The following is a 72,089-nucleotide window of genomic DNA, read 5'->3' as shown; positions in this document are numbered from 1 at the left end:
ATCTGATCTGTGCGACTGCGCGGTGCCTGAGGGGGATATGGATTCCACAACAAAGGGGTATTTTCTAAGGGATGGCTTACTGATGCGAAAGTGGTCTCCCTTGGATATATCTGGGCATGATGATTGGAGCGTGGTTGATCAGATTGTGATGCCTCGTCGGTATAGGGACGAGATACTCTGTTTGGCTCATGATGGTCCTCTGGGTGGGCATTTGGGGGTCAATAAGACGTATGACCGCATCTTACGGAATTTTTTTTGGCCAGGGTTGAAAAAGGACGTGAAACAGCACTGCAGGTGTTGTCACATTTGCCAGGTGGCAGGAAAGCCGAACCAATCGATTGTTCCTGCGCCTTTATATCCAATCCCTGTGGTCGGTGAGCCGTTTGAGCGGATTCTAGTTGATTGTGTGGGCCCTCTACCTCGGACAAGGGTGGGCAACAAGTTTTTATTAACAATTATGTGTGCGAGTGCATAATTGGAAATGGAGTGACAATGCAATGAGTTCTTTGGCCTGTCCTTGAAATGGATTGACTTGAAATGGATTGACCTGACTTGGCTTGAAGTGGATTGACTTGGCTTGAAGTGGATTGATTTGACTTGACTTGAAGTGGATTGACTTTACTTGGCTTGAAGTGGATTGACTTTACTTGAAGTGGATTGACTTGACTTGACTTGAAGTGGATTGACTTGGCTTGAAGTGGATTGATTTGACTTGACTTGAAATGGATTGAAATGGATTGTTTGCCCTGCACTCACTGTGCTTGACTTGACTTGACCCACAACACCCATACCAGCACTACAGAAAGCTCGCCCCCCCCCCCAAATGGCCACCAATATTGGAATTGGTGGAGAAGTGGAATATTGCGTTGGGGGACCAGCCCCCCCATGTGAATCTGGGACCCAACGGGTCCCACTTAGTCTAGTGAAAGCTATAGTTACAACTGCCAAATACATTCTAACTGTACGAACAAAGAGAAAATAGCACATGTTCAACAGTGGAAAACAAGTAACAAGCATTGTAAAATATCCAAGGCTTGACAGGGGAGAAGGGAATCCACAAAAGCGATGAGAAAATGAGAGAAGAGGAATTGGAAGCACCAGAGGTGATAAAAGTCTTGTAGCCATCATATCAGGAAAGAAATAACAGTAAAATGCAAGCTGTTAATCAACCACAATCAACATACAAAAGCAAAAGAGATATTATCAGGAATAAAGGTGACTGGCAGTGGACCGATAAAGAATTATGTTGAATCTCTTGCTTTTTCCTTTAATTGCCCTCCTAAAAGTGCTCTCAAGCTCAGATAATATTGGTATGCAACAGGAACTTTGCAAGAGGGTGTTTTTATTAACTCTTCCTTTGCTCTGAAAGCACGGTCATTAAACCATTGTAATCTCTTACAGTCATCTCAACTCTGAACACGCTTTTATGCACAGCTGTGCATTTAGCTTTGAGGAATCAAATTATTCTGCAGTGGCAGTCAATTGTGAGTTAGTGAGGTTGATTCTGATGTGGATATAGTTGACACCACCATCAGCGGACAGGAGATGTCACCCTGATGGCTAGCCAGTGGAAATGACTTCAGGCTTAAAACATTTTCTGAAGCCATTATTATGTTATATTTTTCTTTCATTATATTTTCTTGCTCATCATCATCATGGCATTAACTTTTCTTTCATTTCTTTTTGCTGGATTGCTACCTGAGCCAGGTGAAAATTGGTATATGGTTGAGAAGATAGAACCATAGAAACATAGAAAAAAGGTGCAGGAGTAGGCCATTCGGCCCTTCGAGCCAGCATCACCATTGAACATGATCATGGCTGATCATCTAAAATCAGTACCCTGTTCCTGCTTTATCCCCATATCCCTTGATTCCCTTAGCCCTAGGAACTATATCTAACTCTCTCTTATATACATCAAGATTAAAGAGTTGGACATGTGGCTCAAAGATTGGTGTGGAAGAAGTGGATTTGAATTCATTGGACATTGGCACCAGTATTGGGGAGGGAGGGAGCTGTTCTGACAAGTCGGACACTTGAACCCGGCTATTACCAAGGTCTTGACAAACTACATAACCAGGGCCGTAGATAGGGCTTTAAACTTAGTAGTGGGGGTCAACAAATTAGAAATGAATGGATGATATTAAAGGGAAGGAGAGTGCAGGAGAGGTTACTATCGGTAGAAGTATTAGGACAGAAAGTTTAAGAAGGGATAAGAGAGTAATGCAGGTATGCTGTCAATCGGTATTATTGTGAGAAGAGGGGTAGTAGATACCGAACTGAAGGTGTTATATTTGAATGCATGTAGTATACAGAACAAAGTGGATCAGCTTGTAGCGCCATTAGAAATTGGTAGGTACGACGTTGTGGGCATTACAGAGACGTGGCTGAGAGAGGATCGCAGCTGGGAGCTGAATATCCAAGTTACACGTCATTTCAAAATGACAGACAGGTGGGCAGAGAGGGTGGGGTAGCTCTGCTGGTGGTAAGGAATGAAATTCAGTCCTTAGCAAGGGGCGACATAGGATCCGAAGATGTAGAATCCTTGTGGATAGAGCTAAGAAACTGCAAGGGTAAAACAAACCTGATGGGAGTTATTTACAGGACCCCGAACAGTGGCCAGGATACAGGATACAAATTATCCAGGAGATACAATCGGCATGTAAGAAAGGCAATGTTGCAGTGGTCATGGGGGATTTCAATATGCAGGTGAACTAGGAAAATCAGATTGGTACTGGACTCCAAGAGAGGAAATTTGTAGAGTGCTTATGAGATGGTTTCTTAGAGCAATTTGTAGCTGAGTCAACCAGGAAAAAGGCAATTTTAATTTGGTATTGTGTAATTAACCAAATTTGAATAGGGAGCTTAAAGTAAAGGAACCAGAAGGAGGTAGTGACCATAATATGATAAAGTTCAACCCGCAATTTGAGAAGGAGAAGATGAAATCTGATATGTCTGTATTTCTTTGAGCAAAGGTGAATACAGAGGCATGAGGGAGAATCTGGCTAAATTTCACTAGAGAGGGACCCTAGCAGGAATGGCAGTGGAAGGGCACTGGCAGAAATTTCCGGGAACAATTCAGAAGATGCAGGGTGTTTTCATTCCAAAGAGGATGAAAGATTCTAATGGGAGAATGAGGCAAACGTGGCTGATAAGGGAAGTCAAATACAGCATAAAACTAAAAGCTAAGGAATTTAACATTACAAAGATTAGTGGGAAGCTGAAGAATTGGGAAGCTTTAAAAAAAACACTAGAAGGTAACTAAAAAGGAATATGGGGAGAAAAGATTAAATATAAAAGCTAGCAAATAATATAAAAGAGGATTACAAAAGTTTCTTCAGGTAAATAAAGAGTAAGAAAGAGGCAAGTGTGGACATTGGGCCACTGGAAAATGATGCTGGTGAAGTGATAATGGGGAAAATAGAAATGTCAGAGGAATTAAATAGATTTTTTGTATCAGTCTTCACAGTGGAAGACACTAGCAACGTGCGGGATATTCAAGAGAGTCAGTCAGGATGTTGAGTAAATCAATAGAAAATGTAATATATTGAGTGCTGACCTGCAGCAATATGGACAGCCCCTGCAATTTATAGAAATGAATGGAGACTCCAGGGCCCATAAGAGTCTCATGTGCGAAACATCTGTGATGGATTTAGTTCATGCTATCATGCATTCACAGTAAAGGGCTTGTCCCACGGGCGTCATTTGTGCATCACGCAGGTGGCGTGCAAAGAATGTGGGAATCCCAAAATTCTGGGGCATCGCGCACGACCGCACGTCACTGCCTACGCCACCATGCCTCACCACACATGCGCGTATCACGGGCGCGTCACGGCGCACGCATCGTGCGTCATGACGCCTAAATTATGTTGCGTAAATGACGCGCAAATGACTCCCAAATGACGCCCAAGTGGGACAGGCCCTTAACTTTGCAACATTCAGTACACGTCCTTGATGAGGCTGACAGCAATTCCAATTTTTGCAACAGCAATGGCAGATAGGTACATGTTGTCCCATCATTTGCAGTGGTCATGGGGGATTTCAATACGCAGGTAGACTGGGAAAATCAGATTAGAACTGGACTCCAAGAGAGGGAATTTGTCCCATCAATGCATGTATCCACCTCTTACTTTTCTCCTGAAATTGCTGAAACATTCACTAATAAATAATGCTGAGGATCATTGCCGTCATCCTTTAGCAGCCAAATGTGGACTGGTGGTTAAATGGTTCAATGTTTGGATCAGGGACACCAAGCTGTATTGGGCTGAAGAGTTCCAAGTGGTCGCCTCGCCACCACCTTCCCAAGGCCAACTAGAGATGAGTAATCAATGCAGGCCTTGCCAACAACACCTAGATGGTGAAAAATAAATCAATAATGAAGAAACCTACAGCAACGTCCCGTCTTCTCCAGCACAAGGTCATTGGAAGTATTTAAAATGGAGTTAGACATTTTTTTTAAATAAAGAGCAATTGGGGGCTATTAGGAACTGGCGCAGAAGAGGAGCTAAGCCAAGCAGGATTAAGTAATGATTACATTGAATGGAGGGCCTGGCTTCATGGGTCTGATGCCACTGTTCCTATTTTCTTGCATTCTTGAATTTTCTTGTGTCTTGCAGAAATGTAAGAAGAATGGATCTTCCTCCTGCAAAGGGCCGTATGTTTCTGCTTTCTAATAACACTCCATTTGGAATTTCTTTCCTCTTATCAAAGAAAAAAAGAGAATTAAAAATCATGGGGGGAGTGAGGAAAAAGTGCTTTCCCACTTTTATTTTTAAGCAACGGGTTGTGGGGCGGATGGGTGAATCTGCATGAAATTCGTTGATGATTGAAGTCAAACAGAATCCAGCTGACCACTGTGAACCACTATGATGTGGTGCTACAATTCCTACCTGATTTACAGATTTTCTTGCTTTTATCTCAGTTTACTGCACGACTGAATTGAAAAAACACAGCTCAGTGTTTAATAGTAAGATTATACGAGAACTTACCAGTTTGAAGTTTGATCTGTATTTTATGAGGAGTTACGATGAGGGATTACGTGAAGAACCCGTCCAGCACGCATGTGCGGCATACTTCAAAGCAGCGGTGTGGAATCACAGAAGACACAATAATTGAAATAAACATAGTAAAGAAAAGGAGAACTTAAATACCAGTTGATCTCTATAATTGAGGGTGGGAGCGGAGGGCACGTAATCCCTCACTGTAACTCCTCATAAAATACAGATCAAACTTCAATTTGGTAAGTTCTCGTTTAATCTTACTATTTTACTTCGGAGTCACGCGAGTGACTACGTGAAGATTTTAAAGCTCTGTGATTTCAAACCGTGTAACAGTTCATACTTCACTCGCTGCCGAAGTCATTCGAGGGAGGAAGTATGTTATCGTAATCAACCATGAATCTGTTTGTAAAACAATAATGGTGTTATTAACAATAACAAGACCAAAATGCTCCCCCGGGCTTAAATTATATATTTGCAGATTCTAATACTTTTTCTGCAAACAATACAGGTTCTGCCAGCGGCTTGTTATAAAAGTTTGGAACGTATACTCCCTAGACCACCCCGCTTTAGCCAAGATGTGGTCCATAGGCACGTCCATCCTCTTAGTCACCGATGTGGATGCTGCCCTGGTGGAGTAAGATTTATACATGTTAGTATTTACTCCAGCAACTCCCAGTACCTGCTTGGGCCACTTGAGATAGTTTGGCTCGTCATCCGACCATGAGGTTTCTTGTGGCTGACCCATAAGGCTTTTTCTCTCCCTCGGGGATTTCTTATTGTGTCGATGTAGTTCAATAAGTGGGTCATGACACATAACCGTGGTTAATAATAATAATAATGGATGGGATTTATATAGCGCCTTTCTAATACTCAAGGCGCTTTACATCGCATTATTCATTCACTCCTCAGTCACACTCGGTGGTGGTAAGCTACTTCTGTAGCCACAGCTGCCCTGGGGCAGACTGACGGAAGCGTGGCTGCCAATCTGCGCCTACGGCCCCTCCGACCACCACCAATCACTCACACACATTCACACACAGGCAAAGGTGGGTGAAGTGTCTTGCCCAAGGACACAACGACAGTATGCACTCCAAGCGGATGGTTATATACTGTGGTTCAGGTGGGTATGCCTGGAATTCCATGACTGGACCTGATAGAAACATAGAAACATAGAAAATAGGTGCAGGAGTAGGCCATTCGGCCCTTCGAGCCTGCACCGCCATTCAATATGATCATGGCTGATCATACAACTCAGTATCCTGTACCTGCCTTCTCTCCATATCCCCTGATCCCTTTAGCCACAAGGGCCACATCTAACTCCCTCTTAAATATAGCCAATGAACTGGCCTCATCTACCTTCTGCGGGAGAGAATTCCACAGATTCACCACTCTCTGTGTGAAAAAAGTTTTCCTCATCTCGGTCCTAAAAGATTTCCCCTTTATCCTTAAACTGTGACCCCTTGTTCTGGACTTCCCCAACATCGGGAACAATCTTCCTGCATCTAGCCTGTCCAACCCCTTAAGAATTTTGTACGTTTCTATAAGATCCCCCCTCAATCTTCTAAATTCTAGCGAGTACAAACCGAGTCTATCCAGTCTTCTTCATATGAAAGTCCTGACATCCCAGGAAGTCCCAACATCCCAGGATGTTCCTGGTCTGCTCTGTTTGCCCAGCCCCTGAATGGTAAATGTGACACGGTCTGGTGTTATAACCATATTGTCCAATCGTAGTAGATGGAGGAACTGGACTCTTTGTGCTGAGACAAGGCCATCAGCATGACCGTCTTCAGGGTAGGCTGTTCCAGGGTGAGGGACCTGGCTGGTGACCATCCCCTGAGGTACGTCAAGACCGCACTGACATCCCAGATTTGGGTGTACCTAGGTCTGGGGGATTAGAGTTGAATATGCCTCTCCTGAATTTGATCACCAGTGGGTGGTACCCTATGGCCTGTTGTCCTGGTGCCTGAGTAGGCTGACAGAGCACTTCTGGCTGTATTGGTGGCGCAGTAGCTGAGTCCTTCATTGTGGTGAAGACCTGCCAGGAACTCCAGTACAGGTTTTGTTGTAGTTGAATATGTAGTTCCTGTATTTGAACAGTATCTTCCGACTTCTTGATGTTTGCCAAGTATGTTCCCTTGTGGATATGCGATGGGATGCTGTCATCGTGTCGATAGTGCTGTCTGACAATCCAGGCCCAGCAGTGGTCTTCCCAATTCTGCAACCCAGGCCCAGCAGTGGTCTTTTCAAATCTGCAACCCAGTAGTTTAATTTATCGTGGCATGGGTGGCTTATGCCTGAAACTGGGTGAGTTGATAAGTCTGGGCTACTGGGAAAATCATTAGGGTTTTAATGACCATGTCGAGGACCACTGGGAACCATGACTGTGGGTTTAGTCGGGTACTATCAAAATACCTGAAGCAGAGTCCATCTGTATTTTGCGTAGTACCCGACTGATACAATACAATACAATACAATTCAATTTAATGTCATTTGGACCCCTTGAGGTCCAAACGAAATGCCGTTTCTGCAGCCATACATTACAAACAAATAGACCCAAGACACAACATAATTTACATAAACATCCATCACATTGCTGTGATGGAAGGCCAAAAAAACTTATCTCTCCACTGCACTCTCCCCCCGATGTCAAAGTCAAAGCCCCCGGCGGGCGATGGCGATTGTCCCGTGGCCATTAAGCCACGCCGGGTAATGCAAGGTCGTGCACCGGGTCTTGGTGTTAGAGCCCCCGGCGTGCGCTCGCAGAGACCCGCAGCCATTCCAAGCCGCGCGGGGCGGTGCTGTAAGGCCCCGCTCCAGGTGCTCTTCAACCCCGCAACTCGGGCGGGAGAAGTCGCCGCTGCGGAAGCCCCGAAAAGCGGTCTCCCTCCAGGGACCCGCGGGCTCCCGGTGTTACCGTCCGCCAAACCCGCAGTTGCAGCCACCGAATCTCCGGGGGTCGGGCCGCAGCAGCATCCACCACAGCTCCACCCGCTCTGGACTCGGCCAGCCCCGCAACGGTGAGGTGAGTAGTCGGCACCAGAGCCCCCGGTCTTCCTGTTGGAGGCCGCTCCTCGTTGCAGCCCCAACGACAACGGAGACCCGACAAAGAAAAGGTCGGGTCTCCCGTGCAGGGAGAGATTTAAAAGTTACCCCCAACCCCCCCACACCACCCCCACCCCCCCCCCCCACACACATACCCCAACAAAAAATAACAAAAACTACATAAAAACATAGACATAAAATAATAAAAACGCAGACGGACTGCAGAGGCCGCTGCTGACGAGAGCCGCGCCGCCTACCGATGAGGTCGTAGTACCTGACTGATGAGGTAGAAAAAGGGGAGAACATAGAGATTAGATTCCCCCCCCCCCCCCAGTTAAGCAGGAATGTATCCATTGCCGTTGCCTCAAAGTTTGGTTTCATGCGACATACATCGGTACGTGGTGATTCAATTGGAATACAAGGAAATCGATATCTGGTGTTCCATATTGCTTTGTAATTTCAGCAAATACTTTGGTTTAATATGTCTGTTTACAGTATTTAGCTCACCTAGTAGGTGATGGTCAAATATGTTTGACGACATACGGTTACCAATTGTTAAATAAATTGTCACATGATATCGATTTTATTCCGCCCAAGTGGTTTGGTATATGCCACCACTGTGATGTTGTTAATTTATAAACGAACATGCAAAATGGTGCACTACTGAACAATATGCTTTTACCAATAGAACGTACTCAATATTTCCAACTAGGTTTTATGCCCAGTGTCTATAGTGATGACGACTCCAGATTAGTCCATTTACCACCATGTTCTGGGTATGGGTTATTTTGTTTAAACACTAGCACCTTAGCTCTAATGGAAAGGTTCAAGTTAAGTAGCTGGTAATGCTGCTACTAATTCCCAATTACTCTTGCCACTTTGTTGAATGGTTGGTTGATTGTTACCATTAATTGTTACAGGTTGTGCCATACGCTGACTCTCCTTATGGCAATGTTATAGATGAGTGGATAGAGTTAATTGAATACCAGATAGTCAATAGTTGTGGATGGTGTCAACGTAGATTTATCTGGATTGTATGACAGAGCCCAGGCTAAATAAGTTTTGCTGATTTAGCTATTTCCATGGATTTGTCTGTCGTTATTATATCATAGAGACATGCCATGACGATATGTTCCTTAATAGTGTCAGGGCTGGTTTGAATATCTGGAAACAGTTTTGGCTCATATTAGCCATTGTCAATAATTTATAGTGCCAAGTGGTTAAGTTAATGATGGTGCGACATTCACCATCTTTGGGTTTTTTGGTACCAAAGGTTCATATTAGACTTCTTTATGACCCCTTTGTATATCTTCTCCAGTTAGCTAGTCCCTCATGTTCTTTTTTAGTGGGAGGGTACACCCCTTTGGGGTGCATGCTGAACTGGTGGCAAGTTTCTTCATTCAATTTTTATCCTTGAATACCTTTGGTATATAACTACCAAGTGTGATATTTCTTCATGCTTCCAACCCAGGTGTGATTCCCCTCCCCCCTGTTAGTACAAACCCTTCACCTTTTATGTGATGGTAGGAACCATACTTATCTGTCTTCACTGTTGTTTAGTGGTGTGTTCATTTCTTCGGTTTCTGGTTCCTTGTCTGTAGGGATGGTGTTGTTGGGGGGTGGTGCATTTTCCATGGGGCCCGCTCTGGACCCTGGCCTGAAAAGGCTTACGGGGGCTGGCATGCGGGCCCCGAGCTTTCACCAGTACCATTAAGTAGACGCCTACTGGTGGACGCGTGGAGGTACTGCAGTCTGGTTTTGTGTGGTGCTCATTCCAGGCCCTGCCCTGTTGATGCCGAATATCTTGGACACTTTGTCCAGTTTTTTAGGCTTGGTTTGGTAACTTTGCCAGATAGCAGGATCTGTGGTTGTGAGGTCGGCGTTCTCACAGTCCTGTGAATTTTTTAGGTTGAGGGCAGGTTTTATGACTTCCTTCGAGAAGTTGCCGAGCATACTGTGAACAGTAGGGTCAGGTGTTTTGCCATACTACCCTGCCCCTCTGGAATGAGCATGCGAAAATGATAGCCGACGTCAGGGGTATCAAATGCAATTTAAGATATTTGGGTTTTTAAATACCCTGCTCAATGTACCCCCCAATAATGGTGGGCACTTTGAATAAATGCAATTTTGGGGAGGCATGTTGTTGTTCAGCCAGTGACCCCTCTTCTTGACCAGCCCAGCCCTGGTCGCCATCGATCCCTCGATAAGAGAGATGGCCAGTGCTGTTAGTGCACTGGAGCGGGAGTGTTATGCTCCCTTGGTGAGCTTGCCCCAGCTCCCGAGGCAAGTCTCGCTGGAGTTTTTTACTCCATGATCTTACTCTAGGCTTGGAGAACAGACACTTACTTGCTCTCGGGCGGTAGTTTGAAGTGCCGGTTCCATCTTCCGTGTCTGTGTCCAGCCCGAGGTTTGGTTGCTGACTTTGCTGATAATACAGAGATCACTACTATTGAGGTCCTGTTGTTGACACCTACATTCACTCTATCGGGTCTCATTCCTTTTTCTAACAATATCATTTATACAAATCTGGCTGCTCACCCTTTCTCTTGAGAAAGTACTGGAACTGCTCAGAGAGATCCCTGACCCTGGCATCCAGGAACAAAAACACCATCCTAGTAATATTGAGAACAAAGAACATGTGTCTTGTTTGTGGTCACAGATTCTTTTGTCTGTCCATCTAACTATTAGGTGTCCTATCATTATTACTCTGTTTGTCTCCACCCTTCCCAGCTGAACATTCCTAGTCTATGTTGGGAAAGTTAAAATTCCTTCTTACTATGGCACCCTTATTAGTCTTGCAGCTCCCTGCAATCTCCTGGCCTATTTGTTTCTCTCATCCCCGTCATCCAGTTGGCGACCCAGAGTACATTTCCAAGAAGGAGATTGTCCCCTTGTTACTTCTCAGCAACACCCATATGGTTTCACTGAGTGAACCATCAGTAATGCCACCACAGACTACTACCGTGACATTCACCTCAATCAATAAAGCAGTATTAAAGGATATTGGTTCCCCTCCAATTCAAGTGTAACCCATCCCTTATGTACAGGTAAGCTCTGTGACAGAAGATATCCCATGCCTTTCTTCAGCCATGCCTTCAATGATCATCCAATCATTCTATACCTCTACAGGGTCTTGGTGAGACCACACCTGGAGTATTGCGTACAGTTTTGATCTCCTTATCTGAGGAAAGACATTCTTGCCATAGAGGGAGTACAGGGAAGGTTCACCAGACTGATTCCTGGGATGGCAGGACTTTCATATGAAGAAAGACTGGATAGACTCGGCTTGTACTTGAAGATATGAGGTTGAAGATATGAGGTTGCTTTGGCAAGTAAGGTGAAAGTAAATCCAAAGGGTTTCTACAGCTATATTAATAGCAAAAGGATAACGAGGGATAACATTGGTCCATTAGAGAGTCAAAGTGGACAGCTATCTGCAGAGCCAAACGAGATGGGGGAGATATTGAACAATTTATTTTCTTCGGTATTCACCAAGGAGAAGGATATTGAATTATGTGAGGTAAGGGAAACAAATAGAGTAGCTATGGAAACTACGAGATTCAAAGAAGAGGAAGTACTGACACTTTTGAGAAATATAAAAGTGGATAAGTCTCCAGGTCCGGACAGGATATTCCCTAGGACATTGAGGGAAGTTAGTGTAGAAATAGCAGGGGCTATGACAGAAATATTTCAAATGTCATTAGAAACGGGAATAGTACCGGAGGATTGGCGTACTGCGCATGTTGTTCCATTGTTTATAAAGGGGTCTAAGAGTAAACCTAGCAATTATAGACCTGTTAGTTTGACGTCAGTGGTGGGCAAATTAATGGAAAGGATACTTAGAGATAATATATATAAACATCTGGATAAACAGGGTCTGATTAGGAACAGTCAACATGGATTTGTGCCTGGAAGGTCAAGTTTGACTAATCTTCTTGAATTTTTTGAAGAGGTTACTCGGGAAATTAATGAGGGTAAAGCAGTGGATGTTGTATATATGGACTTTAGTAAGGCCTTTGACAAGGTTCCTCATGGAAGGTTGGTTAAGAAGGTTCAATGGTTGGGTATTAATGGTGGAGTAGCAAGATGGATTCAACAGTGGCTGAATGGGAGATGCCAGAGAGTAATGGTGGATGGTTGTTTGTCAGGTTGGACGCCAGTGACTAGTGGGGTGCCACAGGGATCTGTGTTGGGTCCACTGTTGTTTGTCATGTATATCAATGATCTGGATGATGATGTGGTAAATTGGATTAGTAAGTATGCAGATGATACTAAGATAGGTGGGGTTGTGGATAATGAGGTAGATTTTCAAAGTCTACAGAGAGATTTATGCCAGTTGGAAGAGTGGACTGAAAGATGGCAGATGGAGTTTAATGCTGATAAGTGTGAGGTGCTACATCTTGGCAGGACAAATCAAAATAGGACGTACATGGTAAATGGTAGGGAATTGAAGAATGCAGGTGAACAGAGGGATCTGGGAATAACTGTGCACAGTTCCTTGAAAGTGGAATCTCATGTAGATAGGGTGTAAAGAAAGCTTTTGGTGTGCTGGCCTTTATAAATCAAAGCATTGAGTATAGAAGTTGGGATGTAATGTTAAAATTGTACAAGGCATTGGTGAGGCCAATTCTGAAGTATGGGGTACAATTTTGGTCGCCTAATTATAGGAAGGATGTCAACAAAATAGAGAGAGTACAGAGGAGATTTACTAGAATGTTGCCTGGGTTTCAGCAACTAAGTTACAGAGAAAGGTTGAACAAGTTAGGGCTTTATTCTTTGGAGCGCAGAAGGTTAAGGGGGGACTTGATAGAGGTTTTTAAAATGATGAGAGGGATAGACAGAGTTGACGTGGATAAGCTTTTCCCACTGAGAGTAGGGAAGATTCAAACAAGGGGACATGACTTGAGAATTAAGGGACAGCAGTTTAGGGGTAACATGAGGGGGAACTTCTTTACTCAGAGAGTGGTGGCTGTGTGGAATGAGCTTCCAGTGAAGGTGGTGGAGGCAGGTTCGTTTTTATCATTTAAAAAAAAATTGGATAGTTATATGGATGGGAAAGGAATGGAGGGTTATGGTCTGAGCGCAGGTATATGGGACTAGGGGAGAATACGTGTTCGGCATGGACTAGAAGGGTCGAGATGGCCTGTTTCCGTGCTGTAATTGTTATATGGTTATATGGTTATATGGTACTCGCTAGAATTTAGAAGATTGAGGGGGGATCTTAGAGAAACGTACAAAATTCTTAAGAGGTTGGACAGGCTAGATGCAGGAAGATTATTCCCGGTGTTGGGGAAGTCCAGAACAAGGGGGTCACAGTTTGAGGATAAGGGGGAAGTCTTTTAGAACCGAGATGAGAATTTTGTTTTCACACAGACAGTGGTAAATCTGTGGAATTCTCTGCCACAGAGGGTGGTTGAGGCCAGTTCATTGGCTATATTTAAGAGGGAGTTAGATGTGGCCCTTGTAGCTAAAGGGATCAAGGGGTATAAAGAGAAGGCAGGTACAAGATACTGAGTTGGATGATCAGCCATGATCATATTGAATGGCGGTGCAGGCTCAAAGGGCGGAATGGCCTACTCCTGCACCTATTTTCCTGAACATGCATAGACTCAGCGGCCATTTTGCTGAACACTTGCGTTCTGTCTGCCAAAGTCTACTGGATCTTTTGATTGCTAACCATTTCTTCAGATTTTGGAGAAACAGCACGGAAACAGGCCCTTCGACCCACCGAGTCCATGCCGACAAGTGATCACCCGAACACAAGCACTATTCTACACACGAGGGACAATTTTCAATTACACCAAAGGCTATTAACCTGCAAACATCTACGTCTTTAGTGTGTGAGAGGAAACCGGAGCACCCAAAGAAAACCCACATGGTCCCACGTAAAACATACAAACTCTGCACAGACAGCACCGAGTTCAGGATCGATCCCATGTCTCTGCCGCCGTAAGGATGCAACTCTACCGCTGCACCAGTGTGCTGCCCAATTCTACACTCCTTTTACACTGACGTTTCAGTACTGGGCCTCCTCCATTGTCAGGTGAGGCCACATGCAAACTGGAGGCACATCACTTCATATTCCATTTGGGTAGCTTACAGCCCAAAGGTATGAACATTGAATTCTCCACTTTTAGGTAACCTCTAACTCCCAAACCCCTCTTCCATTCTCCTCCATCCCCTCCCTCTCTTTCACCTCGCCTCCCCTTCACTCCGCTGTACCTCACCTGAACCATTTCTCCATTCCCCCTCCCCACCCCCAAGCATACTTTCCTCGCCCTGGCTTCACAGTCTGCAACTCTTCAAATCCTACTGTTCTTACCTCTGCCCTTTGTCCCAACCACCCACCTGTTAATGCCTGTGTTGACCTATTACCTGCCACGCTTTGACTTTCCTCTCCCATTCTCCAGCTTTCTCCGCCACCACCTCCCCCCCCCCCCCCCCCCCCTCCACCTCGCTACAATCACACTGAAGAAGGATCTCAACCTGAATTGTAACCTACTCATGTTCTCCAGAGATGCTGCCCGAACTGCTGAGTTACTCCAGCACTTTGTGTGCTTCTGTGTATCAACCAACATTCTTTGTTTCTACTGGGTCTGATATACACCTGTCTCGCTGTTGGATTGATATTGCATCCCTTGTGTCAGAACTATTATGGTCCCTTCCTTCAACTGTTTCTCCAATACACTGATGTCTGAGTTGGTGTTGTTTCCTTCATTCACACAGATCTTTAAAAAAAATAATGAGCTTTGTTTTTAATTTCTCTTCTACTTTCACATCCACATGATCCATTGCTCATTCTTCCCTTTCTTGACATCTCCTTCTCCAACTGTGACTCGCCCAGTCCAATATGCACATGGCTCTCACGTGCGTCTCCTTTATTTCCTGTCCCAGCCAGGACAAGGATAGTGGTCATCTTCTCCTCACCTCCCGCTCCACCAGCCTCCACATCTCATGGATCACCCTCATAATTCCTGCCAGCTACAAAAAGATTCCAAACTCCACCACCCCGTAATTTTCAATATTCCAGTTTTCTCCATAGCTCCAGGTTCACCTCGACCAACCATTCTGCTCATTACAGAAGATGTACTGCATCTTCTGCCCTTTTATCTCTTCCCACCATTCATGGAAGCAACATCCTGGGTAAAGAGTTCGAACATTGATATATATATTCGAACACTATATATATTTTCATATCAGTGTGAAAATATGAAGAGTGACACTAATTGACTTTATAATGGATTACACCCCGGAATCAAAATAATCTCACTGATTCAGCAATCTCATGCCTATTCCTGCAAGCCACATTTAATTTATACATTCATGTATTGAATTATAGTGGTTGTGCCTCTGATTTTTCAGTTGTGCGAACATAAAACCTTGTCAGAATGTCCAAAAGCATTTGGGGCTAGTAATTATATTGACTCAAATCCCCAAAGCAAATTAAAAATGAAAACAGTTTACTTACCATTTTAATTGTAGCTTCCTGTCATTACAGATGAGTGGGACTTTGACTGTCTCTGTGTTGCCATGACAACCAGGCCAGGGATAAAAATGAGGATGTTTGGTTTACTCTAACAATGTAAAACCCTCAATTGGTCAGGATTAATGTTGTAAAATGATTTGAGTCTATTAATTAACCTGACATAGTAGAGGTAGTTTTCCAGTAAAAGCAACTGGACTTTGTAAAACTATACTCAAGCACCAACTGTTACATTTGTCTTTTGTAATTAAAATTAAATAAAATGTATAAACTTTTTATAACTTTTGTGGAAAGATGTTGTTGTTGAATAGTGGGTGCAAAATAAATACTGCTTCAATTGCCCAGGTGCAGGCTTTGAAAAATGACTTTTTAATGATTTGGATGATGTGAAGAATGACATTTATTACCCAGCCTAAGAAGAAAGTGACGGGCCTCCTTGTGGGACTAATGTAGTCCTTGCAATAATGGTGATTCACCTAGCATTGTAGGGCTCCATGTAAACATCTTCCCTGCCTTCTTCATCCATCCCCAACTGTGTCTTTTTTGTTTCACATGCTTGTTTGTTTTGGTCTTAAATGCTTTTATTAAATTTGCCTCAACTCTGCCATGCGGTAGTTCATTTCCTATTTTACCATTCACTGAGAAAGTCTCGTGAATCATTTTGCTTTTGTGACACAGTAAAATCTGACATTGGGAAATCAGCTGCAGTCTATGACTCCAAAGGCTAATTCAGAGTGAATGCATTCGCGCTGTGAATGGCTTCATCACAAAGACTGAGAACAACAAACATCAGTCCTCTGGTAATGGGGCTTAGTTTATTGATGTGCAGCAAGCTTCCTGTAGGACTACTTAAATCCTCATGAGTCATTCTTCCCTTTGCAGCTGCAGCACAAAGGAGGCCTATTCTGGATTTAGTGGGGTCTATCTTACATTCATGATCTCTTGTTTTGTATGTCTCCCTAATGAATGTTTGCCTATTTTGAAGTAACTTTATCAGTTCATCACATTGCCTTTTCTTTCCTTGAGCAAAGTTTCCCAGGCAGTTCATCATTTAAGAGCTATTAATTTCCTTCTGTTATTGTCCGTGTGAGTTTTCTAAATCTTCTCACATATTTTAAACTGCTATAAAGCAGGATTGCCAACATTGTCTAAGAAGTTGCAAGGATTTATGAATAATTTATAGCCAGTAAACCCTTGTTTTAATGAACCTCTTTATAACGGATCTGGGTTATAGTGGACGGACCGACTGATGTCAGCCAATGTCACCTCTGGCTCCCACTGCCATCCTGGCCACTTACAGCCCCAGCCGCTCGTGCCGCCTCCACGCCAACTTACAAACCATTGTCTTGTACAACTGTAACATCTCAACCTCGCTACTCAGTGGCCACAAGCATCCGCATAATGCTGGTTTACAACAAACGCACAAAGTCTCTGCTACGTGACACACTGAATGACTCCAGCACTTGGTGCCTTTTTTTCCCCCATGCCATGCCATTCGCAGCCCGCAACGCCACCCCAGCTGTTTATACCCCCGGACAGGGCCCTTGAGAGAAATTTTATCTTTGGGTACAAAGTTTCTTTCAGGCCCCCTTCCCTTCTCCATTAGTCATCCTTTTTTTTTATCCACCACGGTTTTATGCTATGAGCTGCAGCCAGGAAGGCCAAAAAGGGTATGGAAGATGAGAGAGGGGTGTAATGGAGCGCTCTGTTGATTTTCTGCATTTGTGGCTTTATGCTCCTGTACTCCCTCCATGATAAATACAAATAAATACAAAATAAAATAAAAGGATCGGAGAGAAGAAAGCACAATTGTTTTAAACATCTTTGTTTATGCCACAATACAGATAAGGAGAAAGAATTCACATTGAAACATCCTTTTATATTTCAATGCAGATCTGATCATCAGAAGACATCATTATTAGCAAAAATTTTAAAAGGTAGATAGGCTTCGTATTGACTTTGAATAAAGAGCTTTCTTGGCCTTTTTTGTGAAACATTTTGAATCACAGCATGAACATTTATTGTTCTGGCAATGTTTGATTCAATACTTAGCCTGGCCAAATCCACAAGATGTTCCTGATACATTGTAGACCTTACATCATTCTTAATCAGCTTGAGTTTGCTAAATGACCTCTCTGCAGAAGCTACTGTTGCTGGAATTGTTAATAGTATTCTTAAGCTAACACAAACATTTGGAAACAGGTCACCACGTCTGTACTTTGTTAACGTTCAACAGATCTAATGGCTTTAACTGTACATTTACAAAATTCAACCTCCCACTAATGCACGCACACACACACGCACACGCACATGCACACGCACACGCACACGCACACACACACTCATCAGTAGTGATGGGTCTTCCCCTTCCCCTTCCCCTTCATTTAATTAGTTACCCCGACCACACACCCGCTAGTTAAACATAGCAACATAGAAAATAGGTGCAGGTGGAGGCCATTCAGCCCATCGAGCCAGCACCGCCATTCATTGTGATCATGGCTGATCGTCCCCTATCAATATCCCATGCCTGCCTTCTCCCCATATCCCTTGACTCCACTAGCCCCTAAAATTCCCCACTTTATTACGGATTATTTCAACGAATTACGATATATAAAACTATGTAGGCTCACACAAAATGTGAATGCTAGTCTTCACAAAATATATGCAAACATTTTCTGAGATTTCAGGAAATTCCCGGCCCTCCTCCTTTGGCTCCCGGGCCCCCTTTTGGACCCCGGGACAGGGTACGATGTACTCCCTGCACCCACCTCTCATAGGCCTTGCCCCCGGCTCGCACTCGCCTCCCCGGCCACTTACAGCCCCAGCTGTTCGCGCCACTTACCCGGCCAAGTACAAACCCAGCCGTCGGATAGATCGGGTGGTCAATAAGGCTTTCGGTACATTGGTCTTCAGCAGTCAAGGTACTATGTATAGAAAAAAATGACACTATGTGCTGGAGTAATTCAGTGGGGCACAGAGCACAGAAGCTGCCTGACCTGCTGTGTTACTCCAGTACTTTGTGCGTTTTTTGTAAACCAGCCTTATGCGGCTGCTTGTGTCTGGTGAGTAGAGAGGTTGAGATGTTATGTTACAGTTGTACAAGACAATGGTGAGGCTGCAGCTGTAGTACTGGGTCCAATTTTGGTCACCAACAATAGGAAGAATCTCATTAAGATGGAAATTATCCAGAGATTTTACAATTATCCAGAGATTATCCAGAGATGATACAACATGGATGTTGGCAGAATTCAGGGGCCGGAGCTATAGGGAGCAAATGGGCAAGCTAGGACTTTATTCCTTGGAGCGCAGGATGCGGAATTGTAATCTTATAGTGGTGTGTAAAATCATGAGTGAAATTGATGGGATGATCCTCAAAGTCACAAAGTCATTTGGCGAGGATAGGGGAATCAAGATACAATACAATACAATACAATACGGTTTTATTCGTCTCATTGCACATAAAGTGCAAGTGAAATGAATTTACCAGCAGCGGTACAATGATAAAGAACACACAATACACAATAAAAATTTAACACAAACATCCACCACAGCATTCATCACTGTGGTGGAAGACACAAAAATTGGCCAGTCCTCCTCCATTTTCCCCCGTGGTCGGGACCTCAACCCTCCGCAGGCGTCGCTGCGGGCGTCCAGATATGCAGACAAGGTAAGTCCAGGTAAGTCCTGAATCGGTGCCTCCCCACCGGAGACCGCGGCTTCAAGATGGTGTAGGCCGCAGGCCGGTGGTCGAAGATTTAAAGTCCCTGCCGCGCCGCAGCCAGAAGCACCGCAGACCACAGGGCCGTGGACAATGCAGTGGACATTGGCTGAAGGTGAAGGGAAAGATTTAATAGGAACCTGAGGGACAACCTTTTCACTCAGAGGGTGGTGAATGAGCTGGAATTAGGTAGTTGAGGCAGGTACAATACAACATTTAAAAGATACTTGGACAGGTACATGGATAGGAACATTTAAGAGGGTGTAGCAGCACCTAGTGGTGGCCTGAGTAATGACAAACCCTCGCTGTTGGATGGCGCGGTCACGTGAGTGGGTAGCGTTTTTTCGTGGGTTTTGGCGAACCATTCATTCGAGTTCCACGCGGTTCGAGTGAGCTTCGTTAATTTTGGCTGTGTTATATCGACATGGGTAATCGCTTTATTTTCGTTTAAGAATAAAGAACTTTGTTATATCCGACTGTCTCGACTCGCCAAATTGGTGACCCCAACGTGATAGTTCGGCGAGTCGAGACAGTCGGGTATAACAAAGTTCTTTATTCTTAGACGAAAATAAAGCGATTACCCAAATCGATATAACACAGCCAAAATTAACGAAGCTCACTCGACCCAGCGGGGGTGGCGTGAGCACAGCGGGGGTGGCGTGAGCCCAGCGGGGGTGGCGTGAGCCCAGCGGGGGTGGCGTGGGCCCAGCAGGGGTGGCGTGGGCCCAGCGGGTGTCAGCGGGGGTGGCGTGGGCCCCGCGGGGGGTGGCGTGGGCCCAGCAGGGGTGGCGTGGTCCCAGCGGGGTGGCGTGAGCCCAGCGGGGGTGGCGTGGGTCAATGCCACCCCTGCTGACCCCCACTGGGCCCACGCCACCCCCGCTGGGCTCATGCCATCCCTGCTGGGCTCACGCCACCCCTGCTGGGCCCACGCCACCCCCACTGGGCCCACGCCACCCCGCTGGGACCACGCCACCCCTGCTGGGCCCACGCCACCCCGCTGGGACCACGCCACCCCTGCTGGGCCCACGCTACCCCCCCGCTGGGCCCACGCCACCCCCGCTGACACCCGCTGGGCCCACGCCACCCCTGCTGGGCCCACGCCACCTCCGCTGGGCTCACGCCACCCCCGCTGGGCTCACGCCACCCCCACTGGGCTCACGCCATCCCCGCTGGGCCCACGCCACCTCCGCTGGGCCCACGCCACCCCCGCTGGGCCCACGCCACCCCGGCTGGGCCCACGTCGCCCCCGCTGCCCCTTGCTGGGCCCCCTCCTTCCCTGCTGGGCCCACGCCACCCCTGCTGGGCCCCCGCCACCCCTGCTGGGCCCACGCCACCCCTGCTGGGCCCACGCCACCCCCTACTCACCCCCGCTGGGCCCACGCCTCCCCCACTGACACCCGCTGGGCCTCCGCCACCCCCACTGGGCCCACGCCACCTTCATCCCTCCCGCCCGCTGAGCCCCCGCTGGGCCCGCGCCACCTTCATCTTCGCCCCCCCTGCAAGAAAGAGGGGGGGATATGAGAGGGGGAGGGGGAAAGAGAGAGAGGGGAAGGGAGAGGAGAGAGAGAGGGGGGAGGGGAGAGGGAAAGGGGGATTATCTTGAGTGAGATTGCAAAATTAAGGTAGGTTTTAGAGCTATTATATTTTTTCCTCCATATGAATAATATTAAACAATATCAAATAATATCAAACAATTGGTACTGCTTACTTTTCCTTGATAACAATACTGAAAAATATGAATTCCATAGTTTGTGACATAAATACACATTTTAATGGGATCATTATATACAGATGTAACATTTCCATTTTGACATCGGGGGAGGGGGAGGTGGGGGGCTGCGGGCAAATATGCGACAAGCCGATAGCCTAATCGTTAAAGAGTTAAAAGATAGCCTAATCGATAAAGAGCTGAGAAGAGGAATCAGAGCTGCCAAAGAAAGGTACTCTGAGAAGTTGTGGAGCATGTTCTCAGCTAATGACTCTTCTTCAGTTTGGAAGGGCATGCAAGAAATCACCAGCTATAAGAGGAAAGCACCCCGCTCTTTGGACAATCGTCAGCTGATGAACGACCTGAATTAGTTTTACTGCAGGCTTGAAAATCAGAAACATAACCCTGGTACCCCTTCCCCAACAAACACAGCCAGACCACAGTCTGCAAAGAATGGACCCTGCACTCTCTCCTTCCCATTCACCACTTCACACCTACTTAAGGCAAGACTCCAGTTTGAAAAGAGTGGACCCTTTCCCACCCCAACCAACACTTCACACCTACTCACAGCCTGACCTCAGTCTGCAAAGACTGGGCCCTTCTACACCCACCCCACTCCAATCACCACTTCACACCCAATGACTGCACCTCCACAGACACCTCTGTCAAGCTTCTCAAGTTTGCGGATGACACAACCCTGATTGGACTGATCCAGGATGGGGATCTCTGTACTCTTTTCAGTTTGACATCTTTCCTATAACATGGTGCCCAGAACTGAACACAATATTCTAAATGCGGTCTCACCAACGTCTTATACAACTGCAACATGACCTCCCAACTTCTATACTCAATACTCTGACTGATGAGGGCCAAAGTGCCAAAATACTTTTTGACCACCTGATATACCTGCGACACGACCTTCACGGAACCATGCAACCATCAACCATTCCTCTGCCCACCTGGCTAATTGATCCAGATCCTGCTGCAATCTTTCACAACCATCTTCACTATCTGCAAAACCACTCACTTCTGTATCATCAGCAAACTTGCTAATCTTGCCCTGTTCTGTGACATTTCACAGAGTGCTGGAGTAACTCAGCGGGTCAGGCTGAGCATGGGAGGTGGTGAGGCCGCATTCAGAGTATTGAGTTCAGTTCCGGGCACCATGTTATAGGAAAGATGTCATCAAACTGGAAAGGGTACAGTGAAGATTTATGAGGATGTTGCCAGGACTGGAGGGCCAGAGCTATAGGGAGAGGTTGAGTAGGCTGGGACTCTATTTCATGGAGCACAGGAGGATGAGGGATGATCTAATAGAGGTGTATAAAATCATGATTTGATTAAATATGGTTGAGTCTTTTGCTCAGAGTAAGTGAATCGAGGAGCAGAGGACATAAGTTTAAGGTGAGGGGCAAAAGATTTAATAGGAATCTGTGGGGTATGTTTTTCACACAAAGGGTGGTAAGTGTATGGAACAAGCTGCCAGAGGAGGTAGTTGAGGCGGGGACTATCGCAACATTTAAGAAACAGTTAGACAGGTACATGGATAGGACAGGTTCGGAGGGATATGGATCAAAAGTGGGCAGGTGGGACTAGTGCAGATGGGACATGCTGGGCAGAAGGGCCTGTTTCCACACTGTATCACTCTATGACTCTATCTTTCCCTATCAAACCCATTCTCCTGCCTTCTCCCCATTACCTCTGACACCCGTATCAATCAAGAATCTATCAATCTCCTCCTGAAAAATGCCCATTGACTTGACCTCCACAGCTGTCTGTGGCAATGAATTCCACAGTTCACCACCCTCTGACTTAAGAAATTCCAGCTCATCTCCTTCCTAAAGGAATGTCTGAGGCTGTGGCCACTGGTCCTAGACTCCATCCAGGTTTTTACCAGGCTGGGACAGACGGCAACAGCTTCACACCGTGTCCCAAAGCTTGTGTCCTGTCCTGCATCACCCAAGGCAGCAGAGACGTTATAGGAGATGGCAAGCACCGTAACAAAGTAGCTCACGATGGTTTGGGTAACATTCAGGAATGTCTATGCATGGAACATCATGAATATTACTGAAGAGCGGTCTTGACCCGAACTATAATCTATACCTTTTCTCCAGAGATGCTGCCTGACCCACTGAGTTACTCCAGCACTCTGTGATATGTCACCTATCCATGTTCTCCTCAGTTGCTGCCTGACTCGCTGAGTTACTCCAGCACTCTGTGAAACGTTGCCTATTCATATTCTCCGCAGATGCTGCCTGACCCACTGAGTTACTCCAGCACTTTGTGACTATTTTCCCTTCACCCATCTGCCCAAGCCCACTCTCTCCCCTCCTTTCCTATGTTCCTTACACCCATAAACCTCTCTCTGCCTTTACATTTCACTCCTCTTTCAAATCTGCTCTACTTAACTACATGCATTTTTCTTCTTCACTTTTTAGTCATAGAGTGATGCAGTGTGGAAACAGGCCCTTCAGCCCAACTTGCCCACACCGACCAACATGTCCCATCTAAACTAGTCCCACTCACATGCGTTTGGCCCATATCCATCTAAATCTGTCCTATCCATGTACGTGCCAAAATGTCTCTTAAACATTAGGATAGTCCCAGTCTTAACTACCTCCTCTGGCAGCTCGTTCCATACACCCAGCACAAGGGGTGTGAAAAAGCTACCTCAGATTCCTGTTAATTTCTGAAATATTGGTCATAAATTTGGTGCAAAAATGCTCCAAAACAAGGCTCAGAATGGAACAGAGAGCATCTAAAACCCCTGAGCTTCCAGGGCCCTTAAGCGGGCTCTGGACCCTGGCATCGAGGGACCTCACGCTTCGCGCTGGTGATGTGCGCTACGCGCACATTATTTCACATTAAGTTTTTTGTAATCCTGTCATGCCATCCCCCTTTTTGAAAAGCTTCGTACGGGCCTGACATATTGTCTATTGTCTATTGTTCCCCTCCAAACTTCATTCTCCTGTCTTCTCCCTTTAACCCCTGACACCCGTACTAATCAAGGATCTATCTATCTCTCCATTAAAAATATCTATTGGCCATGACTTTGTTTTGGTTGCATTGCATACTTTGTTTGCACTATTATTGTCCGGTTCCTTAGTATTACTGACTATTAATTTATTGTATTATTTAGAGCTGGAAAGAATGCAGAGAAAAAATATTGTATTATTATGCCTAGGTGAAGTCTGCTGTATGATTTTACCGGATTATATGCAGAAACAAAGAATTTCACAGGTACCATATGACAATAAAGACTCCCAAAATGTTAATTTGCGGGTTGAGTCATTAGTAAAGAAGGCAAATGCAATGTTACCATTCATTTTGAGAGGATGGAAGCAAGGATGTAATACTGAGGCTTTATAAGGTGCTGGTCAGACCACATTTGGAATACTGTGAGCAATTTTGGGCCCCATATCTGAGGAAGAATGTGCTGGCTTTGGAGAGGGTCTAATGAAGGTTTACGAGAATGATTCCGGGTTGCTTGTGTTGACATATGAGGGACATATAATGGCTCTGGGCCTGTACTCACTGGAGTTTATAAGAATGAGGGGGGAATCTCATTAAAACCTACCGAATAATGAAAGGCTTAGTGTGGATGTGGAGAGGATATTTAGGGTCATGGGAGAGTCTAGGACCAGAGGGCACAGCGTAAGAATAAAAGGACATACCTTTAGAATGGAGATGAGGAGGTATTTTATTAGCCAGAGGGTGGTGAATCTGTGGAATTCATAGCCTCAAATGGCGGTGGAGGCCATCAGTGGGTATTTTTAAAACAGAGATTGATGGGTTCTTTGATTAATAAGGGTGCAAAGGTTAAGGGGAAAATGCAGGAGAATGAAGTTGAGGAAAAAAAATGGATCATCTATGATCAAATGGCGAGCAGACTCGATGGTCCTGCTCCTCTGCTCCTCTGACGTACGAACTTCACGCTTCTCCAGGGTGTAATGAAATTTCATCTTTATATAAAGTTCATAAAATATGCAGCACATATAATAATGATGAATACAAAATATATGCTAAAAAATGCAATACAGCAGAATGGTGCAAAGGTTGTAGTGTAATCTGAAGCAGTGGAAAAAAATATCAAAGTGCAGTAACAGAATAATCAAATGAAGTAGCGTTAAGATGCTGCTTGAGTCTGAGTTCGTCCAATATTTCCATTTTTGTTTCAGGTTCCAGTATATGCAATTTTAATTGTTTAGCTTAGTTTAATTTATTATTGTCATCGTGTACCGAGATACAGTGAAAAGCTTTTGTTTGAGCGCTGTCCAGTCAAAGTTACTATCAAGCCATCCACAGTGCACAAATAAAGGATAAAGGGTGCGGCATTGTGTGCAATAACATATCTTTATATAATATCTGATTAAATCTGATTAAAGATAGTTCAAACATCAATGAGGTAGATGGGAGGTCAGGACTGCACTGTACTGTAGCTGGTGAGAGGCCGGTTGAGTTGCTTGATAACAACTGTGAAGAAACTGTTCCTGAATCTGGAGGTATGCTTTTTCAAACTTCTGTACCACCTGCCTGATGGGAGATGTGAGAAGAAGCAGTGACATAGGTGGGACTGGTCTTTGATTATGCAGGTGGCCTTGCCAAGTAGATGTAGTCAATGGAAGTGAGGTTGCTTTGCGTGATGATCTGGGCTACGTCCACAACTGTCTGCAATTTCTTACGGTCTTGGATGGACCGGTTCCCAAACCAGGCTGTGATGCATCCTGATTTGATGCTTTCTATGGTGCATCTGTAGAAGTTGGTGAGGGTTGTTGGGGACATGCTGAACTTCCTAAGCCTTCTACGGAAGTAGAGTCATTAGAATGGTTTCTTAGGTGTGTGTACTACTTTGCTTTCTGAAATCAATCACAATCTCCTTGGTCTTGTTGCATTGAGGGAGAGGTAGTTGTCTTGGCAGCAAGTTACAAGGTTCTCAATCTCCTTTATGTTCTCTGTCTTGTCTTATTCAATTTCTGGCCCATTACTGTGGTGTCATCTGCAAACTTGTAGATTGCGTTGGATTGGCATTTGCCTGTACAGTCATGAGTGCAGAAGGAGTATAGTAGAGGGCTAAGAACGCATCCTTGTGGGGCACCAGGGCCGAGGATGATTTGTTACCTACCCTCACCGATTGTGATTTGTAGGTCAGGAAGTCGAGGATCCAGTTGCAGAGGGGATTGCTGACTCCAAGTTCAACGAGTTTGGAAATGAGCTTGGTTGGGATAATGGTGTTAAAATAAGAGCTATAGTCTCTGAATACTAGTCCGACATTCGTGTCCTACTTTTCCAGGTGTTCCAAGGGTGGGAATAGCACCAAGGAGATGGCATCAGATTCAGATTCAGATTCAATCTTTATTGTCATTGTGCAAAGTACAGTACAGAGACAACGAAATGCAGTTAGCATCTCACCCATAAGAGCGAACATAGAATAATGAACAGTAAAATATATATATGTACAAACAGTAGCAGTAGTGCAATTCTTCTGGGGGGAGGATTGTCCGGGGGGGGGGGGTGACTGGCAATCACTAAGGTGCAGAGTTAAGTAGTGTAACAGGCGCAGGGAAGAAGCTGTTCCTGAACCTGCTGGTCCGGCAACGGAGAGACCTGTAGCGCCTCCCTGATGGGAGGAGGGTAAACAGTCTGTGGCTGGGGTGAGAGCAGTCCTTGACGATGCTGCGCGCCCTTCGCAGACATCGTTTGCTTTGGACAGACTCAATGGAGGGGAGTGAGGAACCGGTGATGCGTTGGGCAATTTTCACCACCCTCTGCAGTGCATTCCGGTCGGAGACAGAGCAGTTACCATACCATACTGTGATACAGTTGGTAAGGATGCTCTCGATGGTGCAGCGGTAGAAGTTCACCAGAATCTGAGGAGACAGATGGACCTCACGTTTGACTCCTCCCATTTCCTCCAAACACAAGGCGTAGCTATGGGCGCACACATGGGCCCCAGCTACGCCTGCCTCTTTGTCGGGTAGGTCGAACAATCCTTGTTCAATACGTACCAGGGCCCCATCCCCGACCTCTACCTCCGTTACATCGACGACTGCTTTGGGGCCACCTCCTGCACCCACACACAACTGACTGACTTCATCCACTTCACCACCAACTTCCATCCGGCACTGAAATACACCTGGACTATTTCCGACACTTCCCTACCATTCCTTGACCTCACTATCTCCATCGCAGGTGATAGACTCCTGACCGACATCCACTACAAACCCACTGACTCCCATGGCTATCTGGACTACACTTCTTCCCACTCTGCCTCCTGTAAGGACTCCATCCCTTACTCCCAATTCCTCCGCATACGCCGCATCTGCTCCCAGGATGAGGCGTTCCACACCAGGACATCTGAAATGTCCTCATTCTTCAGGGAACGGGGATTCCCCTCCTCCACCATAGATGAGGCTCGCACCAGGGTCTCTTCCATACCCCGCAACACTGCTCTCTCTCCCCATCCCTGCACTCGCAACAAGGGCAGAGTCCCCCTAGTCCTCACCTTTCACCCCACCAGCCGACACATACAACAAATAATCCTCCGTCAGTTTCGCCACCTCCAACGTGACCCCACCACTCGCCACATCTTCCCATCTTCCCCCATGTCTGCCTTCCGCAAAGACCGCTCTCTCCGCAACTCCCTTGTCAATTCTTCCCTTCCCACCCCCCCCAGTCCCTCCCCGGGCACTTTCCGTTGCAACCACAAGAAATGCAACACCTGTCCCTTTACCTCCCCCCTCGACTCCATTCAAGGACCCAAGCAGTCGTTCCAGGTGCGACAGAGGTTCACCTGTATCTCCTCCAACCTCATCTACTGCATCCGCTGCTCTAGATGTCAGCTGATCTACATCGGTGAGACTAGCGGAGGTTGGGCGATCGTTTCGCCGAACACCTCCGCTCGGTCCGCTAGAACCTACCTGACCTCCCGGTGGCTCAGCACTTCAACTCCCCCTCCCATTCCCAATCCGACCTCTCTGTCCTGGGTCTCCTCCATTGCCAGAGTGAGCAACACCGGAAATTGGAGGAACAGCACTTCATATTCCGCCTGGGGAGCCTGCATCCGGCGGGCATGAACATTGAATTCTCCCAATTTTGTTAGCCCTTGATGTCTCCTCCCCTTCCTTAGCCCTCGAGCTGTCTCCTCCCATCCCCCAGCCCTCGGGCTCCTCCTCCTCCCTTTTTCCTTCCTACTCCCCGCAACCCCCTATCAGTCTGAAGAAGGGTTTCGGCCCAAAACGTTACCTATCTCCTTCGCTCCATAGATGCTGCTGCACCCGCTGAGTTTCTCCAGCATTTTAATGTACCTTGGACCTTCTTTAGTCTCCTCAGGAAGAAGAGACGCTGGTGAGCCTTCTTGACCAGTGTTGAGGTATTGTGGGTACAAGAGAGGTCATCAGAGATGTTGACCCCCAGAAACCTGAAGCTGGAAACACGTTCCACCTCCGTCCCGTTAATATGGATGGGGGTGTGCGTGCCGCTCTTAGACCTTCTGTAGTCCACAATGAGCTCCTTGGTCTTCTTGGAGTTAAGGGACAGGTTGTTGTCAGCGCACCATGCTGCTAGGAGCTGGACCTCCTCCCTATAGGCCGACTCATCGTTGTTGCTGATGAGGCCAATCACTGAGGACCCGTTGTGGCAGTAGGTGAGCTGCAGAGGATCAAAGATAGACACAAAAAGCCAGAGTAACACAGCGGGTCAGACAGCATCACTGGAGAAAAAGAATGGGTGATGTTTCAGATCAAGACCCTTCTTCAGACTGAGAGTCAGGAGAAAGGGAAATGAGAGATATAGACAGTGATATAGAGAGATATATGACAAATGAACAAAAGATATGCAAAAAAAGTAACAATGATAAAGGAAACAGTCCATTGTTAGATGTGGACTTGGTGAAAACAAGAGGATCTTGGTAGGTTGTATGCAATAACCATCCTCTGGAATATTTGCTAATGAAAGGTTCTGAGTACGTTGTGGGTCTCCTGCGTAGGTGAGGCCTGGATAGAGTGGATGTGGAGAGGATGTTTCCACTATGGGAGAGTCCAGGACCCGAGGCCGTGGCCTCAGAATAAAAGGACATTCCTTTAGGAAGGAGATGAGGTGGAATTTCTTTAGTCAGATGGCGGTGAATCTGTGGAATTCAATGCCACAGGAGGCTGTGGAGGTCATGTCAATGAATATTTTTAAGGAGGAGATTGATGGATTCTTGATCTGTACGGGCGTCAGGGGTTACGGGGAGAAGGCAGGAGAATGGGGTTGAGATAAATAATTGGTGGTGTCGTGAGGGGCAAGGTTCCCTAGCTGGGTAGTGCCATGAGGGGCAAGATTGGGTTATGGGTTGGCCCTAGTTGGGTGGTGTCGTGAGGGGCAGGGTTACCCTAGCTGAGTAGTGTCGTGAGGGGCAAGATTGGGTTATGGGTTGGCCCTAGTTGGGTGGTGTCGTGAGGGGCAGGGTTGGGTATGGGTGGCCCTAGTTGGGTGGTGTCGTGAGGGGCAGGGTTGGGTATGGGTGGCCCTAGTTGGGTAGTGTCGTGAGGGGCAGGGTTGGGTATGGGTGGCCCTAGTTGGGTGGTGTCGTGAGGGGCAGGGTTGGGTATGGGTGGCCCTAGTTGAGTGGTGTCGTGAGGGGCAAGGTTGGGTATGGGTGGCCCTAGTTGGGTGGTGTCGTGAGGGGCAGGGTTGGGTATGGGTGGCCCTAGTTGGGTAGTGTCGTGAGGGGCAAGATTGGGTTATGGGTTGGCCCTAGTTGAGTGGTGTCGTGAGGGGCAGGGTTACCCTAGTTGGGTGGTGTCGTGAGGGGCAAGGTTGGGTATGGGTGGCCCTAGTTGGGTGGTGTCGTGAGGGGCAGGGTTGGGTATGGGTGGCCCTAGTTGGGTGGTGTCGTGAGGGGCAGGGTTGGGTATGGTTGGCCCTAGCTGGGTAGTGTCGTGAGGGGCAGGGTTGGGTATGGTTGGCCCTAGTTGGGTAGTGTCGTGAGGGGCAGGGTTGGGTATGGGTGGCCCTATTTGGGTGGTGTCGTGAGGGGCAGGGTTGGGTATGGGTGGCCCTATTTGGGTGGTGTCGTGAGGGGCAGGGTTGGGTATGGGTGGCCCTAGTTGGGTGGTGTCGTGAGGGGCAGGGTTGGGTATGGGTGGCCCTAGTTGGGTAGTGTCGTGAGGGGCAGGGTTGGGTATGGGTGGCCCTAGTTGGGTGGTGTGGTGAGGGGCAGGGTTGGGTATGGGTGGCCCTAGTTGGGTAGTGTCGTGAGGGGCAAGATTGGGTTATGGGTTGGCCCTAGTTGAGTGGTGTCGTGAGGGGCAGGGTTGGGTATGGGTGGCCCTAGTTGGGTGGTGTGGTGAGGGGCAGGGTTGGGTATGGGTGGCCCTAGTTGGGTAGTGTCGTGAGGGGCAAGATTGGGTTATGGGTTGGCCCTAGTTGGGTGGTGTCGTGAGGGGCAGGGTGGCCCTAGTTGGGTGGTGTCGTGAGGGGCAGGGTTGGGTATGGGTGGCCCTAGTTGGGTGGTGTCGTGAGGGGCAAGGTTGGGTATGGGTGGCCCTAGTTGGGTGGTGTCGTGAGGGGCAAGATTGGGTTATGGGTTGGCCCTAGTTGGGTGGTGTGGTGAGGGGCAGGGTTGGGTATGGGTGGCCCTAGTTGGGTAGTGTCGTGAGGGGCAAGATTGGGTTATGGGTTGGCCCTAGTTGGGTGGTGTCGTGAGGGGCAGGGTTGGGTATGGGTGGCCCTAGTTGGGTGGTGTCGTGAGGGGCAGGGTTGGGTATGGGTGGCCCTAGTTGGGTGGTGTCGTGAGGGGCAAGGTTGGGTATGGGTGGCCCTAGTTGGGTGGTGTCGTGAGGGGCAGGGTTGGGTATGGGTGGCCCTAGTTGGGTGGTGTCGTGAGGGGCAAGGTTGGGTATGGGTGGCCCTAGTTGGGTGGTGTCGTGAGGGGCAGGGTTGGGTATGGGTGGCCCTAGTTGGGTGGTGTCGTGAGGGGCAAGGTTGGGTATGGGAGGCTCTAGTTGGGTGGTGTCGTGAGGGGCAGGGTTACCCTAGTTTGGTGGTGTCTTGGTCAAACATGGGCAGTTGATGGAGAAGGGGGGGGCGGAGTTCTGTTGTGACGTCGGTGACGTAGAGGGTCGGTGACGTTATGGGCCGATGACGTAGTTACGTCGGTGACGTAGCGGGTCGATGGCTTAGCGACGTCGGCGACGTAGTGGGTCGATGACCTAGTGGGCCGATGATGTAGTGACGTCGGCGACGCGACGCCGCGCGTGACCGGAAGCGGAAGCAGAAGCGGAAGTGGCGGCGGTGGGCTGTTGTCACGGGGACCGGGAGGATGTCGAGCAGCCTGGAGAGTATCCTTTGTCCGGGCGGAGACCCTGTCATTCTCCACTCCACACGGTGCCCGCTGTAGCCGGGGCTCGCACAGGGTTGTCGGGCTCCGGACTCACTGGCCCCGGGTTCATGCCGGCCCGGCCCATCCCATCCGGGCCCGGACCCGGGCAGCCAGAGGCCCCGCTGTCGCTGCAGGAAGTACAGAGTGGTTTAATCACCCGTCCCCGCGGCCAAGGTGTTCAACCCTGTCCCGACTGTCCCGGGCCGGAGCCAAGTCGCCACCAGTTCCAGTCTCCAGTTTCACTCCAAGTGTTTCTCCTGGAAAGTTAAAACGTAGAGGGACGTTCACACCTTTGTGTCTCCAACTGGGGCTCGAGGGATAATTGCTTCCAACCATTTCCCTGGGTTGTGTAGGAAGGAAGTGCAGAAGCTGGTTTACACCAACGATAGACACAACATTCTGGAGTAACTCAGCGGGGACAGGCAGCTTCCCTGGAGAGAAGGAATGGGTGACAGACGAAGCCAATGCAGGAGCCACTTGTCTTGCACAGGGTGGGCACTTTACCATGTCATGCTTCTTCCGCTGTTTACACTACTTTCCCGATAGTTGGACTCCTGATTCCCCGCATGTCAAATGCGCCGACTGCGCGAGATAACCACTGATATTTGCGCAGCAATCAACCAGAACCAGACTCCACTTCGAGTTGATGCAGATGTTAATGTTTTTCAAAGGGAGTTTGAGAACAATTTGGAATCTGTCCATCTCTGTACCCTGGGATCTTGCAATCCTGCTGTCAGGCATGCGAAAGCTGTGGTCTTCTCGATGAAAGGATGCAGAGTCTCACTACTGGATTTGGGGGATTTTGTAGATACAGAATTTGTGACATCCGTCAAGATGGTGAGGCTGCACTTGGAGTGTTGCATTCAGTTTTGGTCATTACAAGAGGAAGGATAGTGTTCAGCTAGAAAGAGTGCAGATAAGATTTTCTAAGGATGTTGCCAGGACTTAAGTGCCTGAACTATATGGAGAGGCTGGGCAGGCTGAGACTGTATCCCTTAGAGTGTCGGAAGATGAGAAGTGATCTTGAAGTGGTGCATAAGATCATGAGGGGAATAGATATGGCAGAGGCACAGAGTCTTTTACCCAGAGTAGGGGAATCAAGAACCAGGTGACATAGGTTTAAGATAAGAGGGGAAAGATTTAATAGGAATTTGAGGGACAACTTTTTGACAGGTGCTGGGTATATGGAACATACCCAGAGGAGATAGTTGAGGCAAGTACTGTAACATCTTTAAAAGACATTTGGACAAGTACATGGATAGGAAAGGTGTATAGAGATAAGGGCCAAACGAGGGCATTTGGGACTGGCGTGGATCAGGCATCTTGCTCGGAATGGCCAGTTGGGCCGAAGGGCTTGTTTACGTGTTGTATGACTCTTCTTCAACATAATTTCACCATGGTGCCTGTTGTATGCAGTCTAAATCACAGAAGTATGAAGCAAACCGAGAATCGCTGTTGCTTGGTAGACCAATTGTCAACAGTGTGAATGGTGCTTTTGTTTTGCCAGCTTTAGGGTGGCACAACGGTAGAATTGCTGTCTTACAGTGCCAGAGACCCGGGTTCGATCCTAGCTGCGTGTGCTTGTCTTTCTGGAGTTTATATGTTGTCCCCGTGACCAGCGCGAGTTTTCTCCAAGATCTTTGGTTTCGTCCTACACTCCAAAGATGTACAAGTTTGTAGGTTAATTGGCTTCGGTGACACTGTAAATTGTCCCTAGTGTGTGCGTGGGACAGTGTTAATATGCGAGGATTGCTGCTCGGTTCAGACTCGATGGGCTGAAGGGCCTCTCTAAACTAAACTAAAGTTTTTGCTTTTGAACTTTAAGCATTCTGTTCCTTGGGTGGTCGATAACTATACTGGTACACGAACGCTAAATGGAGAGTTTCAACATCAACATCTTTTGATAAAAGGCAGCTCCCATGATCTGGAGAGTGGTCCATGCTTTCCAGGGTATTTTTGTATACCCTATTGCCAGAAGATGATGATTTATGGCAGAGGCTGGTTGGCAGGTTGTGGGTGCTAAATGCAATTCCCTTACTCATGCATGCTTCAGTGAATGAGTTTTCAAGGGCTAAAACTGGGTTTTTGAATGCATGTACGTATGTCAGGGATTTTAAGAAGTAGTAATATGCAGCAAGGAAACAGCCCCTTGGCCCAGCTTGTTCATGCTGACCAATGTGCCAAACAGCCATTCCCAGTCATAAGAAAAGTGTAGTTTAGTGATACAGCACGGAAACAGGCCCTTCGGCCAACTGAGTCCTCACAGACCATCGATCCCTGCACATTAACACAAGGGACAATTTACACTTGTACCAAGTATGCAAACCCAAGCCGATTAACCTATAAACCTGTATGAAGGAACTGCAGATGCTGGTTTAAACTGAAGATTAGAAGGGTCTTGATCCGAAATGTCACCCATTCCTTCTCTCCAGAGATGCTGCCTGTGCCGCTGAGTTACTCCAGCATTTTGTGTCAGCCTGCAAAGGTAGTTGGGATTGAACCCGAGTTGCTAGCGCTGTAAAGCAGTGCCGCCCCATGTGCTGGCATTGTCTTCCCTTTTCCCTCCACAGCTACTGCCTGACCGTTTGAGTTCTTCCAGCAGTACATTTATTTTGCTGAAAATTCCAGCGCCTACTGTCTCGTCTCCATTGAAACCAATATCACTTCCTCTGGAATCTGCCGACAGAGGAAGTGATTGAAGTAGATACAATCACTATGTTCAAGGCATTTAGATACTTACATAGGCAAGGCATAGCAGGATTCCAACCTAATGGGCATGGTGTAGATGGGCATAAACATGGTGGATCGAAGGCCACGTTTCTGTGCCATACGACGCTGACTCTGAAATAATGCAGGGATACAGTACATCGGTTGTCTCCTCCAGTCATAATCACTAACGGTTATGAAAAGCTCTATGTTTAAAACTTTTTTGTATTAAAAAAAAAAAAGTTCTATACAGTATTTTAATGTTGCAAGACCTTCAGATATTCCCTTATTTTCTATTGATCCTGCTAATGTTTGGTTCAATGGTAATAAACTGAATAGTCAGCATTATTGATATTTATTCATACTGTATCTGTTGTGATCTGGAATATGTCAATATGCTTAGATCATTATCGTCAATATAGATGTGTTACTATTATTGTTTTTAAACTGCTGATTCTTACACAACTTTGCATAGACATGACCCTTGTGTAACCGCTTGCAGCCATATAACTAATTTTTACTGATAACGTTCAGGATAGTGATAATCATTTTGGACTTTGCATCCTTAACATTTCTTCAGAACATTTGTTTAATCTTAAGTTTGCTGCAAAGGACCTGTGCAGAAGTGCCAAAAAATGTGATAAAGAAGAAAAAACAGAAAAGGCCAAAATCAAAAAGGTAATCAGCTATTTCATGTATCTGACAGATGTGGGGTTGGGGAACTGCGATGAAATTCATGCCCTGTATGTTTCTTTCCTATTCCCAGCACCATTCTTATTACCTCAGACATGTTTACTCATTTTAGTGATGTCTCCTTGTTTTCTTTGCTGAGGCTGCATTTCCTGATAATCTAGTGTGAGCATTTACAAAACCTCATCAGATCACCTCCATTTGTGATAAAGAATGTGTGAAGTTTAGAAGATGGACTTGCATTATTATTTACCAGTGAAATGTAGAAATGTGTGCTTGTGTTATTGTGTACTGTGGTACACAATCACCAAGAGTCATGCTTAATCAATGCAATAAGATAGTTAAAAAATATCAGACAAATGACTTGCAGTTTTCAATGACACTTATTGGGATCTTTTGAATCACCTACAGAAACTAAAAATGTTTAATATTTTGGAAGGATTTAAATTATTTCCTAACTGATTTTTCCAAAGAAAAACACTTGTTATAGAATGAGCTGCCAGAGGAAGTAGCTTGGGCAGGTACAGTTAAAAAACACGGGCACGAATATCGATAGGTTTAGGGGGATCTGAGCCAAGTGACTCGCGTAAACGGGGCATCTTGGTTAGCACAGACGAGTTGGGCCGAAGGATTTGTTGCCATATTCGTTGGCTCTCTGACTCTATGTAGCCTATGGCATGGACTTGAAGGGCCAAGATGGCCTGTTTCCATGCTGTAATTGTTATATGTTATATGGTTATATGTAATGATCTAGCTATCTGAACCAACTAATTAGTTGAATACCAGTCAATAGCAGCAAATAGATTTACTGCAGCCAATAGTGAGCAGTTTGAAAGGAGTGTTGGTCTTGGTGGCATTGTGCCCACATTTATAGGAAAGCTGTGAGCCATTACTGAGTGCCAATCTATTTCTAGATTATATGTTGGAAATGTTTCAGTTGATTGACGTAAAGCAAGATTGGATTTCAAAGTGTGCTAACTGTTCTTACGAGAAAGACGTTGCGTTTATGTAGCATATTGTAGTATGTTATTGATAATATGTGTTTAAATAGGTACGTTATTAACATTATATATTGCGAAGAAAATTAAATTAGCTTTTATTCACAAGTACTTTTACTAAAGTCATTAACTTGACAATTCTTGAAGACATTTCTGTGCAGTGAACCCAATTGAATTTGGTAGTGATATATATTTCAAGGCAATTTACATTTTGTACCATTTTAGACACTGATCACCAGATGCAACTGATGAATCCATGGAAAATAGACGATAGACAATAGGTGCAGGAGTAGGCCATTCGGCCCTTCGAGCTAGCACCGCCATTCATTGTGATCATGGCTGATCATCCCCAATCAGTAACCCGTTCCTGCCTTCTCCCCATATCCCCGACCGCTATTTTTAAGGGCCCTATCTAGCTCTCTTGAAAGCATTCAGAGAACCTGCCTCCACCGCCCTTTGAGGCAGAGAATTCCACAGACTCACCACTCTCTGTGCGAAAAAGTGTTTCCTCGTCTCTGTTCTAAATGGCTTACTCCTTATTCTTAAACTGTGGCCCCCTGGTTCTGGACTCTCCCAACATCGGGAACATGTTTCCTGCCTCTAACGTGTACTAGCACTTAACAATCTTATGTTTCAATTAGATCCCCTCTCATCCTTCTAAACTCCAGAGTGTACAAGCCCAGCTGCTCCATTCTCTCAGCATATGACAGTCCCGCCATCCCGGGAATTAACCTTGTAAACCTACGCTGCACTCCCTCAATAGCAAGAATGTCCCTCAAATTAGGGGACCACAACTGCACACAATACTCCAGGTGTGGTCTCACTAGGGCTTTGTACAACTGCAGAAGGACCTCTTTGCTCCTATATTCGATTCCTCTTGTTATAAAGGCCAACATGCCATTTGCTTTCTTCACTGCCTGCTGTACCTGCATGCTTACTTTCATAGACTGATGTACAAGGACCCCCAGATCCCGTTGTACTTCCTCTTTTCCCAATTGACGCCATTTAGATAGTAATCTGCCTTCCTGTTTTTGCTACCAAAGTGGATAACCTCACATTTATCCACATTAAACTTCATCTGCCACGCATCTGCCCACTCCCCCAACCTGTCCAAGTCACCCTGCATTCTCATAGCATCCTCCTCACAGTTCACACTGCCACCCAGCTTTGTGTCATCTGCAAATTTGCTAATGTTACTTTGAATCCCTTCATCCAAATCATTGATGTATATTGTAAATAGCTGTGGTCCCAGCACCGAACCTTGCGGTACCCCACTAGTCACTGCCTGCCATTCTGAAAGGGACCCGTTAATCACTACTCTTTGTTTCCTGTCTGCCAACCACTTCTATATGGTTTCGGCCCGAAACGTCGCCTATTTCCTTCGCTCCATAGATGCTGCTGCACCCGCTGAGTTCCTCCAGCAATTTTGTGTACTTCTATATCCATGTCAGCACTCTGCCCCCAATAACATGTGCCCTAATTTTGCCCACTAATCTACTATGTTGGACTTTATCAAATGCTTTCTGAAAGTCCAGGTACACTACATCCACTGACTCGCCCATGTCCATTTTCCTAGTTACATCTGTCTAAACTGGGCAATGCATTCAACAACCAATATAAAGGACCAGCTGGTATTACTGGAAAACTGGCATGTGTGAGACAATAGCCTTTGTAGATTAGCCTTGTACGCACATGTTTGCTTGTCATCGCATTAACTACATTTAAAAATTACAATTTGTGCAATTGATTTGTAGTTTATTGTGTCAAGAAAATTGGATTTTTGTTTACTAGAGCAGTGGAAACAAAACCAAATCTGCAGATATAATGTGATGGTTGTATTTTATATTTTTGTTGTTGGTATGGCGGAGCCTATCGGCAGCGGCTCGACTACAGTCCGTCTGTCTTTTTTTTCTTTTTTTTTTTCTTGTTAAATGTATGTGTTGAGTCTAGTTGTTATTATTTTTCTTTAGCTGTGTATATATGGGGGGTGGGGTGGGGGAAACTGTTAGTCTCTTCCCTGTACGGGGGACCCAATTTTTTCCCTGTCGGGTTCCCGATGTCGTGGGGCCTATCATCGTGCAGCCGGCGGCAGCCTCCGGCCGGGACCATCCTGAGGGCTCCAATCGTGGAGCCTGCGGCCTCGCCATCGCGGAGCTGGCCATCTTCGGAGCAGGAAGGGCTGTGGTGGCGCACGGCTGCGACCCGACTTCGGAGCTTCCGAGGCTCTGGCCACAGGCCCGGTGGACGGTAACATCGGGAGCTCCAGGTCCCCGGTGGGAGACCGCTTTTCGGAGCTCCCGCAACGGCAACTTCCCCCACTGGAATCGCTAGGTTTAAAGGTGCGGGGCCTAACATCGCCTGGCGTGGCTTAAACGGCTTATCATCGCCCGCCTGGGGCTTTAACATCGGGTGCCCCAGTTCGCCTCAACGCTGCAGTTGGACTGCGGGACCGCGGGAGAAGAACAAAGGGAAGAGATAAGACTTACCTTCCATCACAGTGAGGAGGTGATAGAGATTCACTGTGATGGATGTTTGTGTTAAGTGTGGGTCTTGGGTTTTTTTGTAATGTAAGACTAGAAAATGCAATTTCGTTCAAATCACGCTGAATGACAATAAAAGGCATTCTATTCTATTCTATTTATCCCATTGTTAATTCTAAGCTTAAGATCAATTTATCTATATTCAAATGTCTACTTTATCATATGTTCACAGGCAATTCAGAAGGGTAATACAGAAGTAGCAAGAATACATGCAGAAAATGCAATTCGACAAAAGAATCAGTCCATTAATTTTCTGCGAATGAGTGCCAGAGTGGATGCAGTGGCAGCGCGGGTTCAGAGTGCAGTTACAATGGGCAAGGTATGTTTAGATCAGAGTCAATAGCAAAACAATTTAGAAACTAGAAATGCTGTATTTAAGTTAACAAGTATTACATTTTTGAACATCAGTACTAGAGTTATTTTTAGTTGACTATATTCTATGTCGTGCTTTAATTATGATTAATAACCAGTTGCCTTGTGGTAAATTTGTCTCCAGAATAATTTCCCTATTCATGAACAATTGGGGAGTAATTTTTAATAGAGTGGTTAATATCTGCAACATGTTGGGAAATGAGTTGATACACACAGATATATACACAATAGGTGCAGGAGTAGGCCATTCGAGCCAGCACCGCCATTCAATATGATCATGGCTGATCATCCACATTCAGTACCCCGTTCCTGCCCTTGCCATATCCCCTGACTCTTCTATCTGTAAGAGCTCTATCTAACTCTCTTGAAAGCATAATTTCGTTCAAACCTAGGTTTGAATGACAATAAATAGCATCCCATTCCATCCAGAGAACCGGCCTCCACTGCCTTCTGAAGCAGAGAATTCCACAGATTCACAACCCTCTGTGTGAAAAAGATTTTCCTCATCTCCGTTCTAAATGGCTTACCTCTTATTCATAAACTGTGTTCCCTGGTTCTGGACTCCCCCAACATCGGGAACATGTTTCCTGCCTCCAGCCTGTCCAAACCCTTAATCTTATGTTTCAATAAGATCCCCTCTCACCCTTCTAAATTTCATGATTATATTTGGCCTTCTTGTTTTTGCCACCAAAGTGGATAACCTCACATTTATCCACATTAAACTGAATCTGCCATACATCTGCCCACTCACCCAACCTGTCCAAGTCAGCCTGCATCCTCATAGCATCCTCCTCAAAGTTCAGACTGCCACCCAGCTTTGTGTCATCTGCAAATGTGCTAATGTTACTTTCAATCCCTTAATCTAAATCATTAATGTATATTGTAAATAGCTGTGGTCCCAGCACCGAGCCCTGCCATTCTGAAAGGGACCTTTTTATCTCTACTCTTTGTTTCCTGTCTGCCAACCAATTTTCTATCCATGTCAGTACCCTACCCACAATTCCAAGTGCTCTAATTTTGCCCACTAATCGCCTATGTGGGACCTTATCAAATGCTTTCTGAATGTCCAAATACACTACATCCACTGACTCTCCTTTGTCAACTTTCCTAGTTACATCTTCAAAAAATTCCAGAAGATGAATCATGCATGATTTCCCCTTTGGAAATCCATGTTGACTCGGACTGATCCTGTTACTGCTATCCAAATGTGCCCCTATTTCATCTTTTATGATTGACTCCAGCATCTTCCCCACCACCGATGTCAGACTAACGTCTATAATTCCTTGTTTTTTCTCTCCCGCCTTTCTTAAAAAGTGGAATATTAGCTACCCTCCAATCCACAGGAACTGATCCTGAATCTATGGAACATTGGAAAATGATCACCAATGCCTCCACGATTTCTAGAGCCTCTTCCTTAAGTACACTGGAATGCAGGCCCTGAGGATTTATCAGCCTTCAGTCCCATCAGTCTACCCAACACCATTTCCTGCCTAATGTGAATTGCCTTCAGTTCCTCCGTCACCCTAGATCCTCTGGCCACTAGTACATCAGGGAGATTGTTTGTCTCTTCCTTAGTGAAGATGGATCCAAAGTACCTGTTCAACTCGTTTGCCATTTCCTTTTTCCCCATAATAAATTCACCTGTTTCAGTCTTCAAGGGTCCAACTTTGGTCTTAACTAATTTTTTCCTCTTCACATACCTAAAGAAGCTTTTACTATCCTCCTTTATATTCTTGGCTAGCTTAGCTTCGTACCTCATCTTTTCTCCCCGTATTGCCTTTTTAGTTATTTTCTGTTGCTCTTTAAACGTTACCCAATCCTCTTGCTTCCCGCTCATCTTTGCTGTGTTATACCTCTCTTTTATTTTTATACTGTCCCTGACTTCCCTTGTCAGCCACCCTTACTGCCCTTGGAATCTTTCTTCCTCTTTGGAATGAACTGATCCTGCACCTTCTGTATTATTTCCAGAAATACCTGCCATTTTTGTTCCACTGTCATCCATGCTAGGGTATTTTTCCAGCCAACTTTGGCCAGCTCCTCCCTCATGGCTCCATAGTTCCCTTTGTTCAATAGTAATACTGACACTTCCGATTTTCCCTTCTTCCTCTTAAAATGTAGATTAAAACTTATCACATTATGGTCACTATCTCAACCTTAATAAATGGCTCTACCTCGAGTTCCCTTATCAAATCCGGTTCATTACCTAACACTAAATCCAGAATTGCCTTCTCCCTGGTAGGCTCCAGTACATGTTGCTCCAAGAATCCATCACGGAGACACTCCACAAACTCCCTTTCTTGGCGTCCATTACCAACCTGATTTTCCCAGTCTACCTGCATGTTGAAATCTCCCATAACAACCGTAGCATCACCTTTGCGACATGCCAATTCATAAATCTCAAATATAATTATGATATTTAAGACATGTTGTGCTAGACCATTCAATTGCCAATGTATAGAATGATGGGGGCAATTGGAATGGGCATGGTTCACTGAAGGGCTACTCTGACTCCATGATTCCACTTGGAATGATGCTAATCAGAATTCCCTGCCACAGCATTTAAATGTTCCAAGCTAAAGTCATGGGTTATGTCAATTGTTGTACATGGTTCACTGTCTCTTGAAAACCTTCACCTCAAACTGTATAACTTGGCAAATTATGCAATAGGCTGTTAAACTGTGTAAATGACAATATAAACCCCCAAACGGCAATTTCAGTAATGCTTTCTAATTATCACTTGGGCAGGGTAACTGGTGGGTCTGGCCTTTTTTAACATCTAAATATACTGACCTTGTTCAAACTGATGATGCCCAATGTGACCTTTCCATTCACTTCACTTGTATGATTGTCCCTCATGTATGGTAGAATCTTAATGGGCAACATGTAAAACAAAGTTTTTTTTACCATTTTTCAAGTATATTTTGTCATTATGTTTAGCGCACACATTGTGGGCTGAAGATCCTTTTTAAAGGCACAGCATGGGAAATGACCCTTTAGCCCACCACGTCCATATCAACCATCCATCACCCTTTCACACAGTTTATCCCACTTTCACATCCACTCCCTACACATTAAAGGCAATTTTTCAGTAGCCAATTAACTGACAAATGTGCATGTCTTTGGGATGTGGGAGGGACACCATGTGGTCACAGGGAGAACATGCAAACAGCGCCCAAGGTCAGAAGCGAACCCAGGCGTCTGGCACTGTGAGGCAGCGGCTCTTCCAGCAGCGCCACTGTGCTACCCAGTTATAGCCTGTTCCTGTGCTGTATTTGTCTATGTTCAGTTATCATTACAATAATTAAAACCAATACCAAGCATACTACTGTCAATTACCATTTTGTTAGCTCAAAGAATTAAATCAAGTTGTTCAGGCACAACAACAAATCTCAGCTATAGGAAAGATATCTTTAAGCTGGAAAGGTTTGGAGAAGATTCATGAGGATGATACCGGGTCTGGAGAGTTTGAGCTACAAAGAGAGACTGGATAGGCTGGGCTATTTTCCCGGAGGCTTTGGGAGCTGAGGGTGTTTTTGTCGTCATATCACAGGGGACACAAAGGATAAAAGGTCAGTCTATTTCTGAGGGTAGGGGGGATCGAAAACTAGATGGCATAGATTTAAATTGAGAGGGAAAAGATTTAAAGGGGATCAGAGGGGCAACCTTTTCACCGTGTGTAATGGGTATGTGGAATGGGCTGCTAGAGGAAGTGATTGAGGCAGGAAAATTGAAAAGATATTTGAACAGTTACATGGATAGAAAGGTTTTGAGGGATGTGGACCAATGCAGGAAAATGAGACTAGGTCAGGTTCCCACATGTTTGGCATGGACAGATTGGGCAGTATCCACGGCGTACGACTCCGTTTGGATAATGTTTACTTAACCTGTAACTCTGGCAAAAGCAGTACCTCTCGGCTCATTTGAAGAGTGCTAATATGGGACTGATGATCAGCAAACTTATTGATCAAGCCAATGTGTTACTTTCAGCATTTAACAAATTCTAATCTTTTACTTTAGGTAACCAAATCTATGGCAGGAGTTGTCAAATCCATGGACATCACCTTAAAAAGTATGAACCTGGAAAAGGTACCTCTTAAAATAAATGATCTCAGTTTATAAACCGTTTGACTTATTTCCAGTCGTAGTTTGTGTCTCATAGTAAGCTGCTAATTTAGTCACGTTGTATTTGAACAAAAACAAGTTTATAACAATTGCTGCATTCAGTATATTTATAATCTTTGTTCCTCTAATATTTTGGAAGACGGTACAAACAGGGTTGACATTTAATATAATTCACATGGATGGCATTTATAAGTATAATAATTTGTAAGTAGACTTTATAATTAACTGAGTCAGAAGGTAAAAACCTTTCCAGAAGGTATAAAATAAAACAATATTTGTGTTCCATACTTAAAATATTGGGTTGATATAAATCTGAATACTTGCAGCATTTTTTATGATCACACTTTTATCTTTCATACGAAAGGAATGAGGAATCAATATGCCTTGTACTCCTGATTTCTGTCATGTGCCTTTTGCTGAGGAGTGGCTTCCGTCTGGCCACTCTACTGTAAAGGTCTGATTGGTGGACTGCTGCAGATATAGTTGTCCTTCTGGAATGTTCTCCCATCTCAGCAGAGGAACTCTGGAGTTCTGTCAGAGTGACCATCGAGTTCTTGGTCACCTCCCTGACCAAAGGCCTTCTCCCCCGATTGCTCAGTTTGACCGGGCGGCCAGCTCTATGAAGAGTCCTGGTGATCCCAAAGTTCTTCCATTTAAGAATGACGGAGGCCACTGTGCTCTTCGGGACCTGCAATGCTGCAGAAATAGTTTTATACCCTTCCCCAGATCTGTCTCGCAACACAATCCTGTCTCAGAGATCTACGTATAATTCCTTCGTCTTCATGGCTTGGTTTTTGCTCTGACATGCAGTCAACTGTGGGACATATAGACAGGTGTGTGCCTTTCAAAATCATGTACAATCAATTTAATTTACCACTGGTGGACTACAATCAAGTTGTAGAAACATCTCAAGGATAATCAATGGAAACAGGATGAATCTAAGCTCAATTTTGAGTGTCATAACAAAGGGTCTGAATATGTGATATTTCAGTTATTTATTTTTAATTTCTAAACACCTGTTTTTTGCTTTTTTATTATGGGGTATGCTGTGTAGGTTGATGATAAAAAATAGAATTTAATCCATTTAAAAGAAAGGCTGTAACGGAACAAAATGTGGAAAAAGTGAAGGGGTCTGAATACTTTCTGAATGCACTGTATTCTGCCCAGCAGTTCCTATCTTGTGTGCAATCACTTAGCAATCAGAAACAAATCAAAGGGAAGAGAAACCATGCATTTTGCGTCCACTAAAATCTAATGAGCATAGGGATTAATCAGATTTTTAATTGAAAAAATTGAAGCAGTCAGTGTAAAATTTTCAGCAATGATATTACCTCTATCTTACAGATTTCTGCTCTGATGGATAAGTTTGAACATCAGTTTGAGACATTAGATGTACAGACCCAGCAAATGGAGGACACAATGAGCAGCACTACAACTCTAACCACGCCACAGGTAAGAGACACGGGTATCATTTGCTGTTTAGTTCAAAGGTTCAAAGGTCTGTTTATTGTCACGTGTACCAATTAAGGTACAGTGAAACTCGAATTACCAGACAGCCATACTAAAAAAAAAAAACAATAAGACACACAACTACATATAAGTTAACACAAACGCCCACCACAGCGGATTCCCCACATCCTTCACTGTGATGGAAGGCAATAAAGTCTAATCTTCTTCACTCTTTATTCTCCCACGGTCGGGGCAGTCGAACCATCCGAAATCAGGGCGGTCGAAACCCCCGAGTCGGGGTGGTCAAAGCTCCCGTGGCCTGGAGCTCCCAAAGTCGATCCCTAACCAGAGACTGCGAGCTCCACGATGTTAAGCCACATGCTCCCGTGCTTGGAGCTCCGAGGTCGATCCCAGGCAGGGATCGCCAGCTCCAAGATGTTGTCCTGCAGGCTCCCACGGTTGGAGCTCCCAAAATTGATCTCCAGCAAGAGGCCGCCAACTCCACGATGTTAGGCCGCAATGCGGACGGAGATACGATACGGAGAAAATCGCATCTCCGTCGAGGTAAGAGATTTAAAAGGTCCAAATGTCTTAAATAATGTTATAGTACCTGCCTCAACTACCTCCTCGTTCCACATACCCACTACCCTCGGTTGAAAAATTGCCCCTCGCATTTCTACTAAATCTTTCCCCTCTCAGCTTAAACCTCTGGTTCTTGATACCCCTAATCTGGGTAAAAGACTGCATTTACCCTATCTATTTCCCTCATTATCTTAAACAGCTCTATAAGATCACCTCTCATCCTCCTGTGCCCCAAGGAATAAAGTCCTACCCTGCACAACCTCACCCACTTTCTGGACATTCTTTTGCCTGCAAACCGACCTATTAGAATTTCAAAGCTAATAGAACAGTGGTCGCTGATTCCGAATGGCTCACACACGGACATGTGCCGATCTATATTTGGGAAGTCAAAATCCTCAACTATGACAACCTTGTTAGTCTTGTTGCTACCTGCAATCTCCAGGCATATTTGTTCAACTAAATCCCATTGAATATCTGGATGCGTATCGTACACTCCCAACAAGGGAGTTGTTCATCCCCTTTTTATTTCTCAGCTCCACCCATGTATCCTCATTGGACTGGATGATCCATCATTTATGTCATCTTGGACTATTGCCGTGATATTGCCCTTAATCAATAAAGCAACATCTCTTCTTTTACCTGCACCTGTATCCACTTGTTCCCTGGAACATACAGCTGCCAGTCCGGTCCCTCTCTTAACCAGATTTCTGTAACGGCTACAGCATCCCAGTCGCATGTTCCTTTCCACGCCCTGAGTCCATTCACCTTACCCGTGGGGCCTCTTGCAGTAAAATAAATGGAAATGAATCCGACAGTCCTCGCTCCCTACAATGCTCTTGCCTATTCTGTCCACTGGATATCCTTTCATCGCTTTCCACACTGACGTGGCCTCTTACCTGCCTCATTCCTGCATTGGATCTTGCCCTTGACAATCTAGTTTAAACCCACCTGTCCAGTTCAGGTGCAACCCATCTCTCTTGTGCAGGTCACCTCTGCCCTTGAAGAGATCCCATGGGACCAAAATTCTGAATCCGTCTCCCCTGCACTAACTCTCACCTGCACATTCACCTGTCCTATTACTACCCACATAACAAGTGGCTCTGGGTATAATCCGGACATCACCGCCCTGGAGGTCCAGCTCTTTATCCTTTTCCCCAACTCCTTATATTCACTTTTGGGACCATCCTTTTTCTTCGTACCCATGTCATTTGTGTCAACATGCACAACGGCATCTGGCACCCTTGAGAATCCAGCATCAACACCATTCTCCCCAAATCTTGATCAATGTCAATTTGTACAGGGCAGGAAGAGCAAGGCATTACATGCAAGTTTTTTGCAGTCACACACTTGCCAATTTATTGTCATTCCTATATTGCTGGCACAAAATCCTGGGAACTCATTCAGAACCGCACTGTGTGGAAACTTGTCCTTTGGAAACCATGTCAACCATTGATCACTCATCCATACTAGTTCTATGTTATCCCACTTCTTGCACACCAAAAGCAATTTTACAGAGGCTAATTAACCTACAAACCCGCACATCTTTGGGATGTGAGAGGAAACCGGAGCAACTGGAGGAAACCCACGCAGTTAAGGGTCTGTCCCACTAACGCGACTTTTCAGCTACTGTCTTGGACCTTCAACCATAGAAACATAGAAAATAGGTGCAGGAGTAGGTCATTCGGCCCTTCAAGCCTGCACCACCATTCAATATGATCATGGCTGATCATCCAACTCAGTATCCTGTACCTGCCTTCTCGCCATACCCCCTGATCCCTTTAGCCACAAGGGCCACATCTAACTCCCTCTTAAATATAGCCAATGAACTGGCCTCAACTACATTCTGTGGCAGAGAATTCCAGAGATTCACCACTCTCTGTGTAAAAAATGTTTTTCTCATCTCAGTCCTAAAAGATTTCCCCCTTAACCTTAAACTGTGACCCCTTGTTCTGGACTTCCCCAACATCGGGAACAATCTTCCTGCATCTAGCCTGTCCAACCCCTTAAGAATTTTGTAAGTTTCTATAAGAACCATCGACTGCGCGCACACACACACACACACGCTCACACTCACAGTCACACTCTCACAAAAAAAGCGGGGGAGCGATGAACACGAAGGTAAAAGACAGCTCACGGTATGTCTTTTAGAGAAGGGGGGGGGGTGGGGGGGAGAAGGAGTGGAGACACTTTTAAGAAGCCAGACAACTTTTAATAAAGTTTAGCGGCCATTTAACATTAGCGGTCGGTTTATTACCTTTATTTTCTCAAAAGCTTTACCTTCGACTGCCTTCAATTATCTTCAATTACCTACGATAGCATCACGACCTACCTCGACTAAACCTGCGAGTAAAAAAATATAGATTTTTTTTCCCCATGGCGACCTTTTTTTACTCGTGGGCATTTTCAGCTTGCTGCGACATAACTGAGGCCTCGAGTACACGGGGACTACTCTCGAGCATGAAGGAGAGTTACAAAGACCTAGGACCTCGTGTCGACCATGCTCCGAATATGAGTCGAGGGCAAACTCTTCTAAACTCGCGAATTAGGTCGCCGCAGTGGGACAGGCCCTTTACATGGAGAATGTGCTAACTCCATGTACACAGCACTCTAGGTTGGGATCGACTTGAGTTTCCAAAGTTGTGAGGAAGCAGCTCTACCACCTGCATCACTTCAAGAAAGTGGTTCAATATTTAAAAAACAATGAAGATAACCCATAAACCTAAGGTAGATGCACCCATTCATTGATCCTTTTCAGAATGTCAGGTCCACTGATAACATGCTTTCCTCAAAAAGGAAATCTGGTATTTGCTTGTCAATTATGTTAGCTGCTCATCAGACGTAGATGTGTATGTATTACATGTTTGTTGTGAAACATTAACTTTTAGAAGTAACTCAATTTTAGGACATGCTGATGATATTAAATGGATATTAAACATGTATCGAATATATTGAACACATTTTCTTCTGATAATATGCACTCACCGATTATCTGTTTCTCTCCAGGTTCAAGTGGATTCATTGCTCGTAGAGATGGCTGATGAAGCTGGGTTAGTATGCAGGAACATTTTGTAAGAGCTTTGATGCTGCCCCCTCATGGTGGCTTTGCCTGTGTTATTTATTTTTGAATCCTGTCAGACTAGTTCAGTGTCAACACATTGGTTAAAGACTCGAGAGTCCAATCACCTTTCCAGAGACTTATTGGGTGACTTTGGATGAAAGAGTCAAATTGAAGTCTTTGCTATCCTTTTTCATAAATTCCACCAATGTAAAAAAAAGAAAGAGCAGTGATCCAGAGGAACTACACCTTGATGAAGAAGGTTCTTGACCCAAAACATCACCTATTCATTTTCTTCAGAGATGCTGCCTGATCACTGAGTTACTCCAGGCGTTTATGCCTGTCTTTGGCTCTTAGTAATGTCTCCAGCACTTTTATTGACCATGCTGAAATGCAGTCTAGTCAGACTACAGCGTGACTTAATCAAGAGGAATAGTACAACTATTTTGGCAAAGACAAGTAGAACTTTATTGTGGCGTCTTTGAATCTTTTTATAGTAGTATATAATGATAAATCGATTTGATATTTGTCCCACATTATATTGGTCACTTTTTATTGTAACAAGACGTTAATTTGAAATGTTGTGATGATTCTTCACTTTTTCACATCCCGTTTTTTATTATCTTGTATACTAAATTAATGATCTTTATTGGAAGTTACACAGATTGTTGTAAATTTTAAAAAAAAAGGGTGTCACCTAACATTTCTGCACCATGTTGGAAGTAACCAAGGTCCATAGATTTTCTTTACTTGAATAGTGTTAAAACGGAAATTGATATCATGTTTTATTATATCAACATACTTGGTTTCTTTCACCAGTGACTTAGGTGCAGGAGTAGGCCATTCGGCCCTTCGAGCCAGCACCGCCATTCAATGTGATTATGGCTGATCATCCCCAATCAGTACCCCGTTCCTGCCTACTCCCCATATCCCCTGACTCCGCTATTTTTAAGAGCCCTATCTAGCTCTCTCTTGAAAGCATCCAGAGAACCTGCCTCCACTGCCCTCTGAGGCAGAGAATTCCACGGACTCACCACTCTCTGTGAGAAAAAGTGTTTCCTCATCTCCGTTCTAAATGGCTTACTCCTTATTCTCAAACTGTGGCCCCTGGTTCTGGACTCCCCAACATCGGGAACATGTTTCCTGCCTCTAGTGTGTCCAAGCCCTTAACAATCTTATATGAAGGATTGAAGGATGAAGGATACCTTGGTTTTATACTTGGAATTATAAAATAGAAAGAAATAAAAGTAATGGGCAGTTAATTTGTATCCTATGAACACTTAAAGTAAATAAGTATTTTTAAATTAGTCTATTTTATGACCCATAAATCTTTGAGGAATTGTGCCATGACTTCTAATTATTTGTGATGGAGCTTTTTTGTAGAACAAGGAATTTGAAACCATTTTGTCACAGTAGTCAATACCTGAACTGCATAACACAAAGATACTTTCAGTTTAAAACTACCAGCTCCCGCTAACATTGCAAGATTAGTGCAATATGTCAGTTTTCGGCATCATTAATTTACTGAATGTTTTGCTGAGGCAGAGAAAATAAAAATAAATGACACGTATTAATATAATATAGAAACACTTGCCTTGTCCAAGGGCAGCCACTGGTTGTATTAGGAAACTGTGACTAAATGACAGATTTATTATCACTGACGCATATATAGATAGGCTTGTTGCCTGTAATTGAAAGTTATTTAAAAGCATTTCCAATCCATGCAGTAGAGAAGGATGTAATTATGGTGGCTGATTAGTTATAATGGATATTCCTTTAGTAATATTTATGTTTTTTCATATAGAGACTGGAAACTTGGCATAATTGGAAATGTTGACATTAGTTTTGTGGCTGAGATCTAACACATAATTACTTGCAAAAGCAATTTATTGTTTGAATTATTTTGCTGATTACTGGATTGGAGCAAAAATCATGAGCATTTTCCTCTTCAGCTGCTGCCTGACTCCCTGTGTTCCTCCAGCAGTTTTTTTCCCTCAGGATTCTTGCATTTGCAGTGTCTTGGTAGATTTGTTTAGTTTGTTTCTTGAACAGTTGTCTAAAACCATTTTATTCTTTATTATACACATTTGGTTATAAAATGGTTACTCGTGCATTATTCAACTATATTCAGCATTTAGTAAGGCATTGTTAGTCGTCAAACATTGATGCAACATGTTGCCCTTGCGAAACCTTTGAAAGGATGCCATCTATGTTAGTCTGGCATGTCATTTGATTGCTGTAACCCAATGCATTTCCCATATATTGCAAAGTCATTACTAATTACTTTAGTTCCTTATTATTTTCTTCAATGAACAAACTAATGTAATTTTCACCCAACTAACAGCCTGTTTCCTTTATCATTGTAACTTTTTTTGCATATCTTTCATTCATTGCGACCCGAAAAGTCACCCATTCCTTCTCTCCAGAGATGCTGCCTGTCCCGCTGAGTTACCCAAGCTTTTTGTGTCTGTCCTCAAACTAATGTTGGATACATTTTTTTAGATTTACAGAATAGGTTATATTTAGGGATCACGTCAATTCATGTCTGTCTTTGAAGCACCATAGAAGTTTGTGTCACCATTGTTGATGCGAAACCTGTTTGGTTTCATTACTGCAACACAACCACATCCAATAATTATTCCAAGTTCACAACTTTGTCACTTTCAATACAGTTTGAAAATTACAAGCAATGATTCAGCAGATGCTAGAATCCAAAATAAAATGGAAATTGCTGGAAATACTCAGCAGATTAGGCAGAATCTATAGAAGGTGAAACAGTTAACCTGAAACTAAGTCGACATCTCTTTCAGCATTTGAATATTTCCAACACTATAGTCTCTATCATAGCACAGGAATGATGATGGGTAATGCCTAATGTAGGGCGTGTTCTTTTATTTTCAGTCTTGATTTGAATCTACAGCTTCCTGAAGGTCAAATGGGATCTGTTAGTAGCAGTGTGGCATCTGCAGAACAGGTAAGATCTTAATTTTGTGACTTGTGTTTCAAAAACATTTTATGAACGTCATTTGTGTACTTTCTTCAATATTTGTATGTATTGTAGTTTTTCTGATTTGAAAGTATGTCGTTGCTTTAGACTTACTTTTAATGTATACTAGTCCAATGGGACTTGTTGGGCCCCTTCCCTGGGGGGGGGGGCGGCGTCGGCGCTCACCCCGGAGTCAATCACCCAGGTGGGAGCAGGGTGGGGGGGGGGGGGGGGGGGGGGGGGGAGGCGAGCGAGCAGTGTGGACTCAACGTGGGTGGGGTTGCGGGCAGAGGAAAGTTCTAGTTTTTTTTTGTAAAAAGTCAATCAATCTTTGAGACAATGAATAGACTCGACCCCTCCCCCGAAACAAAGAACCTCATCAATGCCCCCGCAATCTCCTCTCTTGCCTCCCTCAAGTTTGATCAGGTTAAAGATCTTAGAAGGAGGTGGTAGATGCAGTTATGATTACATTGTTTAATATGCACTTGGACAGGACAGAGGTGAAAGGAGTAGAGATAACTCCTGTGACCGTCAGAATAATTGTGCAATCAGTGCAGCATGGAGTCATACAGCACAGAAACTAGCCCTTCTGCCCATCTCATCCATGGCAACCAAGATGCCTATCGAACCTACCCCCTCCTTTGACTCATTTCCCTCTGAACCTTTCCTATCCATGTACCCATCTAAATGTCTTTTAAATGTTGTTATTGTACTTACACAAACCAATTCCTTTTGCAGCTCATTTCATATACATACTATGTGTGCAAAATGTTGCCCCTCTGGATCCTATTACATTTTTCCCTTAAACATATGCCCTGATTCTCCTCCCATACATAGGGCAGTCTGCTGCAAGGAAAATATTCCCTGCCTGTCCAACCTCTCCCTATACCTCCGTTCCTCGCCTTCTGGCAACATCCTCTTTAGGATGAAGAGAGAAGATTTTCTGCCCATTTACGACAACATGCTCTTCAATTCCCTGCTGCATTTGTATGTTGAGCCTTTATGTTGTACCTTTTTGTGCTTCATCTTTATGAAGACTGCAGATTTAATATGAAATGTGCAAGTAATCTTGCAGAACAGAATTGCTGTGGGAATAAAATCTATTTGCAGTGGCTTGTAGTACAGTATTTGCATTGTTTTTCCATTATAATATTTAGGATCCTTTTTTTCACAGTATGCCTCTTTATCTGTCTGGTTCATTGTTATAAGGTACAAATTGAAAGGCATTCAAGTCAAGTCAAGAGAGTTTTTTGTCATGTGTTCCAGATAGGACAATGAAATTCTTGCTTGCTGCAGCACAACAAACAGTTCAGTGTGTCTATACAGCATAGACCATATATATATATACACATAAATAAACAGATAAAGTGCAATAGGCTGTTATAGTTCAGAGTTTGTTTGATGGTGAGTTTAATAGCCTGATGGCTGTGGGGAAGAAGCTGTTTCTAAACTTGGATGTACCAGATTTCAGGCTCCTGTACCTTCTACCTGATGGCAGCAGAGAGATGAGTGCGTGGCCAGGATGGTGTGGGTCTTTGATGATGTTGCCAGCCTTTTTGAGGCAGCGACTGCGATAGATCCCTTCGATGGTGGGGAGGTCAGAGCCAATGATGGACTGGGCAGTGGTCACAACTTTCTGCATTCTTTTCCACTCCTGGACACTCAAGTTGCCGAACCAAGCCACGATGCAACCAGTCTGCATGCTCTCTACTGTGCACCTGTAGAAGAGTCCTCTTTGACATACTGACTCTCCGTAATCTTCTCAGGAAGTAGAGGCACTGATGTGCTTTCTTTATAATTGCATCAGTGTGCTGGGACCAGGAAAGATCTTCGGAAATATGCATGCCCAGGAATCTGAAGTTCTTGACCCTTTCCACCATTGTCCCGTTGATATAAACAGGATTGTGGGTCCCTATCCTACCCCTTCTAAAGTCCACATTCAGTTCCTTGGTTTTGCTGGTGTTGAGAGCCAGGTTATTATGCTGGCACCATTTGGTCTATCTGTTGATCTCACTTCTATACTCTGACTCGTCCCCATCAGTGATTCGTCCCACAACAGTGATGTCGTCAGCGAACTTGATGATGGAGTTCGCATTATGTCCAGCTACACAGTCATGAGTATAGAGTGAGTACAGCAGGGGGCTGAGCAGGCAGCCTTGAGGTGCTCCTGTGCTGATTGTTATCGAGGATGACACATTTCCACCAATGCGGACAGACTGGTCTGTGGATGAGGAAGTTGAGGATCCAATTGCAGAGGGATGTGCAGAGACCCAGATCTGAGAGCTTGGTAACCAGCTTGGAGGGGATGATGGTGTTAAACACCGAGCTGTAGTCAATGAATAACAGCCTGACATATGAGTTTTTGTTTGCCAAGCTGAGTGCAGAGCCAGTGAGATCGCATCCACCGTTAATCCGTTGTGGCGGTAAGTGAACTGCAGTGGGTCAAGGTTCTTGTCGAGGTAGGAGTTGATATGCGCCATAATCAACCTTTCAAAGCACTTCATCAACACAGACGTTAGTGCCACTGGTCGATAGTCGTTGAGGCTCTTCTTGGGCACCGGTATTATTGATGCCCTTTTAAAGCAGGTGGGAACCTCAGACCTCAGAAGTGAGAGGTTGAAAATGACCGTAAAAACTCCAGCCAGTTGGTCCGCACAGGTTTTTAGAACACGGCCGGGTATACCATCAGGTCCAGGCGCTTTCCGAGGTTTCACCCCCCTGAAGGATCTTCTGACATCGGTCTCTGTGACTGTGACTGAAATACCATCACTACGAATGGGGGCTCGGGAAGGCACATCAGTGTTCTCCTTATCAAAGCGTGCGTAAAATGCATTGAGCTCGTCAGGGAGTGATGCTTCGCTAACATTTGCGCTGCCTCCTGATTTCGCCTTGTAATAATAATAATAATGGATGGGATTTATATAGCGCCTTTCTAATACTCAAGGCGCTTGTAGGAGGTGATGGCATTTAAGCTGCCTGTTACCAGGAAGCAGCAGCACCGCTGTATGGTCGGATTTACCGGAGGCCGAGGGATAGCGATAGGCATCTTTGATGGTGGTGTAACAGTGGTCGAGGGTGTTTGATCCTCTGGTGCTGCCGGGGACATGTTGGCGGAAGTTAGGGGGCGATTTCTTCAGGTTGGCTTTGTTGAAGTCCCCGGCTATGGTGGTAAATGCCTCGGGGTAAGCCGTCTGGTGCTTGTTAACCACGGCGTGCAGCTCCTCCAATGCCAGATGGACATCAGCCTGGGGTGGGATGTAGACCGCGGTTGGGATGATAGAGGTGAATTCCCTCGGTATGTAGAATGGACGGCACTTCACAGCCAGGTGTTCCAGGTGTGGAGAGCAGGAGTTGGATAGGACTACCACGTCAGAGCACCACGCAGAGTTGACCACGAGGCAGACGCCCCCTCCTCTCCCTTTCCCAGATGCCTGTGTAAGGTCCATGCGATGGATGGAGAAACCTTCAGGCTGGACTGCTGGATCTGGGGAGCTGGAGGTGAGCCATGTCTCTGTGAAACAGAACACAGAGCATTCCCTCAGCTCCCTTTGGTAAAGCAGCCTTGCCCTTAAGTCCTCCACTTTATTTTCAAGGGACTGTACATTGGCCAGTAGGATGGTAGGGAGAGGGGGTCAAAGTCCCCTGCGCTTCAGTCTGACTCGAAGTCCTGCCCGTCGACCACGTTTCCGGGCACAACGGAGGCCTCTCTACTGTGTTTACTGTACCTGCTGTTTCTGCGAACCTGCGCTGGAACGGGGATTCCCTTGCAGACAACAGCTCCAGCTCCATTGCAATTGAGGATTCCCTCAGTCGGCAGCTCCAGTTCCTGGGAGATCCTGCCCGTTGACTCCGGAGATCTTCCCGGCGTTTCCAGGTACAGTACCTGTGATCCTCAGTCGAGTCGGGTGTCTCCAGCTATCGAGGGATCGTTGATAGTCGGGGGCAGCTGCGGTAGATCGTGATATCGCTAGTGCATTCAAGTGCACTAGCAGCTTGTCCGTTACGGCACCGATTTCTGCCGTTTCTCCGATCCAGGTGAGTTGAATGAAGCTATAAGTAATTCTCTTCTGTTGAGCTGCTGGCAAAATGTCACCACAGGCAGGCACCATCTTAATTCAATGCAGATCTGCATTGCAGACCAGGTGGTAATTGACTTAATCTATCCCAATGTGTTGTGCATCAACAGTGAACTAGTGGTGTAACTGTGTCATGTGTAACATTGAATCCTACAGTCATGTTTCATTGTACAAAGACATTGCCACTGGTTGACTGGGTCACTGCTCATTAATTCCGGTGGTTCCATTTCATCTGGCATCGCAATATCACTTACCTTACAGTGATTTTCATTTTTAAGTTTTAAACACATTTTTTCTGCTCTCCCACTCCATCACCAACTTTCTGTACCTCGGCAACCGTGCACAAAGAAAATGCTAATGTTTTAATTAATATCATAATTCTGCTTATTGTTGTACTTGCATTGCACTTGGGGGAAGAAAATCCTCGGCAATATTTATCGGCACCTTCTATGGGCAGCTGCTCTTGTCGTGAAGAGCCACTAGATGGCGTGTCAGAATGGAAATGCCAAATGCTGTGCACGTTGACATTGAAATCCAAGCCTAGGACCTCATCAAGCTGCATTTGAGAAATAAGCAACAATGGGACATTTGATTATATCAATGAGAAATGATTTAAAAAAAGTTAAAGAAGACTGTGGGTTTGACAATCAGAAATTGGAAACATTTAGATTATTTTCATGTTCATAAGTTATAATAGTAGAATTAGGCCATTCGGCCCATCGAGTCCACTCCGCCATTCAATCATGGCTGATCTCTGCCTGCTAATACCATTTTCCTGCCTTCTCCCCATAATCTTTGACATCAATTCTAATCTTGTACCTTTTGTATTTTGTATTTAATTTTGTGCCTTTATATTCACTCCTTCCAACAAAAGCACTTCAGGAAAGTCTTGGAAAGAATGCAGCAAAATGTACAGATTGGTTTTAGGGGTGGTTTATTTCAATTGTAACGATGGACTGGAATCTTCCTGCAGCAAAGCAGATGGAGAGTAAATTTGAAAGAACTAAACATTAATTAATTATGTTAATAGTTTAATTGAGGAACCAGGGGATACATTTAAAATAATGGCAATAATTACAATTAAAACGCAAAGTACTTATGCTAAAACTCCAGGAAAAGCGCTCAGCTAAGAAAAGCAAACCCAAAACAAAAGTATTATCTAATTAAATACATCAACTTACAATAAATGACTCAATATGCGAAAACAAAAGCTACCTACATATTAATTCTCTTTATAAAATAAACAAATCCTGTAGATGCAAGTATATCATTGGGGTTATCAAGTGGGCACCTCCCTTCATTGGTGTTTCGTTGAATTAGGCCCACGACACCTCACGAGGGCTCACCAGTTGGTTCTGACGTCCCAGAACCTACCTGCTCTCACCACCTATGCTCCCAGTATCTACTAAATAAAGGAAGCTGCAGCCAATGAGCTCACTCTAACAAATGCTAAACACCTGCATCCTATCTGCCACTAACCCTAGCCAATCATTAAGCTTGCAACATCACAAATATCACCCTTGCTGCCAACTCTACATATCTAAGCCTTTTCCTTTCATAAGCCTCATCCACTAAGTTCTTTCAAGGCACCGTCAGTTCTATAAAATACACTATCTGCTGACTAACTGACCATAACACTATATCAGGCCTCAAACTAGTAGTAATTATTTCCTGCGGAACAACAAGCTTTCCTCCTAAATCTACCCGCATCTCCCAAACATTGGCTCGCCGTAACTGGCCTGACTCCTGTCTGCAAACTTCCCTCCTCTACCTTTCTCTCCCTCACGGACAAAATGGATTGCTACACTCCCAGTCCTGATGTCTACTGAATTCACCTGTACTCTCCTCTCAATTGCTGCAGAGATACACTTCAATACATGGTTATGCTGCCAAGTATACCAACCCTAAGAAAAACTAGTCCTAAATCCTGACAAAATATGCCTCAACATTGCCTCCTCTGAACACCAGGGGCATACCGGGTTCCCACCTACCCATTGTTTGAGGTTTTGTGGCGATGGTAGCACATAAATAGCCCTTATAAGGAAACTTACAAAACTCAATTTTCCCAGTTCATCCACTGTCCTTGCTTAACCGGAGCTACTGCCCGTACACATCTCACTGCATCCTCCTGACGATGTACCTGCTCTTCAACCAATTTCCTCCTCTGTGAGATGGAGTGGGCATTTTTAAGCAGAGACTGATTTCGATGTACCGACCTCAAGTGTCACCTAACCATGTTCTCTGGAGATGCTGCCTGACTAGCTAAGTTACTTTGGCACTTTGTCGTGTTTTTGTAAACCAGCATCTGCAGTTCCTTGTTTCTAAATAGTATGACTAGGTTTAGTACTAAACACCACAGATGCAGCCTTCAGCAGATTACGAGCCTCCTGGTTCATCCAGGTTGAAGAAGACTTAAGGGCCTGTCCCACTGTACGAGGTAATTCAAGAGTTCTCCCGAGTCCCCTGATTCGAACTCGGAGAATTACGGTAATAGCCATTCGTAGGTACTCCGGGCTCTCGTGGACATTTTTCACACTGTTGAAAAATCTTCACGAGCTTACCGCGTTTCCCGAGTACCTGCCGTTAGCGTTACGAGCCGCTAAGAGACGTCCCAAGCTCCGACGTACATTCTACGTACTTACCACGAGTTTGATTTTTTTTTTAAACTCGGGAGAGCTCTTGGATAAACTCGTATAATGGGACAAGCCCTTTAGAATGCTTGTGTACACATTCATCCACAGAGTTCTTTACAAAGTCAGTAACGACTGTGGCATATTCATTCAGTTGTGGTGAACATGGATCAGATTCAAAACAGTCCTGTGACTGTTTCTCAGCCTCCCATAACCACCTCTTTGTAGTCCTCTTCCCCATTGCTGTGCTTTTTAGAATTTGCTTGTATACAGTAAGAAGCAGCACAGCCTGGTGGTCAGATTTTCCAAAGTGTTGGCGAGGGATGGAGTGGTATGGCAGTGGTCGAGTGTATTACTTCCATTAGCATTGGAAATTACCTATTGATAGTAGTTAGACAGATGTTTCTTCAAGCTAACTTGGTTGAAGCCCCCGGTCGGTGATGGTAGGGAAGGCGCTAGGGTGTGCCGTTTTGTGCTTGCTGATTGCAGCGTTCAATTCACCAAGTATTAGCTGGATGTCTGCCTGAGGTGGGATGTAGACTGCAGTCAGGTTAATGGAGGAGAACTCCCTCGACAGGTAGAACCATCGGCACATAACTACCGGATGTTCAAGTTCAGGAATGCAGGAAAAAGATAAGTGACACGTTTAAACACTGTGATGAATTTATCAAGAAGCAGATGCTGCTGCCTTTTCCTTGATGTCATTGTGCGGTCCAAATGGTGAGTGGAAAAGCACTCGGGCTGGAGTGCTGTGTCTGGAGAGTTGTTGAAGAGAGAACACACCAATCTCTCATGTCTCTCTGATGTAACAGTCTGTGTCTTGGGTCTTCTCTCTTGTTCTCCAGTGATTGAATATTGTCCAATACGATGCAAGGCAGAGGGGGAATGGCATGCTCTGATGCTTTGGTCTTACCTGGAGGCCTCCGTGTCGCTTCCAGGTGCTGTGTTTGTGTTCCAGGTGGTCGGGTCCACATGTACATCAGGATAATTGTACAATCGATAATGCCTTTAAATAGCTGTAAGATCAATTTCCTTTCAAATGTTTGTAGTTCTGACTGCAAATGTCAGTTTTAATGGGTTAAGACATGAGTATTCTCTTGCAGGATGCCTGCAAACTGTTGCTTCTCTCCTGCGCCATTTTGGTCAACAACAATCAGTGCAGATTGGTGTGAAACTGGAGTCGCGTCTAGACCAGACCACCAATAAGATGTTTCCTTCCTTGTTTTACTTTTACAACAGTTTAATAACATATTCAGAGCTGCCAAGTAGTACGGATTTTCCGTATTTTGTACGGAAATGCGATCAGAATACGGATGTACGACTTTGCTTTGTTAAATATGGATTTTTTTTAAATCGGCCCAACTTCCTGTTTCACCTTACTAGTTAAAAAATGCAAGGAATATAAAAAGTCATACTGTACCTCTAAAGATGATAGCAGATTAAATATATTAGTTTTTTACATTTCGAGACCTGGATGATCATTTTTGAAAAGGTTGATTTGCCTGTGCTGTCGGCTCCAGCTCTATGGGTTCTACATATAGCGCTACCGGCTGGAGTGCTATTGGCTTTAAACATAGCGCTATGGGCTTTACACATAGTGCTATGGCCACAGCGCCATGGGTCACAGACTTCGGGGAGGAGGGAGGGAGGGAGGGAATAAGAGAGGGGGGGGAGAATAAAGGAAGGAGAGAGGGAGGAAGAGAGAGGGTGGGTGGGAGGGAAAGGGCGAGGGAGGGAAAGGGAGAGGGAGGGAGGGAGAGCGGGAGGGAGGGAAAGAGAGGGAGAAAGCGAGGGAGGGAGAGGGAGGCTTCCAAATTGGCTTCGACATCATCATCTGGTGCTAAAAGCAGGAAGCAGTCGTTATACAGCAGTATACAAAGAGGGCAATGAATGCACTGTCAAGTAAGGCGAGTAGAACACATGTCAATTGGTAGCAAAGTTATGCATTCTTGTACTCTTACATGGGTATGACCGCACATAAAAAATAACATTTTTTTCAGCAAAATGGCACCGCATAAAAATATTGATTTCCTCAGCAAAATACTGATTTTCAGGCACTAGAATACTGAAATGCTCTGACAAAACTTGGCAGCTCTGCATATTTGACATTTATAGTTAACTACTGATTTAGAATAGAAGCTGCTGAGCTACTCCAGCATTTTGATTTATTTTGATTGTGTTTTACAGGATGATCTTTCCCAAAGACTTTCGAAACTTCGAGATCAAGTGTAACGATGGGAAAACAATTGGCCTTATTACCTAATGCAAATGGGGGAAAATGTGTGGCTGTAATATATTGATAATGATATATTAATATTCTTTTGTAGTTTAGTCACTGGTATGCTGTCACCAGAAAAGTCTATGTTCAGTTGTAAACCTAAAAGATGGTTAATTCAATAAGTAAGCCACATTACTTCCTTCAGTTCATTTATCTTTTTTACACATTATTGCCTGATATAAACTGGGAATCTACTTTTTGGGGGAGGAAAGTTAAGGTGCACTTTTCTATTTGGATGAAGCAGTCTACAATCTCTGCAGTGAGACAGTTTCCCCTCTAAAATGTATTACAATTTTGCTATGGAAAAATTGTATCTTATTGTGCTGATTGCATCACATTTAAAAACACATTTGGATTAAGAGGATTGAAAATATTTTTGTACTATGACATCCTGTTTTCACCATACTTTGGAAGGTCTTATTTTAACCTGCTTTAAATTTAACTTATGGACAGCTCTTGGTCTAATTGTTGGAATATTCCCCAACTATTATAACATTTAATCTATTTAAGAAGTCTGAACAAAACATTTTTTGTGAGATAACCTCATTAAGTAGGGATATAAAATAAGCCCTATTGTAAATCTGATGATGATTGCACACTGATTACTAGGCTGCTGTGTCTGGACGAGGTTTTCATGTTAGCATGATTTTTTTTATTTTGGATTTCTTCCGCTGTACCTTGACCTTACAATTAAAGGTTCTTTAAACTAAAATACGTGTATTACTCTGAATTGAAACAGTCCTGCCCATTCTGAATCCTCCTTTGACAACAGCTGTTCATTCAAATTGCAGGCCTAATTTTCTTAACCTAAGGGGCACTGATCTGCTTTTCTCTTCTTAAAAAAAAAAAGCAGTGCTGTAGTCTTAAAATTAAAAAATTAAAAATTAAAAAAAACTTTTTCTGGGTTCCTTTCTGCAATAAGTTCACAAAGGTTTATAACATTCTGTGTTTTCTAATGATTAGAAGCTAATGTTGAATTTGTTTTGTTTCTGTGTGGCTGATGCAGATGGTGATTTGCCCTCGCCCTGTCATTTCTTTCTTTAACAACCTGAAGGATGTCAGAGTGGTTTTCTCTGAGTACACTTGCCTATTTTTTGTTTTTCATTCTGCAAATACTTTTTTTCTGCTGAATAATTTTCTATTCTTTCCGACTGAAATAGTAATTCTTCAAGCAATATGGCTTTTAACAGATAATTGAGGGTGAAATGATGCCCTCCTTGACCGATAAAACTGTTCTGTGCATTATTCTGCTCATTGCATGCCTCTTTTACTTCCTCTCTCTTGCTGTCCAATGCAGTGAGATCAGCCAATACCTCACCTGGATAAGTTTTTCGATTGCTGATAAGGAATCAAACATGATTGTGGTGAATCTGCATCTGTCATATTCAAAGCCATGGAAGAGGGTAGGCATCCCATATATTTGACTTGTGGATTTGATTTTTAGGGTCTGGAATTATTCCATGGTTAATTGGCACGCATTTAGTCATCACTTGCATACAATTACCACAGCATGTGTTACCAATTATAATTTGCACAAGGAACTAACCTTGTAGATCAACATGAATTCATTGAACCAATTCTTTTTTCTGAGTTGGAATTCAATTGTGCTGTACCATTATGATCAATGCTGTTGCATTCTGCTGGGAAGATTTATTTGTGTAATTTAAAACCCATGGTTTTGCTTTATAATTCATTTCAGAGGAGCATACATGCCTGGGATATAAATACTTTCAAGGCCCCAACTAGCCCATTCCTATTTTTGATTTGTATGTAAGTGTCCACTGTGAATGTGTGAAAATACGATGGTTCAGGTTTTTGTCATAGTGTAAAACATTGGCTAGACTACCCTTGAAATAGTGGTACCATTCTGATCATCACACTGCAGGAATGATATGGCTGTCGTAGAGAGATTGCAGAAGAGGTTCACTAGGATGTAGCCTGGAATGGTGGGCTGTAGTTATAAAGAAAGATTGGATCGGAGGATTTTATTCTCACTATTACGTAAAAGGCTGAGGGGTTTCTTATAGAGGTTTATACATTCATCAGGGGCTTGGATAGAATAGATTATCAGAACATTATTTTCAGGGCAGGGAAGTCTAGAACTATAGGGCACAGGTGTACATTGAGGGGAGAAATTTAAAGGAAATCTAAAGTGGGAGAAAGGGTCTGTTTCACTGATATATGATTCTATTAACTATTAATTAATCTCTGATATTGCCAAATTAAAATCGGTATGCTTTTATTTGGTCATTCGTTCCCTTTTTTGACTCTATACACTTTATCCCCTACTTCCATAATTGAATTGACATTGAATTCAACCAACCTCATTTGCCTTGCATAACACTCGCTGCTTGTTTCTCCAACCATTTAACTTGACTGGTCCGTTTTGGAGTTGCATGCTTGTTTGTGTTACAATTTGTACTCAACAGCTTGCAACACAATTTTTAAAAACGAAATGTGCATGAAGTCTTGCTGACACAAGATGATATGACGTGCCCTGCTGCATTGTAATGTGGCCAATTTACTGCATGGCTCAAGCCTTTGAGGTTTCTTATTGAAATTAAAATAATCATGAACAGACTTGTACTATGTGTGTGAGATGAATATTTCCTGCCAGTTTCCAGAAGAACATTGGAGTTTGTGTTGAGTCTCACTTATCTGGATTATACTTTGCCTTCCTACTAAAGAAAACAGTTTCCACTTTTGCTTTGCAATGTTATTTTGTTCGGGGAGACGGATGGGAATATTTGCAGGGATCGATTTTGAGAAGCTGTAAATCAGTAATCTAATCTAAGACATCTAATAACTTCAGGAATCAGAAAAACAAAGCTCTATGGTTGAAGTTATCTGAGCCTTGGGATTAATTTACTGGTCTGAAATAGATAGCTGGTTTTATTCATGTGGGTACGTAAATGCATGATGCAAAATTAATTTTAACCTTTGAATGCGGTTTAACTAAAATATACCTTTAGTTCAGAGATGCTGGCCCTTCGGCCCAGCTAGTCCGCGCCGACCATCAATCACCCGTCCACTAGTTCTGTTATCCCACTTTCATATCCTACACACATGGGGCAATTTACAGAAGCTAATTAATCTACAAACCCACATGTCATTGTGAGGAAACTGAAGGAGACCCACATGGTCACAGGGAGAAAGTGTAAACTCCGCACAGCGCACCCGAGGTCAGGATCGAACCCAGGTCTCTAGCCATGAGGCAACAGGTCTACCAGCTTTGCCACCAGATGGTGGAATATGGTATGAAAGGAAGGTGAGTAGTGAAATGTAGAACTGAAAGGAAGGATTGTGAGTAGATGGGAAGGGAGTGCCATTAGGGGATCCGTAAGGAATAATGGTGGATAATGAGCAAAAGGATGAGGGGAGAGGAACAAGGTGATGGGGGTGGATAGAAAAGTGTGTGAAAGGACCTGGGTAAATGAGATGTAGAGGGGCAAGCATTAGTGTGGGGAGATATGTGAAATTGGAGAATTCCATGTTCATGTTGCTGAGTGGTGCCTACCCAAGTGGAATACCGAGTGCTGTTCTTCCTTTCAGATCCACAATCTGCAGTGCTTTGTTTTCTCCACATACTACCTCCACCCTTTGCGAATATCTCGAACCTTCACTCACCCATCTCTAGTCTTCTCTTATCCCACCCCTTCCCTCTTTCTACCAACTATCTCACTTCAACCAGCCTTGAAGAAGGGACCAAGCCCAAAATGTCATCTGTCCATTTCCCTCCACAGACTCTGTTTAACTCGCTGAGATCCTCCAACAGTTTTGTTTTTTTACTGAAGATTTCACCAACTATGGTCACTTGTGTCTCCTTTCCGAAACTAGTCTTAGTTTTAGTTGAGAGATACAGCGCAGAAACAGGCTCTTCAGCCCATCGAGTCCGCAGCAACTAGCACTATCCTACACACACTAGGATAATCCAATCAACCTACAAACTTGTACATCTTTTGGAGTGGGAGAAAACCGAAGATCTCGGCGAAAACCCAAACGGTCACGGGGACAATGTACAAACCCCGTACAGACTGCACCCGTAGTCAGGATTGAACCCGGGTCTCTGGCACTGTAAGGCAGCAACTCTGCTGCTGCCCATAGTTGTAAATGGAAAAAAAAGTTTATGAAATTGCACACATTTTTCAAAATTTCCATTGTATTTTTTGGCTTAAGGCTTTATTTTCCCATCCATTGTATGCCCCAGGCAGTCTCTTTCTCCATCACCTGACACATTTGAAATGTTATAACATCTTGAGACAATTGCTCTTCATTGCCAACACAATATACCCTAGTGCTTTTTAGAGGCTCCTGTTTGTACAAACACCAGGAATTGATAGGTCAGCAATAAATTCAGCCTTTCATTTCCATGGAAGACATGATCCGTGTCCTGAGGCAGAAGATTAAATGACGGTTGTAATTTTCTTGCATAATAGTCTATAGTCTAGTAAGAATATGTTCTCCAGATGGCTAGAAGAAGGAACCTTTCTGCTTCTGGTATTTGCTTATATGTATGACTTGATTTTTTTCATTGTTTCCAAATACATGAACAACAAATGGAACACTTTTTTTGAGCATGGTGTAAGACTAAAAGGATTATTTTAAATTTACATTTTAAGTTGTGTCATTTTATTGCAATTATTAAAGTTCTTGCAGTACTTTTGAGAGGTCTGCACAGCTGCATCTGGAGCACGTTTACATTTAGAAAGGTATGATTTTCTTCCATGAATTACAACATGCATTCACTTCGTAATTTCATTTCTGTGCTTGGCTATTTTGACTGGAAATAAACCAATTAAGCGGTTGGGGGCTGCTAATAATATTTATTTCCCCCAATTTGACAAAATGTTTAGGGATTATGACTAAAAGACAAAGTGCTGGAGTAACTCAGTGGGTCAAGCAGCATCCCTGGTGAACATGGACAGGTGACATTTCAGGTCGGGACCCTTCTGACTCAGAATTATGGGATTATAAATGGTGTATTACTTTCTGGGATATACTGTAGTATCTGGGATTATGAATGTTATATTACTTTCAGCATCATCAAATACATCATTTTCAACTTCAAGTTCAAGTGAGTTTATTGTCATGTCCCCCTGATAGGACAATGAAATTCTTGCTTTGCTTCAGCACAACAGACCATAGTAGGCATTGACTACAAAACAGATCAGTGTGTCCATATACCATTATATAAATATATACACACATGAATAAATAAATTGATAAAGTGCAAATAACAGATAATGGACTATTAATGTTCAGAGTTTTGTCCGAGCCAAGTTTAATAGCCTGATGGCTGTGGGGAAGTAGCTATCCCTGAACCTGGTTGTTGCAGTCTTCAGGCTCCTTAACATTTTAAATGTAATTGTACCTCAGCATTTGTGTCCTCTTTTCCAACCTCTGTTGAACAAGAGAACATATAACTATATCGCGTATTAGATTTCTTGAGCCTGAGGATATATGTGAAGGATTGCAAGGATCCGAACTTGCTATTTTATAGTTTAGAGGTACAACGTGGAAATGGGTCCTTCGATCATCAATCATCTGTACATTATTAGTTCTATGATATCAAACTTTCGCATCCTGCACACTGGAGACAATTTACAGAAATTAATTAACCTACAAACCTGCACATCTTTGTGGGAGGAAACTGGAACATCCAGAGAAAACCGGGGCATCTTGGTTGGCAGGGGCATGTTGGGCCGAAAAGGCCTGTTTCCACGCTACATGACTGCCTCTATGAAACTGGTTCTCAGTGGTGAACAAATTCCGCATGTGATCAAATCATTGGCAATTATTCATTGAGAATTGGAGGTGGGTATTCTTTTGGAAATGAATATTCATTCATTTACAAGAACATATTATGAGTTGTACTTGCAATACCCTTGTCATGCTGTTGTGGGACATTTAAATCTGTTAGGGATTCATGGCAGAGGGGGAAATATAACATCATGCACTTTCTAAGAGAAAGTGATTTTTTATGCCAGTCCATTTTCAGACAGATGAGGGAATCTCATGAACTATGACAATGCTGATGACATTTCGTATCATTGTGTGTAATGAGCTACTGATAAATAGTTAAGTCTCACAGTGCTTGTGGGAAGCTAATTGCTAATAATAATAATATAATAATAATAATATATTTTATTGTCATTGCACATAAGCGCAACGAGATTTGGTATGCAGATTTGATATAAATAAAATTTAGATTTAGATATCCCGAGAACATGGATTGTAAAAAGAACAGTAAAATAGTCAAAACTGTTCAAACAGACTAAGGGGGTAGATTGGATTTAATCATGAACAATAACAAAATAGTACAATTGGAAAGCAATGGTATTCTCAGAATTCTATCTTTGCACTGCAGAAAGTATGCTGACTGGTTGCATCATAGCTTGGTATAGCAATTGCAACACACAGGGATGCAAGAGGCTGCAGAGAGTGGTGTGTCACAGGCACAGACAGCCTTCTTCCCCATTGAATGCATCTACATGAGGTGCTTCTCCAAGAAGGTGGCATGTAACATTAAGGATTCTTGCCATTCAGCCCATGGCCTCTTCTCGCTGCTACCTTTGTGAATGAGGTACTGAAACCTGAAGACCCAAACCGTCATGTTGAGGAACAGCTCTTTCTGACAACCAACGGGTTCTTGAACAAATCTGCAAAACCCTAATCCTACCTTTGGCAACAAAAGGGGCAGCACAATGATGCACCTGATAGAGCTGCTGCCTCGCAGTGCCAGAGACCCTGGTTTTATCCTGACCTTGGGCGCTGTCTGTGTGGAGTTTGCATGTTCTCCCTGTGACTGCATGGGCTTCTTCCAAATGCTCCAGTTTCCTCTCTCATCCCAATAATGTGCAGCTTGTAGGTTAATTGGCCTCTGTAAATTGCCCCTAGTTTGTAGGGAATGGGATTGCAGAAAAGTAGTGTGATGGTCAGTGTGGACTCGATGGGCCGAATGGCTTGTTTCCATGCTGTATCACTAAACAAAACTAAAACACCACAAACCACATTTTGCACTACTGTGGACTTGATTTCTCATTGTTTTTGCACCAGTGTCGTGGTTATAGTTTATATAGTTTGTGTTTTGTCTGAGTTTCTGTTACCTGCAGAATTATAAGACCACAAGACACATGAGCAGAATTAGGTCTGTCCTATCGAGTCTGCTCCACCATTCGATCGCGGCTGATCTATTTTTCCCTCTCAACCCCATTCTCCTGCCTTCTCCCTGCAAGCAATAAATCCCACAGATTCACCGTCGTCTGGCTAAAGAAATCCCTCCTCATTCCCATTCTAAAAGACCCTCCTTTTATTCCGAGGCTGTGCCCTCTGGTCCTCAACTCTCCCACTACTGGACAAATCCTCTCCATGTCCACTCGATCTAGGCATTTCACTATTCAGTAGGTTTGAATGAAATCTCCTCATGCATCTAAACTTCAGCGAGTACAGGACAGAGCTTTAAAAGCTGCTCATACTTTAATGCAGTCAACTCCAGGATCATTCTCGTAAACCACCTTAAGTCCCTCTCCAATGCCAGCACATCCTTGCTCGGATATGGGGCCAAAATTGCTCATACTATTCTAAATGTGGCCAGAACAGTGCCTAATAAAACCTCAGCATTATATCTTTGTTTCTATGTTCTAGTCCTCTCGAAATGAATGCAAACATTACATTTTTCTTCCTTACTGCCACCTGACTCAATCCTGCAAATTAATCTTTTGCGGAATCCTTCAACAGCACACCCCACTCCCTTTGCACCTCTGATGCCTGAATCCGCTCCCCATTTAGACAATAGTCGTCTGCTTCATTCCTTTTACCAAAGTACATGATCGCACACTTTGGTACACTGTATTCCATTTGTCACTTCTTTACCCTCTTTCCCAACCTGTCCAATTAATTTTGCTGAATCCCTGCTCATTAACATATAACGTGAAGAGTAATGGCCCCTGCACTGACCCCTGTGGAACACCACTAGTCACTGGCAGCCAAACAGAAAAATACCCCTTTATTCCCACTCTGCCATGCCTCTAATGCCACGGGCTCCTATCTTTTTTCACAGCATCAAATGCGGCACCTTATCAAATGGCTTCTGAAAATCCAAGTAAACAACATCCACTCGCTCTCCTTTGTCGTTTCTTGCTAAGGATTGGATTTAATTCCTTGCCAACAGAGACACCTGTCTGTTGTTTCAATAGGATGTGTAACCTTGGATGTTCAGCGCCCAGCTCTGATCCCCTCTCAGCCACGTCTCTGTAATACCCACAACGTTGTACCTGCCAATTTCTAATTAAAGATCCTATAGCGGATACTAATCAAAGATCCGATAGACCACTCCTGCTAAATGCAATGGGCTGACGTGTAGTATGCAACGGAGCGGAACGTGGGCCTTTTTTTCATTCATTTCCATAATCGGGCCGGGCCCGACCCGACTCGCAGTGTAATCAACGTTGCGGGGGAACAGTTTGTGTTAATAAATTAAAATTCTGAAAATGAGAAGATTTTTACCAAATAACTTTTATTTTTACGAGGATGTTTCCGTAACCGGCTTCCATCTCCGCACTATTGTCCTATGGGATCTTTGGCGTGGAGACGGAAGCCGGTTACGGATATGGGGCCATAAATTACCCATGAATCTGCCCATGACTACTACATCATGTTTCGCCGAGTGGACTACCTTGCTCGCTATAGGATCTTTGTTTCTAATGGCGCCATAAGCTCATCCACCTTTTTTCATGTACTCAGTGCATTTAGATATTGCATCTTCAGTTCTGTATTCACCGCCCTTTTCAAATTGGTCCCCATATTGCCTGACGTTAAACTCTTATCGCATTCTAAACTTTCTGTCCTATTTCTTATTCTGGAGACTACGCAACGTCTCCTGCACTCTCCTTCCGTTTCTACATACTTTTCCAATCTGACGAGCCAACCCCTCCACTGTATATTATAAAGCACAATCTACAGCCCCAGTAATGTGATTTGCCAGGAACTTTGTTTAACCAAAGCCCTGCAGGGTTCAGGTGGAGTCTGTCCCATTGTAACAGCTCCCTTCTTCCCCAATACTGATGCCAATGTCCCATGAATTCAAACCCACTTCTCCCATACCAATCAGTGAGCCCTGGAGTCACAGATTAATAGTCATACAATGTAGACGCAGGCCCTTCGGCCCAACTTGCCCATGCCAACCAACATGCCCCATCTACACTGGTCCCACCTGCTTGCGCTTGGCCCATATCCCTCTAAACCTATCCATGTACCTGTCTAAATGTTTCTTAGATGTTGTGATAGTACCTGCATCAACTACCTCCTCCGGCAGCACGTCCCACACAGCCACCACCCTTTGTGTAATTTAAAAAAGTTACCCCTCGGGTTCCTATTAAATCTTTCCCCCAGGCACCTTAAGTTACTGAAATAAGCCTGAAATGCAAGATCCTGGAGCGTACTGCAACTTTCCTGTGATGCCAGAGGGAAAATGCAAGAATAAAGTCGAAGGCCAGAGATCCTGGGTTATTCTGGGATACCCCTGCTGTGAAAGATTCTTGACCATACAAAACCAAACGCCACAGTATGGTGAGCAGCGATGCATCCCATGATCCTTACCTGTACTATAAAAAAATCTATTGTATGAGCTGGCATATAAGGGCGGCATGGTGGCACAGCGGTAGAGTTGATGTTTACAGCGCCAGAGACCTGGGTTCGATCCTGACTACGGGTGCTTGTCTGTATGGAGTTTGTACATTCTCCCCATGACCTATGTGGGTTTTCTCAGAGATCTTTGGTTTTCTCCCACACTCCAAAGACAACCGGTTTGTAGGTTAATTGGCTTGGAATAAGTGTAAAATTGTCTCTAGTGTGTATAGGATAGTATTAATGTGCGGGGATCACTGGACAGTGCGGACTCGGTGGGCCAAAGGGCCTGTTTCCGCATAATATCTATAACCTAACCTAAACTACTGAGGTGAATAAGATGGCCTGTATTGAAATATAGCATGGAGTGAGATCCTAGTGTACAGGGGGGTCAACCCCATGAAGTGCGATTGTGAACAGCACTAGCGATAAAGCCCATGGTGCCAGATCATGGCTTGCAATGGACAAGATCTGGTCCACCCTGGGGTGAACCCACTGACTGAAATTGTGCCTGTCCCAGGATAAACCCCATTGTCCAAAATCCTACCTTGTCTGGGGATTAATATTGTGGTATAAGTAAGTGGCCCTTACCCTGATAAAGACTAAATATCGAGACCAGGGGCGACATTGTAAATCTATTGTGCAAGATCCTGCTCCGTAATGAGAGTAACCTCGTGCTGCATGGTCCTTCCCAGATTAGGTCGAGGAGGGAGGCAGGTTTCTGTGGGCAGCAGTGTGTTCCATTGTCGACCCTCTGTGGGTTTCAATGAGCAGAGCTGTTGCCTCATAATGCCAGAGATCTGTGTTCAATCCTGACGTGGGTGCTCCCTGTGTGGAGTCTTCATGTTCTTCAGTTTCCTCCCACACTCCGTAGACGTACAAGTTTATAGGTTAATTAGCTTGATGTAAATGTAAAATTGTCCCTAGTGTGTGAAGGATAGTGTTAATGTGCGGGGATTGCTAGTTGGTATGGATTCGGAGGGCCGAAGGGCCTGTTTCCACGCCGTATCTCTAAACTAGATTAAACTGAATAGTTTGTGAAAAATTGTTGGTTTAGATAATCATGCCAGCCTAACCAGATAAAATCATGACATTGGTGCACCAAATGGCCCATACCTTTGTGGTCACCTATACTGAACCCAATTGTTGAATTACTAATTGTTTCACAACACCACAAGAGAGTTTAAATTCCCACCATTTGATTTGAAGTCGTGTCTTCTGGCTAACCAGTCCAGTGGCATAATAGCTAGGCTACCATTGTGTATTGTATCATTCCTTTGATAGGAATCAAGATTGACAGCTTAGGAGCAAAGAGGTCCTTCTGCAGTTGTACAGAGCCCTAGTGAGACCACACCTGGAGTATTGTGTACAGTTTTGGTCCCCTAATTTGAGGAAGGACATTCTTGCTATTGAGGGAGTGCAGCGTAGGTTTACAAGGTTAATTCCCGGAATGGCGGGACTGTCATATGCTGAGAGAATGGAGCAGCTGGGCTTGTACACTCTGGAGTTTAGAAGGATGAGAGGGGATCTCATTGAAACATATAAGATTGTTAAGGGCTTGGACATGCTAGAGGCAGGAAACATGTTCCCGATGTTGGGAGAGTCCAGAACCAGGAGTCACAGTTTAAGAATAAGGAGTAAGCCATTTAGATCGTAGACGAGGAAACACTTTTTCTCACAGAGAGTGGTGAGTCTGTGGAATTCTCTGCCTCAGAGGGCGGTGCAGGCAGGTTCTCTGGATGCTTTCAAGAGAGAGCTGGATAGGGCTCTTAAAAATAGCGGAGTCAGGGGTTATGGGGAGAAGGCAGGAACGGGGTACTGATTGTGGATGATCAGCCATGATCACATTGAATGGCAGTGCTGGCTCGAAGGGCCAAATGACCTGCTCCTGCACCTATTGTCTATTGCAACTTGGTTGGTTGATATGATCAAGACTATTTCTTAGGTTAATGCAAATAACTATTTTTATAGTGGGTTGCTTGTTTCCATATTGCAATGTCATTGTATTTCTTTGTCAACCATGAATAGTCCAGCAGAAATGACCTTCCTTCATTTCATATTCCTGTGTAAAACATTAATATCAAATTGGAATTGAAAGCTGCTTAACTTTAGATTTGTTCTTGATTTTTAGTCTGAGCTCTCCATAGATATGAATTGAGATTGGTTGATTTAAGACACATTGTCGAGTACTGTATTACAGTGTTACGTTAAGTATCTTGATTGCAAAAAAAAGAAAAATCAAGTATCTGGTGTAACAGATATATAGGTCCTATTAGAACAGCTGTCAACTTCCATTAAAGCAAACATTGCCCAGACTCTGGTATTGATATTATTTAAAGAGCTTTGAATCAAATGCCTGGGAATGAATTATATTTGAAGCTGATATGTTGTTATTGACACTTTCATTTATTCTCAGGCCAGCAGTTAAACATTGGGTCTGGTCTTTCCAGCTGGATTTCCATTCTTGCATGCTCACCTGTTGCTGAATAGGTTATATTCCCATTGTACAAGCTTCACAATTGCAGTTTGAACCAGAGTTAATGTATTGAAAATATTTTAATAAACTATAATATAGAAAAGAGCATGGAATGCACGGAGCCTAGTGCCTCAGAGTAATGATTTACATCATAAAAAATTATGTATTCACATCATTAAAAATTATTGCATGTT

At 44.4% G+C, this 72,089-nt stretch overlaps 1 protein-coding gene across 1 annotated transcript; it reads left to right on the top strand.

Annotated features, from left to right (window-relative positions):
- Nucleotides 1-31,164: 31,164 nt before the first annotated feature.
- chmp1b (charged multivesicular body protein 1B) lies at nucleotides 31,165-62,375 on the top strand. The gene is made up of 8 exons (XM_033030108.1): nucleotides 31,165-31,270; nucleotides 34,598-34,695; nucleotides 38,418-38,564; nucleotides 42,635-42,703; nucleotides 44,084-44,191; nucleotides 47,774-47,817; nucleotides 50,727-50,799; nucleotides 59,705-62,375. The coding sequence occupies exons 1-8, from the start codon at nucleotides 31,252-31,254 to the stop codon at nucleotides 59,747-59,749; spliced, it is 603 nt and encodes a 200-aa protein (XP_032885999.1). The 5' UTR covers nucleotides 31,165-31,251; the 3' UTR covers nucleotides 59,750-62,375.
- The last annotated feature ends 9,714 nt before the right edge of the window (nucleotides 62,376-72,089 follow it).

Source organism: Amblyraja radiata, chromosome 12 (genome assembly GCF_010909765.2).
Source record: "Amblyraja radiata isolate CabotCenter1 chromosome 12, sAmbRad1.1.pri, whole genome shotgun sequence".
NCBI lineage: Eukaryota > Metazoa > Chordata > Chondrichthyes > Rajiformes > Rajidae > Amblyraja > Amblyraja radiata.
Note: the sequence above shows the minus strand (reverse complement) of the source record. Positions and strands in the feature narration are given on the sequence as shown.

Bases quoted from the DNA above. Each gene is read 5' to 3' on its own strand.
- chmp1b (XM_033030108.1), top strand. The intron at 44,192-47,773 runs GTAAGAGACACG...GTTTCTCTCCAG, and splicing joins CAACTCTAACCACGCCACAG to GTTCAAGTGGATTCATTGCT. The intron at 50,800-59,704 runs GTAAGATCTTAA...TGTGTTTTACAG, and splicing joins GTGTGGCATCTGCAGAACAG to GATGATCTTTCCCAAAGACT.